Source organism: Nicotiana tomentosiformis, chromosome 9 (assembly GCF_000390325.3).
Source record: "Nicotiana tomentosiformis chromosome 9, ASM39032v3, whole genome shotgun sequence".
NCBI lineage: Eukaryota > Viridiplantae > Streptophyta > Magnoliopsida > Solanales > Solanaceae > Nicotiana > Nicotiana tomentosiformis.
Genome location: NC_090820.1, coordinates 43,681,899 through 43,753,987, shown reverse-complemented (window position 1 = coordinate 43,753,987; position 72,089 = coordinate 43,681,899). Strand labels below are relative to the sequence as shown.

The following is a 72,089-nucleotide window of genomic DNA, read 5'->3' as shown; positions in this document are numbered from 1 at the left end:
TACGTCGTCAAATTGATTGTTTGCATATTTATCTGAAAATCATAAATTATTTTCTTTATCATGAGTTAATTATTATATTAATTATTTCTCTCATATTCCTCACCAAATATTAAGTCTTGAATTCATGCTATAATTGCTACATGCTTATTTGACTTATGTGACTTAATTGCTACTTGACATTTAGTATATTAGATATTAAATTACCTATTTTTTCCCTGATTTGTACAATTAATTGCTACTTGTCATTAATTATTTCCTAAATAATTTATAAATATTGTATGTTTTGTTGTCTAATAATTTCTTATCGAATGTGGTATTTATTGGAGTATTTTTATTACATTTAAGAGTTGTTAAATTATATTGTTAGAGCGGGTCGCACGCCGCAACAGAGATAAAAATGAGTATATTGGAGGATCGGGTTGCACGCCGCAACGGATTATATTTTAAGTTATATTGTTGGAGCGGGTTACACGCCGCAACGGAATTTAATTGAAGTATTATATTGGGGGAACGGGTTGCACGTCGCAATAGAATGAGAAAAGAAATAATTGGTTGTGACTGTTGAAATAACTTCAATTATTGATATGATTTATTGGTCTTACTTCTATTCCTTTTATTATTATTATTATTATTATTATTATTATTATTATTATTATTATTATTATTGCATACAGGTTAATGTAAGCAACCTGCCTTAGCCTCGTAACTACTTCGTCGAGGTTAGGCTCGGCACTTACAGAATACATGGGGTCGGTTGTACTCATACTACATTCTGCACTTCTTGTGCAGATATCGGAGTTGGTCCTAGCGGCGTATTGTAGATTTGCTCGGATTCAACTATCAGAGGAGACTTGAGGTATAGATGCACGACGTTCGCAGCTCTGAAGTCCCCTTCTACTTTATTTTAGTTGTGTGCTTTCTTTCATACAACTTTATTTTTATTCACACCCTTGTTTGTATTATCTAGAAGCTCGTGTATTTGTGACTCCAGTTCTGGGTTAGTATTTAGATAGCGTTATTATTTTGGATTGTTCACTTTAATATAGACATTTTTTCAGTTTTTTGGTTTCTTTATTAATTAATTAAAATGGATTGTTAAAAATAGTTTAAATTATTCTAACGTTCGCTTGCCTAGCAAGTGAAATGTTAGGCGCCATATCGGTCCCGAAGGTGGAAATTTCGGTTCGTGACACACTCTTCCTCTCAAAGCACACGTATATCAATGACAAGCAAAGTAGGAAGTATGGATAGCATCAATAAGAGTGATTAAACAAATACACCACGTAAACATCAATCATCGTTCTCGAACCAATAAATAATTTAATAAACCTCAAGAACCTTATTGTTCAAGTATCTCGACAAAGCTTAAACATGCTTTTCAACATAAGTATAGAACCCAAGTACCTCAGAATTACGGTCATAGACATGTATTTTGTGATTAGGTATAGTGATGACCGAATTTAGCACATCAACAGTTCACAAAGAGGCCGTCAAATTTAATCTAGTTATGACAAGTTGAATCATGGTTTCTAGCATTGAAATTCATATTCATATTATTATAGAAGTCAGGTATATGAGGCAAGAAAATCACATAGTCCTACAAGGAAAAAAGAATCGTATAATCTACCTCGAGCATGGATAACTCTGGCACATGTATATACGCTCGTCACCGAGCATATACATCACCCCCGCATGTAGCAAACAATCTCATTTTATTAGAAAAAAATTTCTCCAATAAAGCTAGGCAAGACACTTACTAAAAGTAAGCTAAATCAACACTCTAAAAAGCCCTTCCTGTGCAAATCAACCTCTGGACGGCTCGAACCTAGTTAAAATAACTTAATATCATAAATAAAAGCCATAGAAAATAATTCTGAATAATAAAAAAGTTAACCTCGGGTCCGCACCTCGGAACCCGACAAAGCTCATAAATTCCGAATACCCATTCCAATACGAGTTCAAATATATGTGTTTCATCCAAATCCGACCTCAAATCGACCCTCAAATCATTAATATTTAGGTTTTAAATTTTTTATTTACTAAAATCCAAATTTCTTCAATTTGATTCATCAAACAATCGCTAAATTCAAGGTTGGAATCGTGAAATATAAATAAATCCGAGTAAAAAATACTTACCCCAATCCAAATTGTGAAAATTCCCTCCAAAATTGTCCAAATCCGAGCTTCAAAACCTTGTGAGAAAAAATGACTAAATTTTAAAACAAGTAAAAAGACAATACAGCAGTTGTTCTAGCTTGAATCAGATCCTAGATGACCCCGAAACTCATATTTGATAAGCCCAACATAATCCTTGCGAGATTACACCCAAGGTAGCCTTTTGAATAACTCAGTTTGGCCTTAAAATGAGGGAGATATAATATTTTGATGTTTTAAAGACAGCCTGAAAATTTCAGGGACATCAATGATATTTTCGTAATTATTCACACCAGAAAAATCAGCAATAATTCTTTTTTTGTTTTAGCACCCCAAAACTCATTTGGAACCTCGCGGACATAAACCATATATATATTTCAATCATAAAACACGCTACAAACCTGCTCGCGCACTCAAACTACCGAAAAAGAGGTCATCTTGACCCGATATTGACCATGATCAAACTCCAAATCCTTAACTTAACTAGTCTCTCAACCAATAATCCAAAACAAACCCGAGCCCCTCGAGATCCCATACAATCTTACCAAGAAGTACAAATCTATTAACCAAATTTATCCAAAGTCTCAAAACACCCACAAGAACATCACAACAAAGAACGAGGCCCAAACTAAATAAATTTTCTCTTAGATTGTTAAATCTTTCCTTCAAAAGTGTGTTCGAATCATACTTACACACTTTGGATTACTTCAAAATTTTGCACACAAGTTCAATTCAACTATATAGAACTTTTCAAAGTCTCTAAACACCAATTGAAAATAATATCAAAGTCAACTCTTGGTCAAATTTATGAACTCTTAAGTTCTTCAATTGCTAACTTTCGAGAAATAGAGTCGAATTATTTTAGGAACTTCCAAAATCAAATCCGAACATACGAATAAATCCAAAATCTTCATACGAACCTATCAGAACAATCAAAACCCGATTCAGGTTGGAACTGGTTCTTCTATCGGGTTCACGTAGCTTCAGGTTTGCACACTTGAATCACACAAGAATTATTTGCAAAATACGTTGCTATTTTGCTCTCAACTCACGTTTAACTTCAGCGTTTGTGCGTCCCTATAGAATGAGAACATTATACAATATATAGAGTTAGTAGAATAAAAAATAACTAGAGTTCTAATGCTACTCTTCCTTGGTGGAAGAGTTCTAGTTATCTTCAACTTCTAACTCTTCCCTTATCTTGGATAAGTTCTCTTCGAGTAAGGAGTCCTTCTCTTTATCATTTATGCAACCTTTTCGATCGGGAAATATCAGATATAACAATTTAAGCTTATCTCCTTCACGTGCATCCCTTATGCTCGAATTTGCCCGTGTATGTGCATACTGTGGATGAACCTGGTTCATGTACAAGTTCCTTTGTCAATCATCAAAACAAAACTTCACTTGAGCCAACAACTCAATTAGGTTTAATTGCACTACTATCCACCAACACATATATTCGAACACATCCTCAGCTATAGATTCCATTCGGGTCATCTCGAATGGCATTAAGGTATAGCGCCCTTTAAAAGGGCGCTATATATAAAGTTGATTAGACATCTAGGTATAGCGCAATTTATTAAGGCGCTATATGTATAGCGCCTTAATAGACGGCGCTATACCCCTTCAAATATCTGTCCCTTCCCTTTCCCTTGTTACAGAAACAAAACAAACCCCCATCGAGGTATTTCGATTTAGTTTTTGTCGAAACGCGTATAATAAATGCATATTAGTTGTTTTAAATGTGTTCTATGTTTTTTTTTTTTTGCGATTAAACTGGTATGTTATTTTTATCCAGACTAAGATATTAGCATGCTAAAAAATGTAAAAATGAAGAAATTATTATTATTTGTTAAAAAAAATATTAATAAGTTACTTTTTACTGTTGTAAATATATTTTCGTGAATATTTTATAATTAAATGTATTTGTTATTTTTATCTGGTTTAGATTATTTATTTGCTTAAAGACTAGTAATATAGTGCCCTTTTAGCGTAGTAAAATGTAGTGTCTTTTTGCGTAGTATCCCTGTAGTTATTGAAATTAATCATTTAAGTATCTCTTATATCCAAAAATACGTCAAAATAGCTGATAGATCAAACACAAACTCTATCCAATTCTAGTCAACGATCGTAAGAAAATAACATGAGAAAACAACAATATTTTTCGGATATCTTGGTGCTACTGGGCCTCAAATATCGAGCCTGGAATCCATTTGTGAATATTTAATAATTAAATTTTGTATAATTATAAAAATTAATTATTTAATTTTATTATAGTAAAAAATAAGTGAATAACAAACAAACGTATAAAATAAAACATGTAAAATAATAAAACTATATATAAATTACAAAACTAATACATACAAGAATTAAGGATATCTTGGTGCTACTGGGCCTCAAATATCGAGCCTCGAACTCATATGTGAATACTTAATAATTAAATATTGTATAATTATAAAAAAAATCAATATTTTATTTACAAACAAACATATAAATTAATAAAACTAACATGTAAAATAATAAAACTAACACATATAAGAATTTAGGATCTTGGTGCTACTGGGCCTCAAATATCGAGACTGGAACCCATATGTGAATACTTCATAATTAAATAGTGTATAATTATAAAAATTAAGTATTTTATTTACAAAAAAACATATAAAATAATAAAACTAACTTGTAAAATAATAAAACTAACACATACAAGAATTCAAGATATCTTGGTGCTACTGGGCCTCAAATATCGAGCCTGGAACCCATATGTAAATACTTAATAATTAAATTTTGTATAATTATAAAATTTAATTATTTAATTTACAAACAAACATATAAAACTATAAACTAACATGTAATTAATGTTGTTTAATTTACAATAGACCACATGGAGGTTCCGCCTATGCATGCGATTAGCTACTGTTGTTATAGGGCGATTATAGGTCCTCCCACATATGGGAGGGAGAGTTACTGGAGCATCATGCCACCGAGCGGGTACTTCGCCAGTTTGTCCGTCCGTAGCTTGTACTGACGCCGCCCACATGGCAGACCCTACATTTCCAGCGGGATGATCATTCCAGGGTGGACCAGGCATACATGGCATGGCTAGAGGCGCAGATCGATACTTGGGACCGGCGACTTGACCTGATCCCCCCCACCACCACCACCACCACTACCACCACGCCGGACGGATACTGAGCATGATTATATGGGCTGATACCACGTCGTTACCTAACTTTTCGTCTGGAATCCCATTCATCGCGCTGGCGGTCGGTACGTTCCATATGCTGGGAGGCACGAGGCACTGGTATGTTATTTGGTATTCTTATTTATAACTGTAACCTAGCGTTCCGTAATTTATATTTTACATGTTGTGCAGGCTATTGTCCTACATTTGTTCCACCAGTTGGGACTCTAGATGCAACAACATTCCATACAACAGTGATTAAATATGTCGTATTCGGGAAATTGAGTCAGGATAGGAGGTTCAACTTGCTCGTTTTCACTGCACAAACAACAAAATAATGAGCTACTCAAATTGATAAATACTTTACATATAGCTATATCACTTCATTTACAAGTCGTAATGTGTTGACATCCCATGATGGACAGTATCCTGTTGGTGATGACTCCCGGATGGATCACCATGCTCCAACACACCAGAACTACGTATATTCCAACTGGGTATGGGTTTATAACTTGTAAAATTCATATCTGGCTGGTACCCCCTGTGGAATATATAAGTGTTAATACAAATTCAATACAACAAAAATAAACATCGTAACACAAAGGAAAATTGAAGTTTACCACTCGTCTTGTGGATTATGTAAAGTAGGAGAGAAATTATTTTCTCGCTCCTCATTCGCCCGTAGAGATAAGTTTAAATCAGGCCAAACTCTTTCAGTCGGAACCTGTTCGGCAAAAACTGCTCCAGAATAACCACCCGATGACTGAGGGTTATCCCTGCTTTGCGCAACCTCATTATTGTGAACGTCTTCAACCTTCACGTATATTTCCAATATTTTTATCAAAAGAAATTCCTGGTATTCATCTGGAGTCCTCAAAAAATAACTCAAAGTTTCATCATCCTCGAAGTTAAACTTAGCGTAACAAGCAACCCCTTGCGGAGTGACCGAATACGGATATCTTCCGATTACTTTAAGGTTCACCGAATATTTTCTCACACTCATTTTGTTACACAACAACGATATAAGTCTATCGTACTCTATTGTAAGTGGCAACTTAACATGACACAGTGGAGATAAACTATAGCTCACTGAGTTATTCGCCACCACAACCTCACACCCCCAATATAATGAAACCCTTACTTTTCGCTCTTCAGATATTATGACAAAATGCTTGAGAATTTAACAAGAAGAAAAATTTAGCAGGAGTTGAGAATATTTCTGAATGGATTTTTGCAAAATCCTTAACGCCTTTAAATAAGACAATGCCCAATCTGGTGGGTCGAATTTTTTGTGGTATAGTGCCCTTTTAAAGGATGCTATATCCATTTGAATTATTGTTATGTCAGTTAAGCGCAGAAGAGTTATTGGTGGGCCTACAAAATATGTATAACGTCGTTTATAAAGGCGTTATACCTGACAGTCTTGCTAAAGTCAGACCATAGCGCCTTTATAAAAGGCGTTATACATATGGCACCCTTTTAAAGGGCGCTATATATAATTTGATCACAGTATTATTTTTCATTCATTTCGATCATTTGAGTCCAAAAAGATTACATTTAGGTTCTGGCCGCTCTAAGACTCCGATGTACATCACTCACAAGCGACATATTTCAAAACATTCCCGACTTGCACACTTGTGCTTCCTTTCAACTCTTTAGTATCACTACTAGCTCCCATGAGGCTATGACACAACCTCGACGGCAAGCGGTCATGTTAGAATTTATTTTACCTTTAGAAAAACTTTAAAATTCATCATTCCTGTTTCCCACGAGTCACAAAAAAATTCTTTGCAAACTTAGTTGACTCGTACTTTTCAAATAACTAGGTCTTTATTTGTTCTCATTATTCCATTGTGGAGATTTCAAGACAACAAGTCCCTTTATTCACCTTGGGATTATTGCACGTTCTTGAAGTGATTTCCTTAAAATAAAATAAAAATACTATTTCCTCCGTTTCAATTTATGTGAACCCGTTTAACTGAGCACGGAGTTTAAGAAAAGAGAGAAGATTTTTGAACTTGTGATGTAAAATGAGGCACATATATTTTGTGTGGCTATAAATCATTGCATAAGGGTAAATTATTTCCAAATAAGGAAAGAAATTATTCTTTTTGATAAAAATTAAAAAAAAAATATATTCACATAAATTGAAACAGAAAGACTAGTTCGTCCTTACCATCATTTATGACTTAAATTATTCAATATACCTTCATGCAGATGTTCTAATTTGCCACATCTTGAATCTCGATAATATTGTAACGACATTTGATGAAATTGGCACCTTTATTTATTTTTAAGTAAGTCATTAATACCCGACTACTAGTTCTAATCCACAACTGTCTCATTCTTGGTAACAAGTAACTCGCTTTATTTTCAACATCATTCTTTAGTCTCATTCCTGGCCAACCGACACTTTATAGATGTCATCACTTGAGTCTTGAGATTAGGCTCGTCATATTAGGAAAGTACGGAAGCCAATAAGGATTGGAAGTTTACTTACTTCAAGTTAACCGCATGATCTAAAATCAAGAAAGAATGGAAAATATCTATAATGTTCATAGCCTCTAAGAGATATACGAGTGGTCGAATACATATGCATAAATTAGACGTTGCAAGACACGTCTGCATAGACTTCCTAAGACGCATTTAACCTAGAACTCTAATATCAAATTTGTCATATTGGACATAGCCAATATCCATTGCCTACTAAGTTGCATCGAGTGAACCATAATGATGTAGTACATACCTAATTCGCATTCACATGATCCAATTTATTTAATTAGTACAATGCTAAAGTAGACTAAATATCATCTAAATTAAAGTGCGTTGTATGATAAGTTAAGACTTGATACCTATGACCCAAAATAATGCACAATCCATTTACAGAGCCTCTAGAACGCTATGAATGAATAGATAATGTTTTGAATCTAGCATGCACTATGAAATGGGAGTAACTGAATAGAGTGATCTAACGAAATCAAAGGTGGGATCATAAAAAATATGAAGCTGCAGGATCCTAACTCGTATGCGCATTGTCCTGCGCCTGACCAACGGCTAAACCTATTATCATTTAAACGAATAAATGTCTGAGAATTGAAATACTCAGATATACATAACAGCCACTTGTGGTGGGACAAGAATTATACAGATATAAAGAAAATATCACATGCATTAAAGATAAATCAGGAAACAATTCAATTTATCAAAGTTTTTAAATGAAAGCATTTAGGATACACAATTTATGGCATGAAGTGTAAGCACAAGATTCTTTAAAGAGCACCATATTTATCTTTAAAGTATGGCAAGTGTTATTTGAATCACTAAGTCACATCAAGTGTTGTTTAATTTGTAATCTCAATGTTCGCATCTCATAAGTTTCACAACAGTGGTGAAATTTCATTCGCTTTTAGCCAGTGACATAACAGTACACAATCTTTCCACTTGTGTTTCAATGTTAAAACAATAAAGTACACAACCCTTACGTTTGTGTTTCAAATGTATGACAAATAAGAATATAGCCCTTGTGTCTAAATTCTCAATGGTAAGATAAAAGAGTACATAGCCCTTCTGTTTATGTTTTTAATGGTACGATACTCCTTCTGTCCGTTTAAATGGTATGATAATAAAGTATATAGACCTTCCGTCTATGTTTTCAATAGCATGACAATCAATCAATTCATTTAAATTTATGACTCTCTAGCCAATTTCTTGTTCTTAGTTAAGTGGTTCAATTCATTGCTTCAATAAAAATAAAGAAAAAGAATTAATCATTCATTCAAAAGCGAAAGAATTCATCATATCATTCAAAAGCGAGCCAATGATTTATATATCAATAAAATGAAGTAAATATCTAAATATCACGATGTATTAAAGTTATGTTATTTATTTCATATAACTAACGCCAAGCTTCTTATCAATTCCAACACTTGGTAGTTTATACCAAGTTAATTATTACTTTAAATCATGGAGAAAATCATACAAGCTTGCCCCTAGGTGCATGAAATCTCATTTGATTTGTTTTTTAAAGACATGAAGTGGTTAATATCACACAAGATAAGTAAAAGCTTGGCATGCCTCAAAATTGCTCTTTCATTACCAACCTTTAGCTCCAACGACTCCAACAAAATTAAATTACATAACATGATATATATTCATCAACAACAATTCATAAATTCATCAATCGAACCATTCTAGTGTTATTCAAATCTAACCAAATTCTTGAGTATTCATTCTAGGTGAAATCTTTATTAATCACCTTTGTAATGACTCGGCCGACCGTTTTATTTATTTGAGCCTCGTTTCTCCTTTTGATGCTTCACACATGTATATTTGTGGTTTTATGACTTGCGGGGTTGGTTAGTTTCATTTTGAGAAGGTTTTGGATTGATTTGGACCCGTTGGTTCTTTGTTTAGAAGCCTAAGTTGGAAATATTGACCGAATTTTGACTTTTGTGAAAATAACCCCGGAATATTATTTCGATGGCTCTGATAGGTTCTTATCATGATTTTTCTCGAAATCGAATTTGGAGGTCCCTAGGTTGATTTGAGTTATTTTATCAAAAGTTGACAATTTGAGGTTTAGAAGTTTTTCTAAGTTTGACCGTAGGTTGCTTATGTGGCTATCATATTCAAAATTTAGTTTTGGGACTTAAATAGGTCTGTTTTGCTATTTATAACTTGTCTGCAAAATTTAGTGTCATTTAGAGTTGGTTTGATAGGATTCAGACGCTTGGTTGTGATTCTAGAGGTTCTTGGGTTTTCTTTTGAAATTCATGCGTTTTGATGTCTGATTCGTGGTTTTAGATATTATTTTGTTGTTTTGATCGCGTGAGCGAGTTTGTAGGTTTGACGACCCAGCCGGTCATCTTGTGTATTGTAGCCCCGTTCCACTTTTTATTGCTTATTCTATGTTCACTTATGGTTACGTGGCTTGTAGGGGTGGTTGGTTTAGTTCCGGGGATGTTTCGGAGTAAATTAGGACACTTAGTCCCAAGGTTGGAAGCTTAAGTTGAAAGAGTTGATCGGATATTGACTTTTGTATAAACGACTCTAGAATAATGTTTTGAAGGTTCCAATAGCTTTGTATGGTGATTTTAGATTAAGGCGTATGTTTGGATATAGATTTGGAGGTTCGTAGGTCGTTTTGGCTTGAATTGGCGAAAGTTGAAAAGTTGAAGGTTTGTAAGGTTGAGAAGTTTGACCGAGAGTTGACTTTGTTGATACCGGGATCGAACTTTGATTCCGGGAGTTGGAATAGGTCCGTTGTATCATTTATGACTTGTGTGGAAAATTTGAGGTCAATCGGAGTTGGTTTGATAGGTTTCGGCATTGGTTTTAGAAGTTGGAAATTCATTAGTTTCAATAGGCTTGAATTGGGGTGTGATTCGTGATTTTGATATTTTTTTGATGTGATTTGAGGCTTCGACTAAATTCGTATCATGTTTTAGGATGTGTTGGTATGTTTGGATAGCGTCCGGGGCCCTCGGGTGTGATTCGGATGGTTGGTGGAGCTTGGTTACACTTTGGAGAAGTGCTGAAGTTCCAGGCATCTGGTGCATTCGCACCTGCAGTGGGATTGGCCGCAGATGTTGTACCGCAAGTGCAGCGTCTTGGTCGCAGGAGCGGAATGTAGTGAAATTTATGAGGTCCGCATATGCGTGGGACTTTCTATAGAAGCGAAAGCGCTTCTCCGATAAGAGGTCCGCATGTGCAGAGTGAGGTAGCTTGGCCTTGGTTGCAAATGCGTGAGGTGATCCACAGGTATTGATGCACAACTGCGGGCGAGGGACTGCAGAAGCGGTCTCGCAGGTGAATCGCTTGGGCCGTAGAAGTGGCAGGTCGGGAGTTTAATGGACTTCGTAGAAGCGAACTCTTTTCCGCAAATACAGAACCGCAAGTACGGTGATTGAGCCCGTAGATGCGAGATCGCTGGTAGAGTTTGAAATTCGAAGGGCTTAGTTATTTTTCTCATTTTTGGGATTTTGATGTTCGGACTAGGGCAGTTTTTGGAGAGGTTTTCACCTAAATTGAAGAGGTAAGTGACTTTTAATCACTTTTATCCATAAAAATTGAATACACATTGATTATTTCACCTATTTCTCATTAATCTAAGTTAGAATTTGGGGATTTTTGGACTATATTATTGGAGAGTAAAATTTGAGGATTTGAGGGGCGATTTATGGTTGGGATTACATGATTTTGGCATGATTAAACTCGTAATTGAATGTGTGTTCGGAATTGATAAATTTTGTCGGGTTTCGAGGTGCAATCCCGGGGTTAACATTTTGGGTTGACTTTTTGATTTTGGTTAAAGATCTTAGCTTTATCATTTAGAATCAATTCCTACAGCTTTTATTGATAGCATTAATTTATTTTGGCTAGATTCGGGCCTTTTGGAGGTTGATACGCATCGGAAGGTCTTGTTAGGGGAGTAATTTAGCTTGTTTGAGGTAATAATCTTATCTAAACTTGGTTGAGGCACTAGTTGCCGAATTATTTATGATAGCTATGTGTTATGGGTGCGCAAATGTGTGGGGTTAAGCCCATGTGCTAGCACCGGGGATATTTATCCATGCTCGTGTTGTGCTTAGGCTATGATATACCTAGAATTGACTGTTATGCTTTAAGCTATGATGTTTCTCACATTTGTAACTTTGTTGTGAACTATTTGAGGCTACATCGAGGTTTAATCCCTGAATGAACTTGATAAATGCTATTATGTGATGAAATTGCTGATTCGAGCTATGATAGCACACTTTGCACATGCCTATACTTAGCATGTCCTTTTTTTACCAGTCCAGGAATATGAGATTTGTTAATTATTCATCATATACATGTAATCTTGTTTATTTGCTCATGTGTGATACGATTAGACTGGGTGCTTGTGATCATGCTGGGCGAATTGTGTTGTTGTGCATGTGACTATGTTGGACGGATTGTGTTGTTATGCCTATGACCACGCCATGCGGATTGTGCTGTTGTGGCTGTGACCACGCCGGGCGGGTTGTATTGTTATGCCTATGATCATGCCGGGTGGATTATGATATTGGGCTTATGACCATGCCGGGTTGATAGCACGTTGAATTGGTTGTGCTTGTGTATGGATATGGATTCATCCCCCTAGGGTCACCCTCTCATGTTTCTCTCTTGATGGTGTAAACGTGGATATTGAGAAAAGCTGATCAGTGGTTTGGTATGGAATTGGAAAGGTTGAGGAAATCTGGACAGTGGTTGTTTGCATTTTGCATTTCATTTTTACTTGCAATTTCCGTGATTATTTACCTGATTTAACTGCATATTATCTCTATATGCCGAACATTGATTGAGCAAAGTATTTGAAAAAATGTACACATACACACAGAGATGCTTCTACCTGTGCTTTATGACTTGATTTCATTATTGTTCTGTACTTGTTAAAATTATGAAACCGTACAGTTTATAGCTAGTAGCATTTATAATTCGTGTTTCTTTTACCTTGTCAATGTTAGCTACGATACTTATTAAGTACATTGGGTCGGTTGTACTCATATTACACTTTACACTTCGTGTGTAGATCCAAGTACATCTGGACGCGGTGATTGCTAGATTGGTACTAGTACCTCCTCAGAGACTTTGAGGTAGTTGTTATGACGCCCGCAGACCTTGATTCTCCTTCCTTTTATTTTCTTCAGTACTGTTCTACTATTCAGACAATTATACTATAGTTTGTCTTATATTGAGATATTGTAGTGCTCATGTACTAGTAGACACCAGGTGTTGGGATGGTTGTAGTAGAGTTTCAGTTACTTTTATCAAATATTTATGAGATTTTCCGTTGTTGAGTTTACTAAACCTGTTTTATCGAAATATTTAGAAGTTATGTGATTGTTGGCTTGTCTAGTAAGTGTGTTATGTAACATCACAGCAAATTGTGATTTTAGGTCGTGACAATATGATGTTTTTAGACTTGTATGGATATTTGGTTTGACAGTATGATACTTTTAGACTTGTGTAGATGTTTGGTTTGAAACTCCGAGGGCTCAGGTGAGTTTCTGACATGTTTCGTATTAGATTGAGCTCATTTTTGGGTTGCTGGTGCTCCAGTTACCGCAATTGCGAGCACTAGCCTCGTAATTGCGAAGTGAACAGTAAGGGGAAGGTATCGCAATTGCGATGCCTCACTCTCAATTGTGAAGCAAGGCTAGGACTGGGTAGGTTCACAATTGCGATCAAGTGGTCAAATTTACGAGTGGGGGAAACTTTGCAAATGTGAATTCGGTATCGCATTTGCAATATTCCTCAAGTTTGTCAGGTGCCACAACTGCGAGCCCTTTTTTCGTAATTACGAGAGTTTGCAATTCCGAACTCAATGTTGCAATTGCGACATCTGTAACTGAACAAATAGGCTGGGAAGTCGGGATTTGATCTCATTTCTCTTATTTTAGAATCCTAGACTCTGTAGGAGGCGATTTAGAGAGGGTATTTTCACCTACAATCTTTGGGTAAGTGATTTTGATCAATTTTCAACTACATTACATGATTATATATGATATTTAACATCAAAATTATGCGAATCAAAGAGAAATTTTGGGAATATTTGTATGTTTTGAAAAATGAAAATGGGAATTTAGAGTCGAATTGGACTCGGATTCTAAAACAAAGAACATATATGGACTAGTGGGATTATGGGTAGTCAAGATCTACCCTTGAACTCGAGTTTTGACCGGGCGATCCTGGAGTTGAGCTTTGTTGAATTTTGAGGAATTATGTAAAGATCTAAGCTTTATTAATCGAAATTGATTTTTCTTGTATTGTTTAATAATATTAAGTCGTTTTTGGTTAGATTTGAGCCGTGCGGAGGAGAATTTTAAGGGAAAGGCTATTTTTAGTGTTGATTTGGCCTAGTTGAGGTAAGTATCTTGTCTAACTTTGTGTGGGGGAACTACCTCTTAGGAATTGGGTTGATTGTACTATTTGAGTTATGTGAAAGACGTGTACACGAGGAGACAAGTGTGTACACGAGCTTATATATGGTATTTGATCGGTTTAGTCTCTTAGGTTACTTTTAGGCACTTAATTGAAGTTATTATTGTATGTTCTATCTTTTGTTGTCAAGATTATTCCTGCATTCCTTATTTGGAGTTGTTATTACATGTGCAAGTTTTCATTGTCGAGGTTTCCCTTATGTGCCTTTATTTGTAGTTGTTGTTATATGTTATTCTTTCCAGTGTTGAGTTATTCTCATGCATTTAGACATAGTTGATATTTCATGCTATTCCTTTCATTGTTATGCTTATGTTATGCACTTGAATTATAAGTTGCTATTTCATGAGAATAACTTCATTGCGAGTTGTTGAAGTTGTAGGTGTGAAAGCTAACAATACATTGAGGTTTAAGTTGTTGGTTACCGAGATATCTTTCCATGTTGAGTTGTTTCTTAATCCATTTGTTATTATTGACAGTCTTATGCACATTGTGGATGAGTCGTGGGCTATGTGTTGTGGTAACATTATTATTGTTGATTTGGTAATATTGTGGCATATGGGCACATGTGGTGTGAGTTGATTATTGTGTTGTGATATTCATACGCATGCAGTGGTATAAGGGTGGGTATTAAAATGCATGCGATGAGATAAGGTGGGATTTATACGCGTGTTGCTAGTAAGGGAATTACTTGAAGTCTTGCGGTGATATTAGGGGGGGCTAAAACGTATGTAACTATTTCCGAAAAAAATATTTTAAAATAAATACAAGGCTCATGAGGTGATATAAGGAAGATTGTGATTATGACTGGTGAAATGTGAAAATAAGATGTGGTGCCTCGGTTGTGATTCTTGTTGTACATTATATATTGAAAGAGCTTGTTGATGGAACACCTATTGTTATTCTTTCATTTGTTTTACTTGTATTTGATTATATTTGATTACTTGTTGTTCTTATCATATGCTCTTTCTTTTTATCCTTTATTGATTTAATATCTGTTATTAGCCTTACATCATTGTGCTGCTTTGTTGTCATTTAATTTTTTGTTTTTCGCAATTAGATTATATTAATATTTTGCTTAGATTTCTATGTCTAGTAGGTGTCTTAACCTGGCCTTATCACTACTCTACCAATGTTATACTTACTGGGTACCGTTGTGGTGTACTTATGCTACACTTCTGCACATTTTTATGCATATCCAGGTAATTCTGCATGTGTCGGAAGTCAGTGAGCTGATTTAGATGCTTCAGAGACTTTAAGGTTTACCTGCTTGGCGTTTGTAGGCCTCAGAGTCACCTTTTGTTATTTCCTCTACTACTATTTATCTTCATATCAAATAGAGTTGTATTTAAAGATTCCTAACATATCTGTAGAGTTTATGACTCAGTTCCACTAGTTTTGGGAATTATTTGATTGTTATTCCGTATTGGTGTTATCGTGAGATTTATTAGTTAATTTAATATCTTAGTCACTACCTAAGGTGGGATTTTGGGGCCGTGACAAGTTGGTATCAGAGCTCTAGATTCATAGGTGCTACAAGTCATAAGCAAATTTAGTAGAGCCTTGTGGATCGGTATAGAGACATTTGTACTTATCTTCGAGAGGCTACGAAACTATTAGAAAACTTCCACTTCTTTGATTCCTTATCATGCGAATTTGTTGATTTCGAAATCGGAGCCTTTATTTTTCTATTCTCTCATAGATGGTGAGGACACACACTGCTGGATCAGATGATCAGATACCCACGCTCCCTTCTAGAGCCGCGAGAGGTCCGGGTCAGGGCCAGGGTAGAGTCCGAAGAGGGATACGTGTTGCAGCTAGAGCACCTGCCCGAGCAGTGAGGGGGCACCAGTAGCTCCGGTTAGGGGACAGGCACACGAGGTGCTTGTTGTTACCCCTGGACTCCAGGAGACCCCAACACACTTCCTGAGCATGTTCGGTACTTTAGCTCAGTCGGGATTGATCCCTATTGCACCAGCTACATCTCAAACTGGGTGATAAGTGGGGATTTTGACTACTTATTAGCGCCTTTTAGCTTTTTCTTTAGTCTAAAAGCGTTTAATTGTGTTTTCGAAACTGATGAAATGTGCAAAATTGTAGGAATGTTGGAAGTTGGACTCCCGGGATAAAATCTGACTCAAAAAGGAGTAATCAAAACACAAGGCAACAAAAGGCACAAGAACTTGCAAAGTGCGGACCGCAGAATGCAAACAATGAAGAAAAACCCAACAGGTTTCCTAGCAAAATGCGGTCCGCAAAGGAATTGTGCGGTCGCAATTGAAGAATTGGAAATCAACTTCAGAGGGTGTGCAATTTTCCAAAGTCCAATCCCTTCAATATTGCAGAACGCACAGGAATTGTGCGGCCACAAAGAAGTGCCTTGCGGCCGCAGAAGTAAAGTTGTGGACCGGAGAAGACCAAGTTGCAGCCGCAGTTTTAAATCTGCAGACAACAGAAAGACTACCTCGTGACCACAAACCTCCAGTTCCTGACAAGTTGAAGAAACTTGCGGACCGTACATGGAATTGTGCGGCCACAGAACCTCCCGAGGGGCAGTTTTGTCCGAAATTGTCAACTTTGTATAAATAGAAAAGTTTCACAAAATTAGATCAACTTTTGACATCAGCAACTACAGTAGACATTTATCTTTACTTCTTTTAGAAGTTTTTCATATTTTGGGACATTTTAATATAAATTTTATCATTTTGATTTTACCATATGAGTTTAGTTAGCATTTCTTCTTCTATTTATTTAATTTCAAGCATGAGTAACTAGATTTTTACTAGGGTTGTGAACCAACCCTAGTGTGTAAACTTTGAGAGTGTTTAATTTAATACTTGTTTATGGTTGGGTGTTTATTATTTAGCCTTGTTCATACTTTAATTTGTGGAATTAATGGTTGCAAACATTAGTTCATGCCTATTTGACTTAGTCTTTACTTGAGAAAGAGAAACTTAGTCTAGAAAAATTTGACGAACAAGAAATTTGGTCAATCGAGAGATTGATAATCCCAGTTAAAGGGTTCAACCTAGGGATAGTAATAACCCGACTTGAGCTTTTATCAACCATTTTGTGCAATACCCATAAAGCCAAATTGGCAAAATCACTCTCTGATCGAGAGATATTAAGTGGGTAATTGAGAGTTGATAGGTACAATACACCATGATCAACAAAACAAGCATTAAGGTCTATATACCATTAGGCAAATACCTAGGTGATGGTCATAACCCTAGACATTTTAAAAAACTTGAAAAACAACAAAAACAATTTCTTAGTTTCATTTCTTAATTTTGCAATCTTAGTTTAAAATAGACATACAAACAACCCCAATTTGTGGAAGCGTAAATTGAGGTAGTTCAAACTCATGTACTACAATATATACTCCTAACTCCCATATATAGCTCCCTGGGGAAATCGATCCCGACCCTTGTTGGGTACTACTATTGCAATCGATCGTTTCATATCTTTGATTTGAGGTGTGAATTAGACGAGATCAATTTTTGGCGCCGTTGTCGGAGAGTTAAAATTAGTGTTAACTATATATTTATGTGTGTTTTTGGAATATCTTCTTTTCCTTCTTTGTTACTATCGTGTTGAGAAATTGTAGGTGCAATCATGGCAAACAATGATCTCGAAAACATAGCTTTAGGGGATGTGGATGTTGAGGATGATCAAATGGATGAGGTCCCTCTTGAACCTCAAGCCAATAGATGAGGCCGAGTGCCTCATGACAATGTGCCCGCTCCACCCCACCTCCACCATGAGCGGCTCCACACCGGGTGTTACCGAATGAAGCGTGTGCAAGTGCTATAGTCCCTCCCCATATTAAGGCGGACAACTTTCAAATAACCAACGTGATGCTCACATTGCTCGAGCAACGAGGGTTCTTCACCGGTGCACCGGGTCAAAATGCATACAAACACTAGAAGGGGTTCGTAGATACATGTTGGGAGAGTAAACAAACAAATGTCTCCGGGGATGCTTTGAAGCTAAGGCTTTTTCCCTTCTCTCTACGGGGGAAAGCTTTAGATTGGTTAGAACATTTGCCAAATCATTCCATTCATACTTGAGATAAATTGGCGGAGAAATTTATTTCTAAGTAATTCTCTCCCGAGCACATGGCTATACTTCGGGATGAAATTCTAGCATTCAAGCAAGAGCCAAATGAACCATTACACAAGATATGGGAACAATATAGAACAATGGTGAAAGAGTGTCCCAACAATGATATGACGGAGAACATGATTCAACAAACTTTCTATCGGGGGATCAATACAACCAACCAATGTATAGTGAATCAACTTGCCGGTGGGAACTTCATGACTATGCCTTATGCGGAGGCGTGTGATATTTTGGATGAGATGGCAGATACTTCATTAGCGTGGTGATCCGGGCTAATGTTCCACAAGGTGATCCCAATATGATTCACTTTCAAAGGAATTGTATGACCTTGGGCAAGCCATAGCCAAATTGACCACCACCACGAACCAATTGGCAAAGGCTCAACTTCAACAAGTGCAAAACCCTAGGCAAGTCAGTGCAATGGAGGGAGTAAACATGATGGTGAACAAACGGAGAACAAAGGGTCAGCAAGGGCAACAAATAGTGGAAAATTTTGTGCAAGAAGATAGTAGGTTTGACCAAGATGATTCCTATAATGACCAAGAAGAAGAGGTCCAATATTTGAACAACTTTCAAGGGCAAATAAATAACTTCCATGGCCCAAGCCAACAACAATAGAGACCTCAAAACAATCAAGGAAATTGGAATTCTCACAACCAAGGTAATTGGAGTGATGGAAATAATAAAAGTAATTAGAATAACAACAACAATCAAGGAAATTGGAGTGGCAGCAATAATCAAATGAATTGGCATAACAATACTAACCAAGGTAATTGGGGAGGCAACAATCAAGGCAGTTGGAGTAACAATCAAGGAAATCGGGGGTCAGATTTTCAAAGGACCCTGATGTATCAACAATCGGGCAACCCACCTCCTTATCCTTCCCATGGTACTAGTTCTTCCAACAATTAAATGGGCCGTATTGAGAACATGTTTAAGCAAATGATGGAGAAGAAGGTTTATTCTGATGCCCAACTTGCTTCACACAACACATCAATCCGCAACTTAGAAGTGCAAATAGGGCAAATCTCTCAAGGTTTAAATTCTAGTCCTAAGGGGACACTACCAAGTGACATGGTGGTGAACCCAAAGGGTGGGAACAATACGAGGCATGTCATGGATATTACTACAAGAAGTGGAAGAGGTAGGAATGCACCCGCCTCAAGTCAAAGGCAACTTATGGATGATGAGCAAGTGGTAGAAGAAGAATAGATCCCGAACAATGTGGTGCAAGCAAATGATGAAGTGCGGATTGATATTGATGACAATGTGGGAGAGACTCAAGAGGAAGTGAACCTGTCTAGGGATCATGTTATTGACATACCGGAACCGGTAGTTCAAAAGGTTAAGGCACCATTGCCTAAGCCTCTTCCTCCATATCCTCAAAGGCTCGCCAAGAAAAATGGAGAGCATCAATTCAAAGGTTCATTTACATAATGAAGAGTCTCTCAATAAATGTGACATTAGTTGAAGCCTTGGAGCAAATGCCCGGTTATGTAAATGTTATGAAGGATTTGGTGATAAAGAAGTGGTCAATGAATTTTGAAACTATCAAAGTCATGCATCAAGTGAGTGCAGTTGTGCATTCGATGGCTCTTAAATTAGAAGGTCTCGATGCTTTCACAATCCCTTGTACCATTGGAAGTTCCGAGTTTGCTAAAGCTCTTTGTGATCTTGGGGCGAGTATCAATTTGATGCCCTATTCGGTTTTTAAGATGTTGGGAATTGGGTAACCAAGACCCACATCTATGAGATTACATATGGTCGATCGTACCATAAAGAGACCGTTAGTAGTGATTGGAGATGTATTGGTTCGTGTTGATAAGTTTATTCTTCCAGCGGATTTTGTTATTCTTGATTGTGAAGTGACTATGAGGTGTCTATTATTCTTGTAAGACCTTTCCTGGCTACGGGGAAGGCTCTTGTTGATGTGAAAGCCGGAGAACTCACTTTCCGGGTGAGTGATGAAAAGGTGGTGTTACACGTGTGCAAATCTATGCGGCAACCAAATAGCAATGAAGTATGTTCTTTCATGGATTTGGTGACCGACGTGATTATTGATGATACAAGTACCACGATTAATATGTGTGGTATGTTGGAGGCCGTCTTGCTCAACTTTGATGATGATGAGATGGATGGCTTCATGGAATGTGTGAATTCTTTGCAAGGAATGAGGTAGTACAACTATGCGCCCCCGAAACTTTCCTTGGATCTTGAAAATAGGAAAACTCCTCCTATAAAGCCTTCAATTGAAGAACCTCCTACCTTGGAGTTGAATCCATTGCCTCCACATCTTCGATATGAATTTCTTGGTCCTTGTTCTACTTTACCGGTTATTCTTTCCTCTTGTTTGACTGATGTGCAGGTTGACTCTACATTGGTGGTGCTCCACAAGAGGAAGAAGGCTATTGGGTGGACTTTGGCAGATATTTAGGGAATAAGCCCCGCATTTTGCATGCACAAGATTAACTTGGAGTAGGATACCAAACCATCTATTGAACCTCAAAGGAGACTCAATGAAGCTATGCAAGACATGGTCAAAAAGGAGATTATTAAGTGGTTGGATGTCGGGGTTGTCTACCCCATTTCCGATAGTTCGTGGACTTCTCCGGTGCAATGTGTCCCAAATAAGGGGAGCATGACGGTGGTCACCAATGCCAAGAATGAGTTGATTCCCACAAGAACGGTGACCAGGTGGAGAGTGTGTATGGACTATTGCAAGCTAAATAAAGTCATGAGGAAGGATCATTTTCCACTTCCCTTCCTTGACCAAATGCTTGATAGGTTGGCCGGCCGTGCTTTCTAGATGGATATTCGGGCTACAACCAAATCCTTATTGCTCCAGAAGATCAAGAGAAAACAACTTTCACATTTCCGTATGGTACTTTCACTTTCAAACGGATGCCATTTGGCTTATGTAATGCACCAATGACTTTTCAAAGGTGTATGACAGCGATATTTATGGATATGGTCGAGGACAACCTTGAAGTCTTCATGGATGACTTCTCGGTGATCGGGGATTCCTTTGATGATTGCTTGGCAAATTTGGATAAAGTATTGGCAAGGTGTGAAGAAATGAACTTGGGGCTAAATTGGGAGGAATGTCAGTTCATGGTCGAGGAAGGCATTGTCCTTGGCCACAAAATTTCAAAGAATGGCATAGAGGTCGACAAGGCAAATATTGAGGTGATTTCTAAAATTTCACCTTCAACTTCGGTGAAAGGCGTGCGAAGTTTCTTAGGTCACGCGTGGTTCTACCGGTATTTCATCAAGTATTTTTCTAAAGTGGTGAACCCGTTGTGCAAGCTATTATATAAAGATGCTAAGTTTCACTTCAATGATGATTACATGAGAGCCTTTAAATTGCTAAAGTTCAAGTTGACAACAACTCCCGTTATCACCGCTCCCAATTAGAGTATCCCTTTTGAGCTCATGTGCGATGCTAGTGATGTAGCGGTTGGAGCAGGTTTGGGGCAACGCATCAACAATATTTTTCATTCGGTCTACTATGCTAGTAAGACCATGAATGATTCCCAAGTCACCTACACCATTACGGAGAAAGAGCTCATTGTCATTGTATTTGTAATTGAGAAGTTTCGCTCGTACTTGATGTGTGCAAAGGTTATTGTTCATGTGGATCATGTGGCACTTCGCTATCTTATGAGTAAGAAATATTCCAAAGCTCAATTGATGAGATGGGTGCTATTGTTGCAAGAGTTTGATATTGACATCCAAGATCGAAAAGGGAGTGAAAATCAAGTGGCAGACCACTTGTCTCGTTTGGATGAGGAGGGGAGGCTGCATGATGGCCTTGAAATCAATGACTCCTTCCCCGATGAGAAACTATTGGCTATTTCAATAAAGGAGGTGCCATGGTTCATGGATCTAGCAAACTACCTTGTGTGTGGAATCATCCCGGATGAGTTCTCTTCAAATCAAAGGAAGAAGCTCAAACGGGATTGTCAAGATTATTATTGGGATGATCCATACCTTTTCTTGATTTGCACGGATGGGGTAATTAGAATATGTGTATCGAATGAAGAGCAAAGTGATATTCTTGAGGCTTGCCATTCTTTGCCTTATGGTGGTCACCATGACGGCTACAGAACGGTGGCCAAAGTGCTAAGTTGTGGTTTCTATTGGCCCACTCTTTACAAAGATGCAAGTGATGTGGTGAAAATATGTGATGAATGTCAACGGGCCGGTGGAATCTCGAAGAAGAATGAAATGCCTCTCACTACCATTTTGGATATTGATATCTTTGATGTGTGGGGTATTGACTTCATGGGTCCTTTTGTGAGTTCTTGTGAAAACACCTACACCTTGGTCGCGGTTGATTATGTATCTAAATGGGTTGAGTCCATTGCTCTACCTAACAATGAAGCGAGAAGTGTGGTGGCGTTTTTGAAGAAGAATATTTTCACAAGATTTGGTACTCCACGGGCTATCATAAGCGATTGGGGGTCGCATTTTTGCAACAAGGCTTTTGACACTTTTCTTAGCAAGTATGGTGTCACTCATAAAGTCACGACCCTCTATCATCCACAACCTAGCAGTCAAGTGGAAGTCTCCAACCGGGATATAAAGAATATCTTATCCAAAACGGTGAACGTTAACCGGACGGATTGGTCAAAAAAGCTTGATGATGCATTATGGACTTACCGGACTGCTTTCAAAACTCCTATCGAAATATCTCCATACCGGTTGGTGTTCGGCAAATCTTGTCATCTTCCGGTGCAACTTGAGCACAAACCCATGTGGGCTTTGAAGAAATTGAATCTTGATTGGGACGCAACTGCTAACTTGCGGGTTGCACATTTGAATGAGTTGGATGAGTTTCGGTACCATGCATACACAAGTTCGTCCTTATACAAAGAGAAGATGAAATATCTTCATGACAAGTACATTTGGAACAAAGAGTTCAAATAGGGTGATTTTTTATTATTGTTCAACTCACGGTTGAGGATATTTCCCGGGAAGTAAAAGTCTAAATGGAGTGGCCCGTTTGAAGTCGTGGGTGTGACACCCTTTGGTACATTGGACTAGAAGAACAAAAATGATGAGGTATTCCAAGTCAATAGTCACCGGGTGAAGTACTATCTCGGAAACGTTGGTGATGGCCACGTTGTGGTGGTGATTCATTTCAAATAATAGTAATATGCATCGCGTCGCGAAGTTAAATCAGGCGCTGCTTGGGAGGCAACCCATGTTTCTTTTTCTTTTCTTTTCTTTTCTTCTTCTGTCGTTAGGTGTTATTTTTGTGCTAACTGGATTTGAAGTGTGTTGCAAGTTTGAGTGTGCTTTATAGGAAATATGCCCAGAAATTTGGCTAAGTGTGGAAAGAATTGCGGACCGCAATTGTATTATGCGAACCGTACACTTATGGTTGCGGCAGCAAAAGGGTCCTCTGTGGCCGCACAATTACATTGCGGACCGCACAAATTGAAGGGGGAAAATGACAACTCTCTAAAGTTGGTTTGTCAGAGAAATGGCCAAATTGCAGCCGCAAGACAAAATCTGCGGTCCACAACAAATTTTGCAGCCGCACAGCAAATTCTGTGGACCGCAACACAAAAGGGCTTCTGAGCCCCCAGGTAACAGAGTGCGGACCGCAATGGGAATTCATTGGCCGCATTCAACTCTCTTTCCCTCAGTCAGAACCGTCTAGTATAAATAATGGGCCTAGGGATACTGTTACTTTTTTTTCTCTTTGAGCATTCACAAGTCTAAAACATTGAAATCATCTGGTAAATCATCTACCACACACACTCAAAATCTGTGATCACTCATTTGCACTACTTTATATCTAGTATGCCTCAATTACTTGTAGAATATTTCAATTTTTAGTTTAATTTATAACTTGCTAATTAGTTTTATGCCATTTATCAGTAGAATTCAATTATACAACCATGTGGGGGTTAAACCTGTAGTGGGTCAACTAGTACTTTCTCTATAGGGAATGGGTAAATAGGTTTTTATGATTATAAACTGCCACCATGTCAAATTTGTGCAAAAGTTGTAAACCTTAAAACACTGATCGTAATTGTTTTGAAATCTGTGGCCGCACAAAAAATTGTGCGGTCCGCAGAAGTTAAAATTAGGGTACTTTAATCAAGCATGATTCTGCGGTCGTAATAAAAAATATGTGGGCCGTAGAAATCCCATTGCGGCCTCAAAACAACTATTTATTTGTTATGAGAGAGTTGTCAACTTGATGACTCACATGTGCGACCGCAATAGAAAATGTGCGGACCGCAGAAAACTGATTGTGGCCCCAAAACAGCCCATTCTCTGTTATCAGAGAGTTGGCATATTTGTGGTGTATGAGTTGCGGCCGCAATGAAAATAATGCGGACCACAATCCAATTCTACGGCCGCAATGATAAATTGTGCGGTCCGCAATGCCCATTCTACGACCGCAATGAGAATTTTGCAGATCGCAATCCCCTACCCTGCAATCATGTTTTACACTGTGTTGTTCACTGTCTCTCTGGTGTGTTCTTGTATGTTTGCACTTGAATTACAATTAACACATGCATTTTCTTGGTACAGAAAATGGTTAGATCTCGAGGCATAGGTGATACTTCAAAACGGAGGGGTGAACCTTCCAGGGGTCGAGGCAAGAGTGTTTTATCCCCCGCTCTTCAAATGATAATCACAAAGAACGCTATAGCCGGCCAAGGGAGAAATGAAGAGCCATCAGAATCCAGTTCTTATGTCCCATCTAGGGAAGCATCGGAGGGCAACTCGGTACAAGAGCAGTCGGTTGTCCAATCAAAGCCACCAGGAAGGTATCAACTCCGGAATGAGCCTTCCACATCTTAGAGCACTTCTGAGGATTCAGAAAGTGCTAGTCAGGCTTCCGATCCCCCATCTACACATGTCCCTGAGGTACCAGCGACTACAATTGATGGTATCCCCGATGATGATAGAGGGGGAGATGCTACGGTTGTCGGTCTTGAGCGGTCGAAGAAGAAAGAGATCTGGGAGGACAGGCTCGTCAGTTTGGCTGCCTTCTCTTGTTTTTGTGAGTGGTGCCCAGTGAGATTGCTCACTCTTGAGCGTCAGTTCCAATTGAAAGATCTTAAAAATTACAATCCGGGAGTCTTGAGGCAGTTCCGAGAGAGGAAGGGGTGGATGTGGTTCACCTAGAGCGTAGTGGACGCGAAGGAATACCTTGTCCGGGAGTTCTACGCCAATGTGGCACATATCAAGAAAGGGACCAAGGTAACTAAAGTGAGGAACCTGAAGGTGAGTTTTGACCAGCACACATTGAACACCTACTTGGGGTTTGATGATGTTGAGCCCACACAGTATTTGAAGAAGTTTGCAATGGGGGATGCAGCTCGCCCGTGGCTAGCTGAGATTATGGCAGCTCCTGGGCCACCACCATGGATCACAGCAGGGGTGTCTATTCACAGAAACACCCTAAGTTTTGAGGCAAAGGGGTCACAGACCTTTATATGCAACTGACTGGACCTGTGTCAGAATGAGACATACCTTCCTAGCCAACATATATGTGGTTTCCAGGCAAGCTGATACCTCCTACTCGTATCCCAACACCATTAATAAGTATCTTACGGATGCACGGGTGGAGCCGCTAGATTTTGATACGAAGGTGCAGGCAAAGAAGCCCTTCTCATGGTATTCGTTGATGAATGCACACAACCCTAAGAAAAAGGGTCATCCGACTACCACCATAGGCCAGTATGATGAGCCATCGGTGATAGCTACAGAGACAGTCGACATGCTATCTACTTCAGCAGAGCCTTCAATAATGTGCAGCAGCTATGCCTTTACCTCCAGCCTCAATGACTCTAGCAGCCCCCATTACAGGTTCCACCTTGGCTTTGAAGCCGGTACCGATGAACTATCTGCGTTGTGAGTCTCCCAGACACTAGCGAGCCTTAAAAACTAGATGTATATAGCTACTGCAATGTTGTCTGACATATCCAGTAATGTTGCAGCACAATCCTCCATTCCGGAACCCTAGATTCCCCCCACAGTTAAAGAAACTCTGAAGAAGCTCTTGGAGAATCAGAACACAATCATGGCCACTTTGGTGCAGCATGGGTCAGTGATAGAAGAGTTGGGAAAGGAAATAAAGAAGATGCGGAAGTCCCAGGCCTCCAAGAAGTCAGTGGAAAAGCTCTGGAGACAGGTTACCAAGCTTGAAGCAGCCAGAGACATTCCATTTGACATGCTGATTGACCCGCACCACCCAGGACCAGATCCTACAGCACAAACAGCACCAGTTGGCCAGTCTGATGAGCTAGACCTTGCTACTGACACTCTCGAGGCAGTACGTTAGATGTTCACCAACCTAGTCACACCCGAAGTTGATGATGATGAGATCCAGCTGGATGAGACTGAGGTCGGTGATGTTGTTGTGGACACAAAGATGGCCAAGGAGCCATAGGGAGTTTTCTTCACTCTTACCCTTCCTTTACTCTTATTTTGTTAAGCATTGGGGACAATGCTTTTTTTATTTTGGGGGTTGGGGTGGAGTTTATTTGATATATTTTGATGATTCTGAGACAATTGGTTTGTACTAACTGACAGTATTTTCTTCTTTTTACTTATTCTGTATATATTCTCTTTTTTCCTCTATCATTATGTATATATCTTCTTTAATTATGTATATTCGTTATACTTTCGATAGTTTTTGCTTTGTAGCTTCTTTACATGCGTTTTCTTATTAGTTAGTGTTTAACTAAGTAGTTTCTTTTTGAATTAGTAGCTTTTTTTATTTAATAGCTTCTTTTTATATTTTAGTAGATAATAAGCATTTGATTTTCTTAATGCCACGGTTCTTTCCAAAGGTAGTTTTTGCGTGAATCGGGTGACTCTTCCCAATGATGGATGGCGTGACAACCTTCTTAAGGGACTGAGTCTGTTTTGGTATTTAGGTAATAATAGTAGTAGTAATGAATAAAAAGACTTAATTAAGTCATGCTAAAAGGGTCAAACATACTTCACTTGGTACCAACACACTTAACTACGTGTTTATGGTTAAAAACAAATTTTTTGGAAAGAAATAGCTCTAGTTAGTGACTTTGTGACTCATGTGTTGATTTAGGCAATCATCAAGTGGTTTAATCGAACTATAGTGATTTTCAATCTTGAATGTGGTCGTTGTGGGACCTCGACTCTATCCTCTTTAACAATCCAGTTGCGTGAGAGGTGAGATATTTTTGTTGCAAGTCCAAGTATCCGTGCGAATGGTCTAGAACTTATCCCGAATGTGTTTCAAGGTGAAATCTTAAGTTTTGCTTGGCTTGAAAAGTGATTGTAGGCTTTCCTTGACCCCGCTTAAATTTTTCTATTGCCCACCAATTTTCTTATCCCTAGTCAACCCATTTGAGCCTCGAGCCTTTCTCATTTGATAACCATGTTACAAGCCTTTACTCGTTTTGTCGTGACCCTCTCTTGGAACCCGAGCTTTCCTTAACACTCTTGTGATACAATTGGATAAAAACGTAAGTTTGGGGGAGAGACGAGGAGCTTGAAGGAGGTATCAAGGCACAAAAAGAGAAGAAATGATGAGAAGGAAAGACAAGAAAAGGAAAGAACAAAAAGAAAAATGCAAAAGAAAGTGAATAAGTGGAAGAGTTGAAGGGATGCAAAGAAAAATAATGATACAAAGCATGGAGAAATCAAAGAGGAGAAAATGAATATCATGATCAAGAAAGAGTAATGCTAAGTCTCTCTAGTTCCCCAAGGAAAACAAAGTGCCTCAAAGAATTGGCAAAGCATGAGCCGCGAACAAATAACTGGAGTGCTTAAGGAAAGATGAACCCGGTCTACCATAGTATATTCAACCTTAGTCCAAAAGCCTTCATTACATTCCGAAAAAGCCCTACGTGATTTCAAGCAGAGTGAACTTTCATTAGTGGCGATCTACATGAGGGGCAAGCCTATGGTTCTTAAAGTCGTACTTGCGACATTCTCTTGAGATAGATGAGTGAACCTTTCACAAATATTTTGGATTGAGTGCTAAAATTCATAAGTGAGATAGGCAAACGGAGAGTAGAATAGGAGGAGTTTGGGATCCACAATGACCTACATGAAAGAGTGAGCTTCCTTGATGAACAAAGTCAACTCTTGATGCTCAAGTGTCACATTAGAACTATATGTGCATAAAAGTTTAACTTGTCACCTAGTTGATAATACATAAGTAGTGTGGGTAATTGTTGGCCCCAATTGATATGTGAATGACTCACCTTTGATTGGCTGGAATGGCCCTTAACTAGTGGAGGTAGGAACTATTTTATTTGCTTGAGGACAAGCAAAAACTTAAGCTTGGGGGAGTTAATAAGTGGGGATTTTGACTACTTATTAGCGCCTTTTAGCTTTTACTTTAGTCTAAAAGAGTTTAATTATATTCCCAAAACTGATGAAATATGCAAAATTGCAAAAATGTTAGAAGTTGGACTCCTTGGATGAAATGTGACTCAAAAAGGAGTAATCAAAACATAAGGCAACAAAAGGCACAAGAACTTGCAAAGTGCTGACCGCAGAATGCCATCTGCGGCCGCAAATAATGAAGAAAAACCCAACAGGCTTCCTAGAAAAATGTGGTCCGCAAAGGAATTGTGCAGCCATAATTAAAGAATTGTAAATCAACTTCAGAGGGTGTGCAATTTTCCAAAGTCCAAGTCCCTCAAGATTGCGGACAACACAAGAATTGTGTGACCGCAAAAGAAGTGCCTTGCGGCCGCAAAAGTAAAGTTGCGGACCACAAAAGACCAAGTTGCGGCAGTAGTTTTAAATTTGTAGACCGCAGAAAGACTGCCTCGCGATCGCAGATCAGAATTGTGTGGCTAAAGAAACTTGCGGACTGCACATGGAATTGTGCGGTCACGGAACCTCCTGAGGGGTATTTTTGTCCGAAATTGTTAGCTTTGTATAAATAGAAGAGTTTCACGAAATTAGGTCAACTTTTCACATCGGCAACTACAGTAGTTGTTTCTTCTTGCTTCTTTAAGTAGTTTTTTTTTATTTTGGGATATTTTAACATAGATTTTATCATTTTGATTTTATAATATGAGTTTAATTAGCATTTCTTCTTCTATTTCATCAATTTCAAGCATGAGTAGCTAGATTTTTACTAGGGTTGTGACCCAACCCTAGTGTGTAAATCTTATGGGTTTTAATTTAATGTTTGTTGATGGTTGGGTGTTTATTATTTAGCCTTGTTCATGCTTTAATTTGTGGAATTAATGGTTGAAAACATTAGTTCATGCCTATTTGACTTAGTCTCTACTTGAGAAAGAGAGACTTAGTCCAGAAAAACTTGGCTAACAACAAATTGGGTCAATCGAGAGATTGATAATCCCAATTAAAGGGTTCAACCTAGGGATAGTAATGACCCGACTTGAGCTTTTATCAACCGTTTTGTGCAATACCCATTTAGACTTGCGAAAGCCAAATTGGGCAAAATCACTCTCTGACCGAGAGGTATTGAGTGGGCAATTGAGAGTTGGTATCTATAATACACCTCGATCAACAAAACAAGCATTAAGGTCTATATCCCATTAGGCAAATACCTAGGTGATGGTCATAGCCCTAGGCTTTTTACAAAACTTGAAAAACAACAAAAATAATTTCTTAGTTTCATTTCTTAACTTTGCAATCTTAGTTTAAAATAGACATAGAAATAACCCCAATCTGTGGAAGTGTAAATTGAGGTAGTTCAAACTCACATACTACAATATATACTCCTAACTCTCATATATAGCTCCCTATGGAAATCGACCCTGACTCTTGTTGGGTATTACTACTATTGCAATCGACTGTTTTATATATTTGATTTTGAGGTATGAATTGGACGAGATCACTGGGGGAGAAGCTCCGACTCCCACGGCCCATACTCCAGAGCAGCAGGTCCATGTTGATCAGGTTCCGGGTGTTAGACCAGTACAACCCATTATTCCGATCCGGCCTGAGGTCAGGCTAGAGTCATCTGAGGATGAGCAGAGGAGACTTGAGAGGTTCAAAAAGTATGATCCACCTACTTTTAGTGGTGCAGTTACTGAGGATGCACATGGTTTTCTAGAAAAGTGCCACTCTATTATCTACACCATGGGAATTGTGAAGGTAAGCCGAGTCGCCTTTACTACATTTCAACTGTCAGAAGCAGCATATAGGTGGTGGAAGGCTTACGAGGAGGGTAGGCCAACTAATGTAGCCCCACTCACTTGGGCTCAGTTTTCAGATATATTTTTGAGAGAGTTTGTTCCCCAGACCCTTCGGGATGCATGGCGCACATATTTTGAGCAGCTTTGTCAGGGGAATATATTAGTGTCATAGTATGCCATCAGATTCAGTAAGTTGTCCCGACATGCACCTGCCTTGGTTTCTATAGTCAGAGAGTGAGTCTGCAGATTCATCGAGGGGCTTAGTTATGGTCTCAGATTCAGTATGACTTGAGAGTTAGAGATAAATACTTTGTTTCAGCATGTTGTAGAGATCACTCAGAGTATGGATGGTATGCAGGGCTGGAGAGGAAGGACATGGAGGCTAAGAGGCCTTGAGATTCTGGAGGATATAGTGGTGCCCACGCTCCGGTTGCAGCTCGTCATGGCAGAGGCTATGTGAGCCGCCCAGTTCATTCAGCACTTCTATCTACTAGCAGTGTTCCAGCTATTCCGAGGTCTTAGGTTGCCCATTATGCACAACCATTTTCCAGTGCACCTCCTACAAGGAGTGCCTTCAGTGGACAGTCTAACCGACCAAGCCAGAGTTAGTTTCAACAGCCACTTCCATCGAGAGCTTGTTTCGAGTATGGTGATACCAGACATATGGTGAGGGACTACCCAGACTTAGGAGGGGTGCACCTCCACAGACTATACATGCTATATGGATTCCACAGGGTTCACAAGCCATGGTTGTTGCTCTAGTTGCCGCTTTACCTGCACCGCCAGGTAGGGGTGGAGTTCAGGTGGGTAGAATTCACCCTAGAGTAGGAGGACATGCTCATTTCTATGCTTTTTGGGTAGGATTGAGGTTGTTTCGTCGGATGTTGTTATCATAAGTATTGCTCAGGTTTGTCATAGGGATGCATCTATTTTATTTATCTGGGTTCCACTTATTCGTATATGTCCTCTTAGTTTGCTCTATATTTGTATATATCTTGTGATTCTTTGAGTGATTCTGTATATATGTGTCCATGCCCGTGGGAGATTCTATTATATTAGACCATGTTTCACGGTTGTGTTTGGTCACTATCGGTGGTTATGAGACCAGAGTTGACCTTCTTCTACTCAATATGGTGTACTTTGACGTGATCTTAGGTATGGATTGGTTGTCACCCTATCATACTATTCTGGACTGTTACCATTCTGTATTATCCCGGGAAGGCTAGTGTGGTGGTTGATGCCTTGAGTAGGAAGGCTGAGAGTATGTGTAGCCTTACATATATTCCAATTGGGGAGAGTCTGTTAGCACTGGATGTTCAGCCTTTGGCTAATCGGTTTGTGAGGTTAGATGTTTCGGAGCCTTGTCGGGCTCTTGCTTGCATGTTTTCTTGGTCTTCTTTGTATGAGCGCATCAGAGCACGTCAATATGATGACCTCCATTTGCTTGTCCTTAGGGACATAGTGCAGCACGTCGATGCCAAGGAGGTCTCTATTGGAGATAATAGTGTGTTGTGGATGTAGGGCCTAATATATGTGACTAATATGGATAGGTTGCGAGAGTTGATTCTTGAGGAGGCCCATAGTTCACGGTATTCCATTCATCCAGGTGTTGCTAAAATGTATCAGGATTTGAGGCAACACTACTGGTGGAGAATAATGAAGAAAACTATAGTAGAGTATGTGGCTCGGTGTTTGAACTGTCAGTAGGTGAAGTACAAACATTAGAGGTCGGGCAGTTTGCTTCAGAGACTTGAGATTCTAGAGTTGAAGTGGAAGCGTATTACCATGAATTTCGTTGTTGGACTCCCACGGACCTTGAAGAAATTTGACATAGAGTGGGTTATTGTGGATAGATTGACCAAGTCTGCGCACTTTATTCCGGTTATGACTACCTACTTTTGAGAGCAGCTAACTCAGATCTATATCCGTGAGATTGTTCGTCTTCGTGGTGTATCCGAGTCTATTATCTCTGACCGAGGCACGTAATTCACATCACATTTCAGGAAAGTCGTGCAACACGAGTTAGGCATACAGGTCGAGCTAAGCACGACATTTCATTCCTAAATGGACAGGCAGTCCGACCGCACCATTCAGATCTTGGAGAATATGTTATGTGCTTGTGTTATGGATTTTGAGGGTTCTTGGGATCAGTTCCTACCACTCATACAGTTTGCCTACAACTATAGCTAACAATCGAGTATTCAGATGGCTCCTTGTGAGGCCTTATTTGGGAGGCGGTATCATTTTCCAGTTGGTTGGTTTGAGCCAGGGGATGCTAGGTTGTTGGGCACCGATCTAGTTCAGGATGCCTTGAAAAAAGTCATGTTGATTCAGGATCGGCTTCGTACAGCATAGTCTAGGCAGAAAAGTTATGCTAATCAGAGGGCTCGTGATGTAGCATTTATGGTGGGAGAGAGGGTTTTGCTCAGAGTTTCACCCATAAAGGGAGTGATGAGATTTGGGAAGAATGGCAGGTTAAGCCCTAGGTATATTTGTCTTTTTGAGATCCTTGAGAGAGTTGGTGAGGTGGCCTACAGACTTATATCACCCAGCTTATCGGTAGTTCACCTGGTGTTCCATATCTCCGTGCTCCGGAAGTATTATGGTGATCCATCATATGTATTAGATTTCAGCTCGGTCCAATTAGATAAAGATTTGAATTATGTTGAGGAGCCGGTGGTTATCTTGGACAAGCAGGTCCGATAGTTGAAGTCCAAAATCATTGCTCCAATGAAGGTTCAATGGGGGTTATCCGGTCGAAGAGGCGACCTGGAAGACCAAGCACGACATGCAAAATCATTATCCTCACCTTTTCGTCACTCCAGGTATGTCTCTATGCACGTTCGAGGATGAACGTTTATTTAAGGAGGGGAGAATATAACAACCCGACCATTCATTTTGTGTATTTTATCCTCGTTTCCCCTTTTTATGCTTCAAACATGTGTATTTGTGATTTTATGACTTGCGGGGTTAGTTAGTTTCATTCCGATAAGGTTTTGGATTGATTTGGACCCTTTGGTTCTTGGTTTAGAAGCCTAAGTTAGAAATATTCATTGAAGTTTGACTTTTGTAAAAACGAGCCCAAAATGATATTTTGATGGCTTAGATAGGTTCGTATCATGATTTTGGAATTGGGCGTATGCCCGAAATCAAATTCGGAGGTCACTAGATTGATTTGACTTATTTTGCCGAAAGTTGGCAATTTGAGGTTTAGAAGTTTTCCTAAGTTCGATCATAGGTTGACTTTGTAGCTATCGAGTTCGGAATTTGATTTTGGGACTTGCAATAGGTCCTTTTTTCTATTTGAAACTTGTCCGCAAAATTTGGTGTCATTTGGAGTTAGTTTGATAGGATTCAGACGCTTGGTTGTGATTATAGAGGTTCTTGAGTTTTCTTTTAAAATTCATGCGTTTTGATGTCCTATTCGTGGTTCTAGATATTATTTTGGTGTTTTGATCATGGGAGCGAGTTTGTATGATATTTTTAGACTTGTATGGATTTTTAGTTTGGAGCCCGGAGGGTTCGGGTGAGTTTCAGATGTGTTTCGGATTGGATTGAACTTATTTTTGGGTTGTTGGTGTGTTGGTGCTCCAGTTATCGCAATTGCGAGCACCAGCCTCGCAATTGTGAAGTGAACATTAGGGGGAGGGCAGGTATTTCAATTACGATGCCTCACTCGCAATTGCGAAGCAAGGCTGGGACTAGGTAGGTTCGCAATTGCGATCAAGTGGTTGCATTTGCGAAAGGAGCAGACTTTGCAAATATGAAGTCGGTGTCACATTTGCGACATTCCTCAAGTCTGTCAGTTGCCGCAACTGCGAACCCAGTGTCGCAATTGCGACAGCTGCAATTGAATAAAAGGGCTGGAAAGTCAGAATTTGATCTCATTTTAGAACCCTTGATTCGGTATGAGGCAATATGGAAAGGAGATTTTCACCTCCAATCATTGGATAAGTGATTTTGCTAAATTATCCAACTACATTACATGATTATATATGAGATTTAACATCAAAAATTATGAGAACAAAAGAGAAATTTTGGAAAATTTTGTCTATGTTTTGAAAAATAAAAATTTGGGATGTGAAAGTCGAATTGGACTCGGATTTGAAAATAAAGCACATATATGGACTCGTGGGGTTACGGGTAGTCAAAATATACCCTTGGACTCGGGTTTTGATTGGGCGGACTCGGGATTGACTTTTGGGAAATTGGGTAAAGATCGTGGCTTTATTAATCGAAATTGATTTCTCTCGCATTGTTTGATGATATTAAGTCATTTTTTGGTTATATTTGAGCCATGCAACGGCTATTTTTGAGTGTTGATTTGACCCAGTTGACGTAAGCATCTTGTCTAACTTTGTATGGGGGAACTATCCCTTAGGAATTGGGTTGATTGTACTATTTGAGTTGTGTGAAAGACGTGTACACGAGATGACGAGTGTGTGTACGGGCTTATATGTGGTATTTGATCGGTTTAGACTCTTAGGTTACTTTTAGGCACTTAATTGAAGTTATTACTGTTTGTTCTATCTTTTGTTGTCAAAATTATTCCTACATGCCTTATTTGGAGTTGTTATTACATGTGCTAGTTTTCATTGTCGATGTTTCTCTTATGTGCCTTTATTTGTAGTTGTTTTTACATTCTATTCTTTCCATTGTTGAGTTATTCTCATGCATTTAGACGTAGTTGTTATTTCATGTTATCCCTTTCATTGTTAAGCTTATGTTATGCACTTGAATTGGAAGTTGCTATTTCATGGTAATATCTTCATTGTGAGTTATTGAAGTTGTAATTGTGAAAGCTAATAATACATTGAGATTGAAGTTGTTGGTTACCAAGATATATTTCCATGTTGAGTTATTTCTCATTCATTTTATTATTATTGAGATTCTTGTACACATTGTGCTTGAGCCATGGGCTATGTGTTGTGATAATATTATTATTGTTAATTTGGTAATGTTGTGGCATATGAGCATATATGGTGCTAGTTGATTATTGTGTTGTGATATTGATATGCATACAGTGGTATAAGGTGGGTATTGAAATGCATGCGGCGAGATACGATGGGATTTATACGCATGTTGCTAGTAAGGAAATTACTTGAAGCCACGCGGTGAGATAAGGGGGCTAAAACGCATGTAGCCATTTCGGAAAAAATATTTTAAAAATAAATGCAAGGCTCACGCGTTGATATAAGGAAGATTGTGATTATGACTAGTGAAATGTAAAAATGAGGTTTGGTGCCTCGGTTGTGATTCTTGGTGTACATTCTATGTTGAAATAGCTTGTTGATGGAACGACTATTGTTATTCCTTCATTTATTTTACTTGTATTTGATTACTTGTTGTTCTAATCATATGCTCATTCTCGTTGTCCTTTATTGCTTTTATATCCGTTATTAGCCTTACATCATTGTGCTACTTTATTGTCATTTAATTCTTTACTTTTCGTTATTAGATTATATAAATATTTTGCTCAGATTTCTATGTCTAGTAAGTGTCTTGACCTGGGCTCGTCACTACTCTACTGAGGTTAGACTTGATACTTACTGGGTACCATTGTGGTGTACTCATGCTACGCTTATGCATATTTTTGTGCAAATCGAGGTACTTCTGCCCGTTTCGGACGTCAGTGGGCTGATTTAAACGCTTCAGAGACTTCAAGGTATACTTGCTTCGCATTTGTAGGCTTCAGAGTCATCTTCTGTTATTGCCTCTACTATTGTTTATCTTCATATCAAATAGAGTTGTATTTAGAGATTCCTAATGTATATCTTTAGAGCTTATGACCCAGTTCCACCGATTTTGAGGATTATGTGATTGTTATTCCGTATTGATGTTATCATGAGATTTATCAGTTAATTTAATATCTTAGTTGTTATTTCTTCTAAATTCTCAATGTGTGTTAAGCTTACCTAGTCTTAGAAACTAGTGTCATCACGACTACCTAAGGTGGAATTTTGGGGTCTTGACAATCTTCACTCTACATTTAAGAATTTATTCTCATTACAACCAACTAAGGGTGGCAAGTGGGTCGGCCAGGCCCGGGACCGCGGGCCAAACGGGCCAGGACCGTTTGGCCCAAATTTAGCGAGTCTGGTCCAGTCTCGTGGGCCGGTCCTATGATTTGGGCCTGTCACGGCTCGGGACCGTTTAGCCCGTCAGGACTCGGGACCGGCCCGGTATCTTAGCGGGCCAAACGGTTGGCTATCAAAAATAGTCGTTGGCTATTTATAAAATAGCCATTTAACCCCCACCCCCCACAACTTTGTTTTAATCCCAAACTTTTTATAATTACACTTTTTCCCTATTTTCAACTATAAATACCACATCTTAAGCTATACATATAATATGTATATAGTATAGTATATAATATACTATATATACATCTCATAAGATATATAGACTATAGTATAGTATAAATATAAGCTTATATATATATATATATAAGCTTATATTTATACTATACTATAGTCTATACTATATATACATCTCATAAGATATATAAGCTATATTCGATATACATATATATATATATATATATATATAAGCCTATATCTTAAGATGTATATATAGTATATAAATCGAATATAGCTTATATATCTTAAGTTGTATATATAGTATATACTATACTATAATATATATACATCTTACAATATATATTATATACATCTTAAGATGTATATATAGTATATCTTAAGATGTATACTATCGAATATGGCTTATATACTATGTATATATAGTATAGTGTGTGTGTGTGTGTGTATATATATATATTAAGATGTATATATATAGTATATAAATCGAATATGACTTATATATCTTAAGTTGTATACAGGGGCGGCCCAACCTCATCGGAGGCCTAAAGAAAAATCTTAATAAGAGCCTTATATATATATATATATATATATATATATATATATATATATATATATATATATATATAATTTAATGAACATCGCTTTTAAAAAAATTAGACAAGTGAGGATGTGGAATTAAAAAAATTGAGAACTTAGTTTTATAAATATAGAATATTAAATGAATTTAACGTTGATTGCATCACAACTGAAATGGGAGAACCCAGAAAACATAAGTGACTCTTTTTTTTAAGTAAGTCCATTTCTATATTTGGTAACAATTCAACTTTAATTTTTTTTTTTACCATTAATGAGATGATTTCTAGCCCAAAAACTTTTATGATTTATTTAAGATTACAAGTTTCAAAAGCCTTCCTTTATTTCATAAAATCCATATCCAGTCAAATACTTTCATACAAATTGGGACGGAGAGAGTATAATTTATGTTAGAAAAATAAATAATAAGTTAGATTATTAGATATAGTTACGTGACCAACTAATGAATAGAGAAATATAATTAAGTAAAAAAAAAAATTGACAGAAAACTATTTTAGTTATATTAATTAGAGGAAGAAATCGAGTTATTAAAAATTAATATGACAATAAAGAAATAAATTTATCAATAATAAAAGATAATTATATAAATAATATACTACTATATATAAAACAATACTAGTAATTTTGGAGCCCTTAAATATTTGGGACCTAAAGCAAGTATTTCACTTGCTTTAGGGTTGGGCCGCCCCTAGTTGTATATATAGTATATACTATACTATACTATACTATACTATACTATACTATAATATATATACATCTTACTATATATAATATATATCTTTAGATGTATATATAGTATATTTTAAGATATATACTATCGAATATGGCTTATATACTATGTATATATAATATAGTATATATATATATATATATATATATTAAAATGTATATATATATATATTTTAAGATGTATATATAGTATATTAATCGAATATAGCTTATATATCTTTATTACTATTTTTTCTCTCTAACTTTTATAAAAAAAAATTAAAAAAATAAAAAATATGTTGGGCCCGTTAGTTCGTGATCCCGGTTCCGAGCCGGTTCCAGCAATAAGCCCGCGAAACCCGAGACCGTTTAGGACCGGACCACATAGGACCGGGCCCACGAAGCCCACTTAGGACCGGGCCCGACCCACTTGCCACCCTTACAACCAACTCATAACAACACTATTTGATCATCTAACTATTTTATACTAGTTCAATCTGAGTAGTTTATATAATCCTCCAATTTAGGAGAATCTTAGTTATTTACCTTTAACCAATCCAACAATAATATTATAATATTCTTTGGAGCCAATATAATTCATCATTTAAAGCCTATGAATGCTATAAACTAGGGTTTCATTACACCTTATCATATACCTTTTAGTAAGATGCTCATAACTTTTCGTACGGAGCTCAGATTGATTAACAATTTGCAACATCAAAAACTAGGCTCGAAGGGATACAATTTAGAATTAAAAACTACATAAAAGCTCTTTATAGCTTGAGAGTTATACTTGTCAAAGTCAGGTTATGTGCGACATTGAACATCTTTTCCACTTAATGTTTTCAACTTGTTCTAAACTATTTTCCCTACTTCTAAACATACTTAATATGTTCCATATGTCCCACATATATTTTCATGTCCAAATGGTATTATTATATTTATTAGCTCTCATTAGCATGAAAACAACACGTTTACGCCGGATAACCTTAAAATGGATCTTAAACACGTCGAAACTTTTCACAGCGCTATCTTTATGTGATACTTTTCCTCTTTTAGCTAGTCCAAAAACAATTTTTTTTTATATTTAGTATCAATTTAACTTTAGCATATTCATGTTACCTTTAATTATATGATTTATAACTACAGAATTATCTATGACTTGTTTAGACCACAAGTTTTAAACGTTTTCCCTCCTTAAATTATATGCTCTGTCAAACACCATTACATAAATTGAGACAGAGAGAATAATACTTATCACTGAGATCTAAAACTAATAAAACTAGAGTGAAAGTGTTACTGTGGAGTTTATGGTATTTACGTTGGTCAACTGGTACTTAAAAATTACTTTAATTCTTTGTAATTGTATCAGTATAATTTAACTTCTTATAATAAGTTACATACTATTAATTGTAAGTTAAGAATAAATTTCTTTTTTTATTATATGTAATCATGTAATATTTTTCACACCGTCAATACATAAAAAATATTTCTACATTAAAATATTGACAGAGCGACACGTGGCACTGAAGACAGGTAGGGTATGAGTCGGCAAACAGTTGTGACCAGTTGCAAGCAGCGAACAATCAGCACCGTACCAGCCTCGAAAACAGAGCAACCGATAGTAAAGATTCTGAAGCTTTGTCATCGGGTAACATTCATTGGACAACTGTTATAGAGAATATCTGCATTTAAAGCCAATCGTTATGCCTCATCAATTGCGATTTTATTCTCATTTAAGAGGGGACCGATTTGATGATCTTGTCCCCCTAAAGGGATATAAATAGCAGGATTAATAACCATTGTTACATTGTAGGACATGAAATATTATGTATACGAAAAGCTATAATCTATTATCATATTACACTCAATTTTAATATTTGAACATTACATCCACTCTTGTCATCGGAAAGTCTAATTCTTTAATCAGGCTTGTTATCTCCTTTAATTTCAGTCGCTAATTTTATTTTTGTTCTTATTTGTCTATCGTTTTTAGATAAAATTGAATCGTTTGTTTATAAACCACGCTATAAATTTAACTGTATCATTTTACGGATAAACAAAAAGGAAGGAGAGATAGGAGAGGAGATTATTGAGTGGGCACCGGCGGAGCCTTCGCTAAAAAATTATACTACGTAGTTAAGTAATTTTATTTTATGTACGTGTGTTATTTGTTTAGTTCCCTCCGCTTACACGCAGAACTTTGAAGGTACCCAAGTGCAACTGAAGTTGTAATATGAGGGTGTTTAAAGTAACTTGCCCATAATTTTGTCCCTTCGACGGTTCAATCTGTGAACCAAACTGAAAGATATCTCATACATTTCACTTCACAAGACTGTCTGTAGTATCTATCACTAAGAGCTGCTGCTACTGCCACTCTTCTTCTCTGTCAATTTCCACCTATATTTGTTCTCCAGATTTTCCTCTATCCACCCAAACTGAGTATTCTATGTGTCTATTCTTTGGTGGGTGTTCTATTTTTATTGCTTTCTTGGTAGTAATTTCAGCTACTAAATTACCCAAAGAATGCTAATTCAATACTTTTGGGCCTATCCTAATTCCCTCTCTTTTATGGTTAAGAGGAAAATAATTTTATTTTGGTACTGTTATTTATACATTCTTGATTTCTGGAGGTCCAATTTATATAGGAGCATATTGGTATTCCTGTTAACATTTATGGATGGAGTTTGGAAAAATGAACTTTGCATGTTGCTAAATGAGAAGTGTTGTTTCAAAATCAGTTTATATGTATTAATTTGGATTAATTAGCTAATGATTCTTTGTTCTTTCTTTTTGATAATGTAATTAGCTAATGACTCTGACTTGGTTCTTATTTTATGAAGGTTTCTTCTGATATTTATGGGGTAGCTTGAGTTAGGATGGCTTTCTTTATTCCGATGAATGTTTGTCCATTTTCCATTTCCAGCTCTACTAAGAAGATTCAAGGCAGTGACGAATGTAAGCGTTTTTGCATGTTTGATGTTTTTAACAGCGAGTTTAAGTTCTGTTAGTAGCACTAACACTGTATATATTTTTTATGCCATCAAGTTAAATTGACCTATAACTATAGGTAACTCTAGATTTTTGTTTTGTTAAGAGGGAAACCCGCAGCCGCTACACTTGATGCGCACTGGGTAAACCTCCCCTGTGTAATAGCCTGCAAACCACACAGGGGAGGTAATCCGTACTAGGCAAGCCATGTGCGACAGGATCAACCCAGAAGGCATTGAGGGGATTCGATCCTAGGTCATCCGTGTGGATGACCGCCCTCCAAACCAACTGGGCAACCCCAAAGGGTTTTAGGTAACTCTAGATAGCACGTTATACATGCACTATCATGACAGTGTTCGAATCCTATAACAAATAGGAAGGGCGATGAATATGGGAACCTAGTATAGAATTTCTTTAAGTTGCAGTTTTCTCTGTAAAACAGGAACCCCCATCCCAGGAGCTGGTCCATCTGGTCGAAAGTAAGGCAGTGTAATCCAACTGTCTTTGGTCATTTCTTATTATGTAATGCATGTCTTAGTTGTAATTGCATAACTAGTATTCCATTTGCACTTATTCTCAGTCTTTGATCTGATATAGTCTGTGACCATTCTCGTTTATTGCAACAATTCAACGGTTATAGCCTACAGTTGACTGAGGAATAGGTAGCTTACCTAGAGGGATAAGGTATTAGACTTGTTTTGCGAGTGAAGGACTGGCGAACTAAGTTGAGTTTGGAGACACATAGGATAAGCAAAACTAAGGAAGAAAATTTTGTTAACAGATAGATGATAATAGTACTAGGACTTCTGTTCTGTGAACATGCTCCTTCCTTTTTTCTTATTATATCCAAAGGAGAACAGCTAAGTGTGTCTTAGCTTTATTTTTAGGTTTACTTGTCTCTTTCGTTCTCGATCATCATGAGGTTGTTTTGATGTCTAGTCAGATTTTTCTTCTTCGTCGTCTTATATTGTGCTGTGTCCTTGACATCTATAGACCTCACATGAGTACTTTATCTACGTAATATCATGATTGAATCGTTCCTCATTCTTGACAATTTTCTTTTCCTGGTTGCAACTCTGTTCAACAAAACAGATACACTACAATCAAAGAGTTCTGGTATATTATCATCTAAAGAAGAAGCAACTCGGCGCCAGCTTCTTGTTAGTCCTTTGGTTACACTTATAGCATTCAACTGCGGCTTAACGGTGCTACCAGCTTGCGCAAAGGATGAAGAGTTTCAAGACAAGGATGAAGGTGTGGCTGGGGCTATTAAGTCCTTGTTTGATCCAAATGAGAAAACAAAGTCAGGAAAAGTTTTACCAAAGGATTACTTGAAATCTGCAAGAGAGGTGGTGACGACATTGCGTGAATCAGTAAAGGAAGACCCGAACGACATGTCTAAGTTTAGACGAACAGCTGATGCAGCAAAGGAATCCATCAGGGAATACCTAGGTGGATGGAGAGGGCAAAAATCAGTAGTCAATGAGGTAATCCTTTTTCAACAAACAAAAAGTAGAATGTTATTGCACTGTAGCTCATTGAAAAGTTGTAGTACTTTGTGCAATATTATGGATTCATTGTTTCCAAATATACACAGCAATTTTGGAAAATATTTCCTGTTGGCTAAGGAAGAGGCTCGCCTGACATAATAACTTCAAATTTCAATTTCATAGAACCTCAGACTTCTCAGGTGGTTGTTATAATTCGTCAACAGTGCAAAGTTTATTTCTTGTTTCTAGAGCACCTTTTAGATCTCCATGATCAACAAATTAAAGTCAGAGTAACTCCAAATTTTACCTTGCATAATGTCTTGAAATGAAATTATTTCTTCTCAAACATCTACCTGTACGTTTTTTAAAATTCTGCTGTTCAGTAAATGGTTCTCGCACTTCTTTAGCTAGCAGAGCTAGAAAGATTTCTAGTGGCTGTTTTCTCATTTTAGAGTCACGTTTGCGGCGCCAAAAACTATTGTAGCGTGGGAGCATGCTCTTCCAATTCAATTATGCATTTGAGTTTGGCAGTGCTAGAGCACAGATTGCAGAAAAGAACACAGAAGAAATCTGGTTGTTGATGCACCTTTGCAAGAATTACTGCCTTCTTTCATCACTAACTCATCAGTTGCAATAGCTTTAGAGTTTGTGCAAATCAACTGTCTGAAAGAAGTCTGATATAACCTTATCAATTAGTAAAAATCCTTTACTTTCATGGACCTACGCCAGTCATTCCAAAGAATAGTTGCTCCCCTTCTGCTGCGGCTGCTTGCATGGAGTTAGTTGGGGCCTAAGTTGCTCGGACTCGTCACTTTCGGTGCTGCACCTGTGTCGGCACGACATGGGTGTGGGATCCGTACTGGATTTGGTCAACCGATTTTGGGTATTTTGACCAAAATCGATGGAGAATTCGGTTTAAAAACTGCTAGAGTGATAAACAACAACCACCCAGTAGAATCCCACTAGTGGGGTCTGAGGAGGGTAGAGTGTACGCAGACTTTACCCGTATCCGGGGGGTAGGGAGGCTGTTTCCGGAAGACCCTCGGCTTAACAGACGAGACAATAATATTAGAAAAGAACACAAGAATAAATCCGTAACAACAAAAGAAACCAGAAAAATAATAATCAACATCGAAAGAGACAGCAAATAACCCCATACTATGCAAAACGAGAGAAATAGTGTGCACACAACAAAAACTGCTAGCAGTCTTAGACAAAACTCTATCAGACTAGCCGGTACAACGAGGGAAAACGCTTGACTACCCCCTAACCTACGACCCTAATGCTCGACCTCCACACCTTTCTATCTAGAGTGAAATCAAAGAAAATGGAATACCTTGTATATAAAAATTTATATGTGAGTCCAATTCCTTTTATCTCCTCGGATTTTCCTCTTGATCAATATTTTCTCCTTCTCGGAATACCTTGTAAGTTTTTCATATAATGTTTCATAATTTAAACATATTTTTAGATATTTGAACTATTTTAGCCGAATCACCACACCCGTATCTGGATCCGTACCCCTGAATCTTAAAATTTAGATCATGAAAGATTCGACCTCTAAATCCACACCTGTATCGGACACAGCACCCGAGTCCGAGCAACTTAGGCTGGGGCTTCTTCCTCGAGTCTTGTCATGACCGCACTTGTCTACACCCAGCTGAAGACTCCACATGATATATAATTCTTGACATGCTGATGATTTTATGCATCAATCTACTCTAGCATGCAAAATACTAAAAGTTATAGTTTAGGGGGGTTTTCCTCCTGTAGTGGAAACATAAATATTTGAGAGTTGAAACACATCCATGTCTTCCCCAGTTTTGTTGCATCTGGTCATTGTTTTGACATAGTACTGTACTTGCAGGAGTCATATGTTATGCTAGAGAAAGCTATTAGGTCTTTGGCCAGCTTTTATTCAAAGGCAGGCCCATCTGCTCCACTTCCAGAAGAGATAAAGCTAGAGATCTTAGATGATCTGAATAAAGCAGAAGAAGCATTGTAACATGGGGTATATTCAAGGTGCACGCAAGCCGACTCGGACAAGGATAGACACCACTATTTAAAAAAATACATTCTAAAATGGTTCTTGATTTACATATTAAAAGAGGCTAATGTGATATAGTATCTTCTGTTGCACTATTCTCACGAGTGAACTCTCCTTTCTTTTTGAGTGAGATGTGAGGACATGCTCAACTAATGTAGTCTATTTGATAAAGATACATTTTATTGAAGTATTTTTGGTTGCATTTGTTTTTTTCCCCTTCTTTCCATCAGCCCTGTCGCAATGATATTTTGTTTGATGTTGGTGACCAAATCATCTGTTCCAAATGTGACCTAAATTTTGTGACAAATAGACACTAGACAAAGAAAGGAATATTATCCGAATACAATAAAAGGTTCCTCAATTCAAAGGTTTCATTTGGGCGTAACCATGAATGCATGTTATGCAACCTACTTTCAAAGAACTCTGATATAAAATATATTATGTAATCTGCAATGTTAAAGGTGAGTAATCTAGTCACCACTCAATTTATTGAAGCCCTTCACTGAAGCAAGTAAACCAATTCATGGCACGTCTGACAGTCTTAAATAATACTTTACAAGGGGTTGTCGCCACGGCTTGCACCTTGACTTCTTGATCACACAAGCGGCAACTATTACCATTACGCCTGTATTCCCTCCCCCTCCCCCCACCCCACCTCACATGAAGCCCATGTTCTATTATACCAAAACCACTACGTTCAAGTATCCGAGACAACACAATCCACATCCCTTTGTATCTGTTTTTCATTTTGTTACTATCAAGGAACAAAGAGAGTATACATCGCCATGCTGACTGTAGTTTCTCACATACACTCACATTTTGATTAAAGCTAAAATCAAAATTATGAAAATGCAGAACATATGAAAAGCTCAAAGTTGCATGTAACCACAAAATACAGAAAAAAATTGCTTGGACTTAGCATAGGGTCAAGTTACATCTCATGTTTTGCTGGAATAGATTGCTCTATACATTCCAGATAGAGAGACCTTTTATTGTGCTCATTCATATATCCTCTTAAAATATCACCCTTGTAATAGGCAACTTAAAAGAACAGAAGCAATCTTTCTTCACGAAAGTACAAATGACCTCTGGTAATAAAAAAGATTACAACCAAACAAAAGCATAATGCCTCCATCACCAGTCAAACCTCCAACATATCATATATAAAAACTGAAATACTGAAAGTAGCTGCCTGCTTTCATCTTGTAGCATTTGCAGATATCAAAATAATTTCTTGAAAGAGAGCTAGAGAAGCGTCTCGTGTATATTGATCCATCTTCTTCTGCGACAAGGCTTCAGTAATCATGATATACCTTGCAGAACAGCAGTGCAGTAAACTACTGAACCAACCTTCACTCAAAGAATCTGAATCTTTGCGGAAATAGATATTTCACGATCTGGACAAAACCCCTTTTGAGCTGCACCAATAAAAAGGAGGCAATTGAGGTTCAGAAAAAAGAAATCAAAGTAAATTGCCATTCTTTCATAACACGTCAGTTCCCATCATCATGTGTCTGTGACATGTATGTCTACCGGGATCATGTTTGAATATAAAAGGATTTTTGGGTGATGTGTAAACTGCTGGTGGTTGATGTAAGGAAAGGAGCTTTAATGAATCTAAGCGGTGAAGAAATGGTAACTTGAAGAAAGGAAGAAGATATTTATTTACACAATTAAAGCCCAATGATTTTGTTCGATTACAAGTAGTACTACAAGCTTACAGGGAAATTAAAACTGAACACCCCTAAACAATAACCTCAATGATACTGACACATTATAAGCCGTTTTAAAAACTTAAAGGAAAGGAAAAATAACCAAACCTGGGCACACTTCCACCACGACGCAAGTCATATTCAGTTGCTTGCCGAAGAGCTCTAGCAAACGCCTTGAAAGTTGCCTCAATGATGTGATGAGAATTTTTTCCAGCAAGCTGTGACCAGACAAATTCAACATCTTAGTACAAAGAGTATAAAACCAGAGTAAAGAAGAAGGGCAGAAAGATAAGCGGCAAAAAAAAAAAAAAAAAAAGCCGAAAAACCCCCTCACCCCAAAACCCCCTGAACAGGTCATAAAAGAATTTACCTGTCGAATATGGAGCGTCATTCCAGAAGTGTTGACCAAAGACTGAAAGAAGTGTTCCACCAGCTAAGCATAATAATGTGATTCAAATCAGCAGGATCCAAAAAGAATAGATACAGAAATGAACGAAAACTTACACAGCTTAAACAATTAATGTTTTATGGCCAGGAGACCATACAATTTGTTTCTTTTCTTAACTATAGTAACAATTAGTTGTAAAAGTACTCGGCATGTACACATGATGTTGACACATGCTCTATCTTTGGACATTTTGAACTGATATACTTTATTGATAGTAAAATTATTACTTAATATTTATACCATCCCAAAATCCAACATTCATACATTAAACAATCTGAATCCAAAACCATAATATGATGGTTCTACTATGAACCTAGTACACAAACTAAATTTTGTTATATACATTAATAGAGGGATGAAAAGGTTCTAGCATCAGATTTGATCAAAACCTAGAAGCTAATATTTGATTAACCAAATTCAAACAGGTGGTAGCAATGGAGAAAACCTATCTGATACTGGAGACAGAGAAAATCTTCCATCTACTATACTAGAAACAAATGCCCATTCACAACTGAAGTCAAATGATGAAGGAACTTGGAGACACTGACCCTGTTCATAGTAGAATAAGAAGATTAGACAAACCTGAGTGTCATATGTTCCAACTCTCTGAGTAGGTATTTGTAAATCATAGCCCAAATATGGCCTTCCTGATAAATCCTATATAAATTAAATATAAAATAGTTAATACACGTGCAGATTATGAGCATAAATAGATCAATATGATTTTATTTGACATATCATGACATTTTCTTAATATCTCGTGTGGCTGTTACAAAATAATACTATATATAGTTATGCATTATACCCCCTAAATTTAACCAACTATTTATACAAACAGGAATTTCCTCTTTATATCATAAGTAAACTAAAACAACAGAGTTTTTTCAATTTTTGTGTAAATTCAAAGTCCTACAATTTCTTTCCCTCCATAAGAACCAAAACACAATGGGGCTGTTTTCAACTTCTTTTTCCTAGCAACCCGTCTGCATAAAAAGATCAAGATCTAAAACCAAAGACAATAGTTACACCGGAGCAAATGTGATTCTTGTCTAATCAGTGAATAGTCATATTTCAATAAAGAAAAATAGAAGATTTTATGAGGTAGTTTTGTGGTTCCAAGAAACCACATTCCATGTGAAATAAAGAAGAAAGTATAGACCTTGTTTTGTGGAAGTATGTAAAAATTCTGACTAGAGATAACAGTAGGGCTGTCTATTAGTTATCATTGTGATGGTGTAAAAGGCTGATAATCTTTACAGTTCAGACAGAGAATATCTGACAACATACATGACTGCCCTGGAATAAAATTAGTATTCCCATAAGGTTATCACTTACCAGTGAAACATGAATCAGTGCTTCATCTAATGGAGCTGAAAAGTCACCAAATCGATTGATTCCCTTTCTATCACCAAGTGCTTGCAACAATGCCTTGATAATCAAAATATAGAAGTCACCCAAAGTAGAAGTCAAGGCTCTAAAGAGAAAAAAAACTAAGGAATGCCACACACAATGAGGAGTGACACAAGCAAGTAAACAAGCCTCTCCGTCAAAACGAGATGTCGCAACCAATCTCAGATAAAATTGAGTAAAGAGACCAAGACATGGAACGAACACATGGGATTCTGAATATACTTCTGAATTACTGAATTATAAGCTCCTCGAGAACTCACAGTTCCAATGGCAAGTGCAACATCTTCATTTGTGTGGTGGTCATCAATGTGAATGTCCCCAGTTGCTTTTACATGCACATCGAACAACCCATGTGAAGCGAGTTGCTAAGGAAATAAAAACAAAGTTCAGTACTAGCAGAATACCAGAAGCATTGCAGATGTAAATCAGCAACTGAGCTGAGAAGTAGAAACCAAATAGCTACTCATCCACATCCAGCAATATAAATTAGATCGTAAACTTCAGAAAAAAACTATATCATAAAAAGTAGAAAACTTAACATGTAATTGAAGGAAAGGACAAAGACAGAATCTTTAACTATTTAATTTCGTCCGTATTTTTCTTCTAGAAAATGGACAAGAAAAGAGATAAGGTCTAGGCATACAAATCACAAATGAAATCCTTTCCTGTTATTCTGCAGTTATCTTATTTCTTAATGGTGTACACAAACAATAACTCTTGAAACAAAAGGAATAAATGAACCTTTTTGCTTTTCTCCTTTGAGGTAAATCTCTACAACTACTTATTTTCTTACAACGGTGGTTTTTAAGCTAACTTGCGCACACCTCAACTATTCCACCAGCTACCTGCCACCTCCTACCAGCACGGGAACCGAGTAACTTGGCCCATCAAAGCTTAGGTTAGGAAGAAATCACCTAGGGTTTTTTTTGCCTTCACTGGGATTTGAACCTAAGACCTCATGATTCTCACCCCACCTCATTGACCACTAGGCCGAACCCTTGGTATAAAATAGGGGAACAAGATTTGAACAAGCTTCATATTTTTGCCAAAAGGAAAAGGAAATGCAGGAGTAGTCCAACAAGTCCTTATTGTTCGGGCTGTTTTACCTAAGTATAACACATTAGGATACATGATATTCAAGAAATTAAGCATGTTCTAACTCTAAAAGCATATACGGTTAGACATGCGACATTATATTTTAAGCCTTCAATACGCCCTCATGTGCCGACCTGATTTTTCCACCCAATATTTTCTATTGAAGGATGGTGAGAGACTTGAATTTGATACCTTGTTAAATGTGTGCTCGAACACTTCTGTTATTTATTTATTACTCACTCCATCCCATTTTATGTGGCATACTATTAGTTTTAGAGCCCGTTTGGACATAAGAAAAATTTTACTTTTTTTCAAAAATAATTTACTTTTTTCCGAAATCAGTGTTTGGCCATAAATTTTCAAATTTTCACTTGAAGATGAAAAATTTGAAAAACTCCAAAAAGTTGTTTTTCAAAATTCACTCAGATCAAACACAAAACTTCAAAAACAACCCAAAATTATATTCATGTCCAAACACAAACTCTAATTTTCAAATACCATTTTCGCTTGAAAAATAATTTTACTTTTTTCTGGAATTTTACAATTCTTATGTCCAAACGCCCACTTAGTCTATCCAAAAAATGAATGACACTCTTTTGAGATGATTTTTTAGCCACGCATTTTTCTATTGCTTATTTTAGATCAAAAGCCTTTCTTTCTTTCTTTCTTTCTTTCTTTCTTTCTTTCTTTCTTTTTTAAGCCTTCAATACGCCCTCATGTGCCGACCTGATTTTTCTACCCAAGTTTGTATAATATTTTCTATTGAAGGATGGTGAGAGACTTGAATTTGATACCTTGTTAAATGTGTGCCCGAACACTTCTGTTATTTATTTATTACTCACTCCATCCCAGCCTATCCAAAAAATGAATGACACTTTTTTGAGATGAATTTTTAGCCACGCATTTTTCTATTGCTTATTTTAGATCACAAGTTTCAAAAGCCTTTCTTTCTTTCTTTCTTAAACTCCGTAGGCAATCCAACACCGTCACATAAAATGAGACGAAGAGTAAGTACTACTAACTAACAGGTGAAAACTCATCAATTTTTTGTTTTTATTTTTAAAATACTCATAGAAAAAACTATCAGGCGAAAAAGAAGTCTTTTTTTCAGCAGAAGAAATAGCAGCACTTACATCCAACATGTGATCAAGAAATGGGATCCCAGTATTATTCTCCGCAACACCTGTTCCATCCAGATTTATCTTCACATACACATTTGTCTCTTTAGTAGCCCTCTTCACTTCCCCAATACGACCTATCAAAAAACCCCAATAAATACATCAAATCGACTTCGCCTCAATCCCAAACTAGTTAAGAGTAAGCTATATGAGCACATTTCTTTACAAGGCTATCAAAGTCTAGAATTTACGTTATATTCTATGCTTTGACAGTGATATTTTTACACCACCAATGTAGTTTAACCTGTGATAGTATGTTACTCACCATTGTTACCAGATTACCAGTTAATGCTTATTAAAGAATTTACTTGTAATTATCTCATAATTGAAGGGATTGCGTAAATATTTTTTACATCGTCCGTGGATGGAACTTAAACTCTTAGTGAAAAAAGTGTAAACCCAACTTCCGAAATAAATAAATAAAAAAAAAAACACTAAATAATCAACCCACTAAGCCTCAATCCCAAACTAGTAAAAGTCATCTATATGAATTCACCGTATCCATTATGTTCTATTCAAGTCCATTTCATTTTTTTTTTTAAAAAGAACCTATTTGAGAAAAGAAGTGAAACCCATTATTGGGTAGGGAAAATGGAGTTACCTGTTTCAGAGGAAGTAATCGAAGACCCATTATCAAAAGCGTGAGGAATCGTTGTTTGAGCTGCCATTGAAGTAGTAGCTAGTTTGTGGTGTAGTCCAGTGAAAAGTTGTGACTTTTGTTGATATTTATTTGTGGAGAAAAGAAGGGTTTGTGAAACCCTAGTTGTTGAATTGAAAAGAGGAGGTAGAGATGAAGAAGAAGAAGAAGAAGAAGAAAAAGAGGAGTTGAAGAGACGATGAGAAATTGATCGCTCCATATGTGAAGAGAGAGTGAGAGAGACGATTGCGAGCTATTCGTTTGACCAAGGAACAACAAAGGAGGAGGAGTGACAATTAGAAACGACGCCGTTCGCGTTCTTTTTTGTTTTGACTTTTATAAAAGTCAATTACATGATCAAGTCACTTAAAATTATAATAGTTAAGTAATTGCTAATGAGTATTAATTGGATCTTGAAAAAATAATATGATAACTAACTAAGTTATAATAGGTTATATTGTATCAATAATGTAAACAGTCTTTTATATGTGTGTACGGGTTAAAAAAAAATTCTTTCAATTCTATCAAGATGAACTCTATAAAACATAAAAAGACATAGATAAAGAAGGAGAATACGATTTGGAGGAAAAAAGATGGACACAATAGATTAACGACTATTTCTTACATATTTTTTTTTGTTATAAAGACTTCATCTAATTTTGCTTTTGATGAAATTCCAGTATTAATTTTCGAGGTTGTTACTCTATCTCTTTGGTCACTAGACCACTGCAACTATTTTTAAATAACTAATGTTCCTTTTGTTTTCCTATACTGATATTGCTGCTTCCTTTCTAGAAAATTATCCTTCTTTGATAATCCAACCGAGTTTAGTTATTAGTTTGGAGTCCTTCAAATTGTTGGTTAGATCAATTTCATTATTTATGGTTTTGTGGTATTTGCCAACTTTACTTGTTCATGAGAGCAGACTCGTCCTTTTTATAGTCAGAGTAGGTCATATTATTGTGCCAATGGAACTTAGCAAAAGTGACCCTAAAGTAGAAGAAAATGCTAATATCGTACATCCATAAAGAATTCAGAGGACAAGTAAAACATCTATTCGTGCTCTATACATACTGAATACTAATTAATTTGATATGAAAGTTATTTTGACATAGATGATAGAACCATGTTATTTAATCATCTTGGTCAATATATAAACTGGAATAGGGACGACACGAGCAATGTTTCTTTTTCCTTATGATTAATTGTGTGGATGACAAAAATTTGTACGAAGGAAGAAATGACCGTTGTTTGAGAAATTCCAAGTAGCATTATAACATAAGGATGCAATAGATAAAATAATTTCTTGTGTTCAAGAGAATTAAATTACTACCATCTCCATAACCCACAAACTGGCATAACACTTGGTTTCCTATTCTTCGGAAGAATCAACTTATGTCTCCCTTCTTCATCGGACGGACAAAGGCTTTTCCCTTTCTCGAGCCTTTGAAATCCTTGGAGAAACTTCCTTCTCTTAACTACACAGTGAAGATAAGGTATTAAACCTGTGTATGAATCCATCGCAAAAGACTTCCTTTGAACAAATCGCTTGATTGCCATGATAGTTATTGATTCTTTTAGAGAACTAACAAGAAATGGTCATTTATAGGAAAGTAAGTACTATGAGAACAAAATAGACAAGCCTGCACGTCCTCTGTTGCCAAAGTTTTGAGTTTCAGATAAAGAATATAGCAAGGAATATGTGTGCGCCTGCATAAAATATGTCAAACTTCCAATTATTGTCAGTTGTTGTGACAACATTATAAACATAAATTCCCTCCCTTTTTTTTTTTCCTGAACTCACACCAACTGGATAAGATAATCCCAGTATGATATCTACCTTAAGTCTAGTACATCAATTATAGATATATTGAACAAAGAAATTTTCGATCACAAATGTATCTAACCCATTCCATCAAATATGAACAAACATGAAGATAAACGAAAAACTTGTCATATCTGCTACGATAAGCTAAACTTTTGGGTAGCAACAGGAACTTAGAAAACCATCCAATATGTGAAATAATATGTACATGGAAAGAATCTGTGTTGCTAGCAAGAGGGGCGCACAGTCCTAACAAGCAAAATACGAGGGATCACATAGTGAAGAAGTTAACCAGAAACTTGGATACTTTGGTGCTATTATCATTTCAAGTGATGAATTACAAGGATCTCTGAGGACCTTGGGAACAGAATATAAGATCTACACAGAACTACATATGTACAATCAAAATCTTCGCGAGTCTTTCATCAATGGAGTCCACAGAGTCACAAAATTTGTTGCCCCACCCATGAGATACAATTCACACACTCATTTGACAATGATATTACTAATAGGCCGGCAATTGTATAGCCAAACAATTTCCATTACACCAGCTCCCTAGGGGTCTCTACTGTCCAACTTTCTCAACTGGTTTAGGACATTAGTTTCTGAGCATCCAATTGAAAGCTGTTATAACCTTCAAACATCTTCAACCTGGATGACCGCATAGAAATTGCACAACATCTGGACCACTTTTTTCTGTAGCCTTGCTGAGTAACCTTTCCCTTTGATTTTTCCTTTACCACATGACACTCTGGAGAATCAAAATTGGTTTGATTGACAAAACCCAAACAGCTTTAGGGACATCAAATGACCTTGATTACACAAAAAGGTAGTTCAGCTAGAGAAACAACTTCATGGGACATTGTATGAAATCCTACATCAAGCTTACCGTTGACTAAGGTAATGTTTAAGTAGCATTGTTAGTATGATTAGCATCAATAGACCTAGACCTGAGTCTGAATCTTTTCTTCACCAGCATGCTGTGCAGAAACATCATCAGACGAATGAATAGTTCCACTGCAACTGCCCAACACAGTTACTTCATGACTTTCAGCCTGACTGCCCACCGCAGTTTCTTCAGCAGCACGTTGTGCATAAGAAACATTAGCAGAAGAATGAACAGTTCCACTGCAACTGCTCACCACAGTTACTACATGACTTTCTGCCTGACTGGGCTCAGAGTGAACAATCTTCTCATTAAAAGAAGCTTTTGCTTCAGCACTGGCATCGGAAGAGTTCAAGCTGGAGCCACATGCTTGAGATCCAGGAGAGAGATCAAGTTGACAGTCGGTGTTATTTACCAGAGCAGCATTCAAAGAAGTTTCAACCGAGGAGTCGATTGCAGGTCTAGAAGAAGAAACCTCAGCACCATTATTAACTCCACCAATTGGAGAGGCATCCAAATTTCCCCCCTCCACAGAAACATTTGAGCCACCAAGCCATTCAACATCAGAAGTTTGCTTTAAAGAAGCCTCAACCGAGGAGTCAATTGCAGGTGTAGAAGAAGAAACTTCAGTATCATTATTAACATCAACTCCATCACACATTGGAGAGGCATCCAATTTTCCCTCCTCCACAGAAAAATTTGAGTTACCAAGACGTTTAACATCAAAAGTTTGCTTTGAAGAAGTTTCACCTGAGGAGTCAATTGCAGGTCTAGAAGAAGAAACTTCAGCACCATGATTATCATAAACTCCATCACCAATTGGAGAGGCATCCAAATTTCCCTCCTCCACAGAAACATTTAAGTCACCAAGATGTTTAACATCAGAAGTTTGCTTTAAAGCCATAACATGTAGCCCATTCTGCAAATCAGGTCCACTTGTAGTGTCTGAGAAGAAATTTATGGCAGGCTTTGCACTCGCACAAGTTGCAGATACACACACTGAAACTTTAGTCTTGTCTATTTCTTCTACTTCACTCTGTGCAGCAGGTTCTTGAAAACAACTATCTGTGGTATCTGCCGATAAACTTTTCCCATTGGCATCAATGGAGGTAGTATCTGAAACCTCCTCATTCCGTTTCTCTGCCTTCATGTTTCTGGCAGAAGCTTCATCTGATGAATCAATATCAAATATCGAACAAGTGGTTTGGTCATTTTCCTTGCAAATTGTTTGATGGATTGGCTCAGATGACTGGGGATCAACTTCAGAGGAAGGACCCAATGCAGCATCTCCCAGATCAGTGTTTCCAATACTTGCACCGGAAGGAGAGGAGGGAATCGGTTTTGTGGTTGATTCAGCGAGTTTCTTCTCCATATTAGATTTGACAGATTTATCCTCCTGACTGGAGATTTGAATATGAGATCCACAATGAGTACTTTCTTCTCTAACCATGGCACTATCACTTAAATCGACAGCAGTAGCTGGAGAATCAGAATCTATTGCATCAACGTCATCAACTTTTTCTACACAGGCTTCATCGCGCAAGTTTCCATCGCACCTAGTAAGGGATTCCTGATCATCCTTTTCAACCAAAGCAGGCAACTGAGGAACACTATGTTTCGAGTCACCAGCATTTTTACCACCTACAGAAAAATCCAGACGTCCAAATCACAAGAATGGACATATAAGATTAAGATATCAGCTTATTTTCCTAATAAGGCAAGCAAAACGGGAAAAAAAAACAAAGTAAAACCAGAAATTTAATTATTATAGTACCCTCTAGGGTCTCTCCATTTAGTAGCCTCTTTTGAAGCATATCCGTCCCAGGGAACACCAACATATTAATGGACTTCATTTCTAGCTTCTCTGATTCCTCAAGTGGATTAAATCCAAAAACTACCGTCCAAGTATGCATATGCTCAGATATAGCAGGAATAATCAACTTCTCGACTTTTAGAGTGGAGAGGACCTGGAAAGAGGAGACCACAAATTAAATCGTTGGTCTGCACTCCAATATTGAAGAATAAAATACAAAGAACATAATGGACATGCAAGGACATAATCCCTGACTAACTGGAAGCAGATGCATCAGATAGCTGGAAAAGGTATGACATGCATATTACCATCTGGAAAAACACTTATACTGGTAGCAAGCATAAAACATTTCAGGTCGTAAGATGTCCACATACTAGGTACAAATATGTCCATTACTGGGAAATGAGAGCAGCAACAGGAATGAACAAAATTTCAATTTGGATGATGCCAGGTCTTGTCTCTGCTTTCTTTCGTTAACAATACAACTGTGCAATACTACTTATGATGCCTCTTTTGAGACTAACTTTGTATTTTTTATATAACCGTGTGTCCGGGCTAACTTGAGCGCACCACAACTAATTCCACGGGATACCTGGTAACTCTATCCATCAAAGCTTGATCAGATGGGAAGAAATCACCTAGTTTTTTTTGCCTCTGCTGCGATTTAAACCTGAAACCTCATGGTTCTCACCCACTTCATTTACCACTAGGCCACGCCCTTGGGTGCGACTAACTCTTGGAAGTTTAAAAGACATTTTTATGTATCCAAATGTCAATTCTATAAATAAATTGTATTACACTGTTTCCAGAGCATCTGGTGTCACAATATTTCCTAAAGCATCCTACATTTTCCCACAACCATTTGCTTTGTCATGTTACTTACATATACATTAAGTGACTGCTATTGTAGCTCTTTGATGCTGTTTCTGCCACTTCAACAAAGTGCCATATTAAATTATTTATCTGCTACTTCTTAAGACCAGAACAGCAATGGAAAAGCATTGAGATGCCCTCCGTTCCAATGAATCCTTTTGCATTAACAGAATGATGACTCCCAATAACTCATTATAAATTGCAATAGCAATATATGCACATGACGTATGTGACATATCTCAATGATTTCTTATGTACACAAACCCATCTTCAAAACAATTAGATGAATAAAGTGTGGAGCCAACAAAGACAACCAGTAATAATTATTCTCATACCGTCTCAATAGCAGACAGCAGCCGGCGGCACATCCCTTGGCGCCTATATATATTCCTGGTCCCAATGTATGGCATTTCTGCAAGTTGAGTTCCATGGATCCTAACAGTTTACAGCCAAAACAATGTTTATTGATTGGTAAGGCATGAAGGAACAAACATGAGAAGAAGACAACTAACAAGGACAAAGGAAAGCAAGAAATTATCTAACAGACTGATTAATTCGAGAGAATGATGAGTAGAGAAGTTCATTTAATAATAAGATCAAATGCTTCAGAAAGTTCCTGTGCGTTATAAGATTAAAAGGTACAACACGGAAAAATAATGTAATGTAACTATGATGCAAGGATTAGTAATGCAGGCATTAATAACGCAGAGATTAGTAATGCAGGGATTACACTGCATGGGTTATTTCTTGTTGGATGTTGGTTTGTTGTATTAAAAGAAATATGAGTCTGAAGAGATGAGGGTGCCGAGGGTCTACCAGAAACAGTCTCTCTGCCTTCTTAAAGGCAGGGGTAAGGTCTGCGTACACTCTACCCCAAACCCCACTTGTGGGACTACACTGGGTATGTTGTTGTTGTTGAGTCTGAAGAGATGAGGGTATCTTTATCGTTTCAGTAGTTTTAATCAATCTATTGTTAATACATGTATTCTTATTCCACATTCTACCCTGCATAAAATAATACATAAATTCCCGCATAACTTATGTGTATATTATTATTTATAAGAAGAGGCAAAATTAGAACCAAACTAAGTATAAGTTATACTGAATCTAATGAAGAGAATAATTCTCCTTATTCAAGCGACCAAACAAAATGCAAGTTATGCTGAATTTAGTTAGCGGAACAACAAAAGTGGCTCCTAATAGCTACAAAAATAAATCTTTCAACTGTGTCCTCTAAAAAACAAGGGACGATAGTATTTAAGGAATAAGTAGAATCAGTTCCAAAAATTACCACTCCAAAAAATATATGCCAAAAGATGGAAGAAAGAAACATATGACAAGAAATTACTACTGCAGAGTACAAGTAATTTGGAGCAGTAGCTGACATTGAGATACATTCAGTTAAATGCTGGCAAAAATGATAGTCCACTATTGCAATAAATTCAAAGACTAATCGATGACACACAATTACGTTTTGCTAAAGATCATAAATCCCTAATGCAAGGAACACAATTGCAATTTCTGGGACAGCTGAGAGAGTTCAACTGTTAAACAACATATCCACATTCATGCACCCAACTCTATCAATATCTGAAAAATAAACTTGCATTGTAACATGGGAACAACTTGAGCAATCCAGTATACCTTATGGATGCAGCAGATATTATTTCATCGCCCCTTTCCAAGATTGCAGTATAGAAGCCACGAAAATTCAGCCGGCTAAAGTTTGAGCTTCAGAGGAGAGAAAAACAGTGTCAGATGCTGCTGAATAATACAACCAAGATTATAGAAAAGGATAACCGGGTAAAAGATGAATCTAGAAACATGCAAGTACATAGTTCCACAAAATAATAAAGCAAATAGGGAAAACTATTTTCAGACAGCACAAAAGAAACATCGTCTGGCTTAATTGACAATTCGGTTTTCCATTTCCAAACAAGAGAAGAGGGATGATCCAATAAAATCAATACATTATTGCCCTCAGTGATAGCCGTTCTTTGTGATTCAGAAACCCAATCCACAAAAGAAAAGTAATATTTTTTTCTAACAGGCAACTATATCATAAGGAATCACGAATAAATGAAGAAGGAATAGCCACATCCCCATGATTATGGCTTTTAACTTCATAGTGCCTTTTGAGGTTTCTCTGGTGACAGAAAAAAGGCATGGGAACAATCTATTTCTAACTAGGCTTCTAAGAAGAGAATCACTGTGTTTCAGGGAAGTGTCTACGAGGAAGATAAAGAGTGAAAGCATGTGCTAAAGAGTCCTGGCAAATTAAGGACATAAACAAGGACAGCTGGGAAAAGCAAATTCAACAATCTTCTACTATGTTTATGAGCATCAGCCCAGAGAAAAAATGTAAAATCATAAACATTGTACTCCCTCCCCTCTTAAACTAAATGCCGTGCTCCATCTTTGGCAATCAGTCAGACAAGCTGAGTAATAGCCTGTTTAGCCAAGCTTCACTAGAAGTGTTTTTTCTTTAAGTTTTATCTGGGAGAGTTATGGTGTTTGGCCAAGTTAAAAAAAAAAAAAAAAAAGGGCAGCCCGGTGCACTAAGCTCCTGCTATGCGCAGGGTCCGGGGAAGGGCCGGACCACAAGTGGTCTATTGTACGCAGTCTTACCCTGCATTTCTGCAACAGGCTGTTTCCACGGCTCGAACCCGTGACCTCCTGGTCACATGGCAGCAACGTTCCCAGTTACGCCAAGGCTCCCCTTCAAAGTTAAAGTAGCAAAATTGTTTTGAGTAGCAGGCTAGCAGCAGAAGTTGTTTTTGCTGAGTAAGAAGTTGAAAAAAGGTAGCTTCTAAGCAGAAGTTGTTTTTAATTTTTCCAGCACAAATATATTCTTACTAAGTGGGTGGGTCCGCAAACAGTTGGGAACGTTGAAACTCTGACACAGAAATAAAAACTAACAATTCTTTTTCCAAATTAGAATCCTTAAAATAAGTCTATGGGATCATATAAATCCATTTTTTTATTCAACAATGAGCCACTATATATATATATATATATATATATATATATATATATATATATATAAACAAGAACAAAAACAACACTAGGGGACAATCCCGTATTTACTAAAAATAAAATAGAGAACCAGCGGTATCAGCTAAAGCTCCCAGTGAGCCTAGCAAATCACCTAAAGACTCTACCTCCTCTACATAGTTTTAAATATTATATTTTAGTTAAATGAAATTAAAAATACTTGATTAAATATTTCAAATCCTCTCAATTCAAGTCTATTTCATTTCAGTACTAAAAATTGGTCTTTTAAATCAAGTGAGGAATTTGCTAAGACTATACATTCTTACATCAAAAATTTATTGTTATATGGGCATACACGTCATTAATTAGAATAAAAACCCTGACAAGCATTGGACCTAACATAAGTGTAACTGTAACAACAACTAAACCTTACTCCCAATTAGCATGTAGTGCCTATATGGATCCAATGCTTCCAGTGTGTTTTTTGTAAGCTAAATCCATATTCATCTTGAGAGATTTTAAATCATTTAAATCTTCTCTCTATGAGATTTTAAATCTACCTTGTTCCCTTTTATCACATTCCATCACCTTATTTTCCATACCTATGAATCTCTGCATCTAGAGGATATGAATAGTGAATCTCAAGCGACCACCTCACATTTTATGTTCTATGTATTACTTGCATCCTCTATGAGATGTGATCATTTCTATATCCATCTTCACATTCGTATTTCTACGACATTTGTCATTAATACCAAATGGCCATATTAAATTATTCAGCCAGCTTAATGAAGTTACAAAAAAATAACGAGGGCCTTCAGATATTAAATTGGATATTTAGCACAACATTTACAAACTTACGACAAGGCATAGAAGGTAAATAGCTTCTTACCCGCAGTTGTAGAGAACATTATGAATAATATTGATGCCACTTTTCCTATCCACAATCGGCAAAAAACATTCATCCATAACAGCCAGTGCAACAGCTAGCTTAGAATTGCACTCCACCCGTTGAGAAAAGGCATGGTGAGAACGATCAGAGTCTAAATCCGTTCGTTGAATTAGGGACCATGAGAATCCAGCTTCAATCTCATGTTTGACACCAAGAATCTTCTGCAGATGATCATACAGCTGCAAAAACAGAGAAGAGAAATGAGTTGAACTATTCAAACACATCTTGTGAGAGATAGCAACATAGACTATCTCAGGTCAACAATAGTTTCACTAATTTTGAGCTTGAAAAAGGTTCAAAGTCTCAAAGAAAATTAGAAATTTCGGGACACAAAATGTTCAAGGTAAACTGCATGCTTCTCAATAAAATAGCAAAAGCCTAACTGAATTTGCTACCAAACTGGTAGTTTTGCAGATCATGCATTTGCATAGTGGTAACTATTTGAGAGAAGAAAACTCCAGTTAAAGACTCTTGAGGAACCAGTAAGCAATCAAGGATAAGACACAAAGGGGAAGGGGCTCTAAATTCCTTCATCTCATCCACGCCTCTCCACAGTATTGAACTGTTTGGCCTTTTCACTTTTCAAGCTTCAACAAGCCAATTGCATTGCTCTCTCCCTCACTCCGTCTCTAAGTTCCATATAGCAATTTCAGGTTACTGTTCGGCTTTGATTGTACAGATCGCTACCATTACATTCAGAAATTTATCTTCAAGGTTCCAAGTTCAAGATCTACAAGCTACGGAGAAAGGATTTAGCCTCATATTTTTGGTAGTTGGTCCAACAGATGCTAACCGATGTAATACATGGTATGAGACAACAACAACAACAAAAAACCCCGTGTAATCCCACGAGTGGGGTCGGGGAAGAGTGGGATGTACGCAGCCTTACTCCTGCCCTGTAAAGACAGAAAGGCTATTTCCGATAGACCCTCGGCTGAAAAAAATATGAGAAGTAGCAGCGGCGACAAGTAGTAACAACACAAGATATTAAGAAAACCGAGGCAAAGAAAGCAATCAAACAATAAGTAGTAATAGCAATCTGAGAATAAAACGAACACAAGATATTAAGAAAGACGCCGCAAAGATAGCAATCAAACAATGGGTAATAATATCAATCTAAGAATAAAACGAAACCATACTAACACTAATGATACCGGACTAAGAAAGAAAAAAGGACACATTCGACTATCTACTAATCTTCTACCCTATTCCTCGACACCCACTCCCTCCTATCAAGGTCAAGTCCTCAGTAAGCTCCAGCTGCACCATGTCCTGCATAATCACCTCTCCCTGATACTTCTTTGGCCTACCTCTACCACTCCTCATACCCACCAAGGCCAACCTCTCACACCTCCTAACTGGGGTATCTATACTCCTCCTCTTAACATGCCCGAATCACCTCAACCTCGCCTCCCGCATCTTATCCTCCACGGAAACAACTCCCACCTTATCCCGAATGACTTCATTCCTAATTTTATCTAACCTGGTATGCCCGTACATCCATCTCAACATCCGTCATTTCATCAACTTTCAACTTCTGGACATTGGAGTTCTTGATTGGCCAACGCTCTGCCCCATACAACATAGTCGGTCTAACCACCACTTTGTAGAACTTACATTTAAGTTTTAGTGGCACATTCTTATCAAACAAGACACTGAAAGAGAGCCTCCATTTCATCCATCCTGCTCCGATGCGATACGTGACATCCTCATCAATTTCCCATTTTCTTTTATAATAGACCCAAGGTACTTGAAACTTTTTTTCCTGGGGATGACTTGTGTATCAAACCTCACATCCGCGTCTGCTTTCTGGGTAACGTCATTGAACTTACACTCCAAATATTTTGTCTTGGTCTTGTTCAACTTGAAACCTTTAGACTCGAGAGTCGGTCTCCAACCTCGAGCCTCTCGTTAACACCATCTCGCATCTCGTCAATCAGAACTATGTCATATGCAAATAACATACACCAAGACACCTCCCCTTGAATGTGTCTTGTCAATGCGTCCATCGCCAAGAAAAATAAGAACGGGCTAAGGGCGGATCCCTGGTTCAACCCCATCACAACCGGGAAGTGTTCCGAGTCTCCTCTCATTGTCCTCATCCGGGTCTTAGCTCCATCATACATGTCCTTGATCACTGTAATGTAGGCTACATGCACCCCTTTAGCCTCCAAACGTGATATAAGACAACATCACATGTGCTTTTTACTGCAGTTTCCATTAGCAGATCTGGAACTTGTTCTTGAACCTTATTTCGGTGCAGTGGGCTACACGAAATACAAAGGTGTATTAGAAAGCTGGCTAGGGAAAAGGTTAAAGAAGTCTTTGAAATGCTTTTGGAGCACAATTCCTGCATGCACTCTATGGAACATTTGGATGGACTGCAATCATAGATGTTCTAAAAATTAGATGTCCAACTCTTGGTGTAAAATGGTGAATGTATATGATGTTGATCTTCTCAGACTTTCATTAACTCCTTCCTTTGCTAAAATGAGCAACAATCCTTTGATTTTCGTACATCGCTGCACTTTCTTGGTGCTACAAATGAATTATGCATTTTTTAACAAAAACAGGGGATGTAACTTTCCGATCAAGTCTTTTCTTGAGACGGCTCCTATGATACCAAGTCGCTAATGAACCTCATGAATCATGTGCACCTTATAGAGGAGATGATTGCATAGCTACAGTTTGTCTGTTTGACAAGGCATTGAAGTAGATGGGCTAGGTTCTATTTTCCTGATGTATAGAGCAGAGAGATCTGCAATCATTTTTAGGATCTTATCAAGGAGAGAATTGGAAAACAATATCATGTTGGTATGACAAGGCCAAAAGTAGAAGCTAGTTTTGGTTTCTTTAACTAAACTGGAGAAGAGGCGTAAACCCCAAATCATGTGTAGGATCTAGAGGATCCCCCCCCCCCCAATGGTATAGTGTAATCGGCAGAATGCCCCTCTTGATTCACTGTATAAAACTGTTACATCCTATCTAACTAATAAATTAACAAGCCTAGTGAAGCTAGGCTCTTCACATGTAGAATTGGTACCACGAACTATCTTGTGTAAATTAGGAAGTCAAGGTTTAAATGTTGCCGCAGTGAAAAGGACTTAGATCACTAAATGAAAGAAGTTCATGGATCCGGACTCCTCTAGGAGTATCTAATAGGATTACAACCCGCGAATATCAGATTTCAGTAAACAGATACGCATATTACAGTGCTGAAGCCAACTCATTGCAATGGATGTATCATCTACCAGCAAGCTAATGCATGAAACAAGCTGATAGATATGATGAATTAAATTTAAAGTGGCAAAAATTAACAAGAAGCTGGGTGGTTGGTCGAAAACAGTATCGAGAAGAAATAAAAGAAATGATTCAGATGAAACAAGCTGGTTCTAAGATTCTTCATATTATTTTCAGGGTTGAAGTTCAAGCTTTTGCAATTTTTAGCTCTGTGTTTCTGCATCATCATTGGCTCACAGACCTTTTAAAGACCACAGCATTGCTGTTGGATCAGTTTTCTAGTCCTTTCAGTTCTTCCTTCACTCTTGCTTGTTGTCCATGCATATAGTTGCAGAGTTGTGGATTCACATCTTCTTTTCTCTTGCAACAGCAGGTCAAATCATGTCTACACCTAAGTTGCTCGGACTCTTTGGTGCCGCACCCGTGTCGACACGATGTGGGTGTGGGATCCGTACTAGATTTGGTCAATCGATTTTGAGTACTTTAACCAAAATCGACAGAGGAGTCCGAGATAGATACAATGATTTCTTAAATAAAAACAAAAGCTATGGTGGAATCATAATCTAGGCATATTTTATAAATCTATTTTTAGATATTTGAATTATTTTTAGCTGAATCTCCACACACATACCCGTACCTAGATCCGTACCCCCGAATCCAAAAAATTAGATAATGAAAGATCCGACCTCTAGATCCGCACCCGTATCAGACACCCGCACCCAAGTCCGAGCAACTTAGGTCTACACTATCCAGCAGGCATAAAATTGTTGAAGGAAAAGTTTTGGCTTTTCAACTCAGGTTCTCTGACAAAGAGACTGAAAGCGAGACATGTACCGAAAATGACCAATTGAATTCTGAAGGTTCTAAAGCTTGGAAGATCATGATTGCAATTTTCAACACATGAATAAGAGTTAATGCCAAATATCATTTTGTTTGATATGAAGGTAAATGACAGTCTATAACTCCATTAGGATTTGAGACAGGACAACAATTTCAAAATAGTGAATAGTGAAACTTGATAACTCTGTAGTGATTCTTAATATGCTATACATCAGACAGGAGAACTCACAAACAGAATAACAGAAATACCTCTTGGCATTTCTGCCCACAAAATGATACAGATGGATTATTAGAACTAGCTGGTAAAGCATTTATATCCAGACTGCATGATTTGTGATCTGCAAAATGAAAGTTTAATAATTCAGCTCAAGCATAGAAGGCGTCAACAACCAAACCTCGAAAAGGCAAACAGCTTTACATTTTTTCTCACACAGGCTGCAGTAGAGGAGCCTATCTGCAGCTGCCTGACCTTCCTCTGCAGTAGTATTGGCAGTCCCACAAAATTTGCATGTGCAATTTGGACAGTGCCAATCCCCTGGAGGAAGCATCTGTAGAAAAGAGAAGCATGTAAACGTGATGCTTATAAAGAGTAAATAATAATATAAAGTAACAGAAAATGTTCAAAATCCCAGTCTACACATGTTGCATCTTTCGGAGATGCCTGGATAGAGGTACGATGTTCTAAGGAAATATCCTAATTAATGTTCATTTACATATTACACAATCAATTCTAGTGACAAAAAATGTTCAAAATCCCAGTCTACACATGTTGCTTTTGGAGATGCCTAATAGAGGTATGACGTTCTAAGAAAGAAATATCCTAATTAATGTTCATTTCCCTATTACACAATCAATTCTAGTGATAGTTATGTACTTATCTTTCTTTCCAACCATTTAATGATACAAACAACAAACCAAAACAGTCTTGAAGATGGAATGGAAGAGGACATAGTTAATTTTTGGAATGGTTTACTGATTGTTTCACTATAAGGATAACAAGATCACAGTCACAAAAAATGGACTAGATTACATAACTGCAGTTGATTGACCTCTGTCACATGGCTCCTTTTCATTTTTCTCCCTTATGGTTGCATTCTTGCATGAGATTTAGTAGCAAGTGTATTCGATTATTTCAAATAATGAACTAGCACATGGAGCTCAAAGAGAGTCTGTTGACCAAGATGGTGATAATGTAACGTAGAAGGGCATGACTGCTCCTAAGAAACAAGAAGAAAAAAGGGAGCAGATTCATAGAAAATACTAAAGTACATAGACCTGCTCACAAAGAGCTAGAAGACAGCCCAAACCATTGCTGCTAATAAGCAGAAGACTTTCATCATTATTAAAAATTCTTACAGGTGTCTTTTTCTTTTTGAACTAGGAGCAGAGCCAAATCTTTTCTTCTTCTTTTTTTTCAGTTCAACTGGATGGAACTTTTTTCTTTCCATTTTTAACCAGTTCTTTCTGTTCAGCTATTGTAAATATAGCATGGACATGTTATTGATAGGGGAAACCATTCATTAAAGATTTCGTAGAAGTGGAAACTACACATATCTTTTACGTCAGTTTTCTTATCAGGTAAGATAACAGATATCTTTTATGTCAGTTGTAAAGAGTTGCAAGATGATCGCAGAGTACACTGGTTCCCCCACTTCTGTAACCTGGTTCTTCATACAGTTCTAATTATCTTAGGACTATGGTGGTATGTCCAATGAAAAGGTTAGTAGCAGACTATGATTTTGACCCGCCCCACACCTTACCACCGTTATTTTCTGTTCCTCCTTCATCTCCTCAGTGGTTATAAGAATCTAAAAACATTCCTGACGATAAAGGGCACTGATAACATTCTCACGCATGTAAAACACTAAATTCATACATTTAAATGTCAGGAAAACGTCCAAAAACCAAGTGGTATCAAAGGAAAGCAAAAGACGGGAATAAATTTCACATTTGCTACCACAACACAAAAAAGAATAACAGTGCAGGAATGCACAGTACTGATTAAGAGGGAAAAACATGATAACACCGAGAAAAAAGAGAATATTTTACATACTTGTATACCCAGACAGCTCTGATGAAAAGTCGAAGGGCAACCGTCACAACAGATAAGGTCCCCACCATCACCACATATACCACAAGTGTCATCATCAGGATCATCACCATCAACATTTACAGTATGGAAATCTTGGCGTTCAGATTCTTCTTGCCGATTCCATGCATCAACCAAGCACTCCAGCAAGGAAACGCCAGACTCCAATATTATGTTTTGAAATGGTTGACGCGACGTACTTCCTGCATGGAGCTCAAATTTTGAAACTGGAAGGATTTTACTACAGCAACCACAGTGGACGCCATCTCGTGTGATCCAACCTTCTAGCTTTACTCTGGTCCTCCTACGATTCATATATTGAACCTTCTGACTTGACTTCACTGTGCCAGAGTCAATCATCCAGGCCAGTAAGGTTCTTTTTCCAGTATAAGGAACATAGCCATCATCTTCAGAATCTTGCTCCTTATCAGACCTGCGGACCAACAATGTACATCGCCCAATTATCCTACTTTTTCTTCCCTGTACTGCACTTGAAGCAGCTCCAGTAAATGATTTTCCAGACATATCCTGCTTAGATCTTCCTCCCCTTGATGAATTTCCACTTGTATCACCATCACTCTCCTGATCTGTTGCATGAGACTTGCATTTCAGCAACTTACCTTTCTTCTTTACATAACTACTTAGCCTCTCCTCGTGCTGATCACCATCTGTGTCCTCTGCAGACTCTTGCATAGCAGACTTTTTGTAAACTCGGTTCTTGGCATCATCTTTCCTTTTCTTCTTCAGTTCTTTCTCAATCTTCTTCCGTGTTTGCCTGGTTAGCTTATTGATTAACTCATCAGACAATGGAGCAAATGAACTAGAGCCACCATCAATTTTACTTTTGCATGAATCTTCCCCCGACAGTTTTTGCAGTGCATCATAAGCCTTAATTATTGACCAGTATGCTGTTCCACTAGGATTAATGTACACTGCATCTAAGTAATCTCTGTTCCTTCTCGGTCTGTAATCAATGGTCCATCCAGCTTCAATAAGCATTCCTCTTATTTTCTCTCGCAGCTGCTGCTTCTCTGTACTCCCACCTCGTTTCAAGTTTCCTCCTTTACTTTTGGCAGGGGTAACATCTTCAGCTGCTACGGAGCTGCTTTCTTCCTTAATGACCCTGGCCTTTGAGCTAGCAGGCTGAAGCTGCTGCTTCACCATGCTCCCACGTTGTTTCAATTTTCCTTCTTTGCTTTTGGCAGGGGTAACATCTTCAGCCGCTGCTGACCTGCTTTCTTCCTTAACCGCCCTCATCTTTGAGCTAGCAGGCTGCGAACTAGGTGGTGCCAACTTAAGTGATGTATCAGTCTCATCTGTTTCACGGTCTACAGACTTGATGCATTTTGCCAAGAAAGGTTTTTGTGATTTCAGCTCAGTCCGCTCTGTTTTAACAGACAATGGTCGTTTTTCAGGGCGTTTAGAATCCGAGTGCAAAGAAGCTCGGCCTAGCAAATCTTTCTTGACAACATCTTCGGACCTGGAACCTTTCCTACTTTCAAGATCATAATCCTTGTGTGATAGGTCTGCCTTCTTCTTCTTATTCACCATTACCTTCAACACTCCATTTTTCCCCTGCAATCTGATTGGTTCATGAGACGATTCCTGATACTTCAACCTAAGCAATGAAATGGGCATATGTGCTTCATCCTCATCTAAATCGTACCTTTTCTTAACACCACACTCATCACCCTTAGCTCTATTACCCGACAAGCTACTCGAACTCTCAATATTCGAATGTTTCCTCTTCTCAACCAGCATACTCCTACTACTAGAACCGCTTACAAACTCCCTAGAACTCCCACCAGTTCTTGCAACATTCCATTTCATCTCCTCATTGAATTCATCATACTCGTCAAAATCAAACAAATCTAACCTACTTCTCTTACTCTCACTTTCAACCTTCCCATTCCTACGAAGCTCTCTACTTTCCCCACCACTTTTTACACTACCATTATGAAATTTCTCTCCACCCCTTCTCCTAATTGGCTCCAATAACTCTTCATCACTCGACTCGGAATCACTCTGAACCAACCTTGGCCTCTTCTTCACCTTCTGTGAAGCCCTTGAAGAACCCACACCCACACCACCTCCTCCACCCCCTATACCCATTCTCTCATCCTTCTTCTTAATTATCAAACACCCAGATGAGCTTTTCTTCTTCACTATACCCCCTGATCTCGCACTACCCCCCTCCATACTCACTCAATCCTTAATTCATAAAGGAAAAAAAAAAGCAAAATTGACCCCAAAAGTTCTCGAGAAAAGCTTTCTTTAATCCAAATCTTCGTTCAGTTATCCAACATTACCAGATCTGAAACAGAAAAAAGCATAATTTTAACGATTATAAACAATATTTGGGGGAAACTTTTTATGTTCAGTTAGTGAATTGATTTGCATGAGAAGAATCGGCGGCGAATTTTACCTTGCCGGAAAGTTTAGGGAATTGAATCGGCGTCGAAAACGGTGTTGATCCGATCAGTGACGTAATTCTCCGGCGAAGTAAGCGAATCGCCCGAGAAAGATAGAGACAGAAGCAAAGAGGGGAATTGTATTGGTTCTGGGCATACTTGTCGTATAAATATACAATATGAACAGACGCCAGCTTCTTCTTTTTTTTCTTTTTAGTTTTTACAATATTTTAGAACCCAATATAAAACCAAAAACCCCAAAAAGTGAACAGAAAATTGGTGTTAGTACTGTACAATATACTTTAGTTTTTTTTTTTTTTAACTATAGCGATAGACTAATTCATTTCTTAATGAATTAAGTTGTATGATCTTTGCTTAGACATCTCTAAGTCTGTAACTTTACCATTAAGAATTCATGTTACATGTTAGAATTCTGCTTTTAATTCACAAATAAATGTCTTAAACTGAATATTGCTATTTTTAATTAATTTATCAGAAAAGAGAAGTAAACGTTTGTTAGCTGGAATACTGAGGCAGTAGGGCGGGTTAAAAATAGGAGTAGTGAAAGAAAAGAAAAAGGGTAAAAACAGGGGCAGTAGAATCCAAGAATGGATTTGATATTGAGTTGTAAGTAGGGGAATTCGAGATGTGGGGGCTGGGTGTCAGTTGAGCAGACCGTTGTTTTGAATATCAGTTAAGAGTAATTTTTCTGAATTTCAGTCTTTACGAAGCTCTTTTCTTGTAGTAAGTTGTGACCTTTGGTGACATTTGACAGTTTTTAAGATTTACTCCAAACTTTGAGAAAATATTTTTTTCCAGCATATTCTGCTAATCATTTTAAGTAGTGGAGTATTTTCTTTTTCTTTTTGATGAGATAATCTAATTAGATGATATACCAAATGAGGAATAAATCAAATATTGAGAATTTAAGGGAGGAATCTATGATTATTTATTAGCCTCTTTTTTTGCTTAATCAGCCTTCAAATACTTATTATTTTTAGCTTCATTTTCAAATATTTTTCTCCTTTTTCAACTCAGTATTATTTGAAATATTATAAATATAAAACAAAAGAGAACAAGCCTGACAAAACTCAGCATATTTTTTATGGGAAAGTGAACATATTTGTTTATCCGTAAAATGGTACAGTTGAATTTATACGTGATTTATAGACAAGTAAATCAATTTGATCCTAAAATTATAAATGAATTAGACAAAAATATAAGATTTAGCCTTGAAATTGAGATAAAACAACATATATATTAGTCCGGGCGTAGAGCTTCCGGAGGCGGCAAGGATAATATAAGCAAGCAAGAAAGTAAAATGTTATTGAACTTTTTGATAGAATACAGTGTGTGCTTCTCAGAAAAATCATCTCTTACAATAATGCAAGAGTTCGCTATTTATAATTGTACCTAGGGAACAAGATCCTAGGATCAAGCCCTTCTTAAATGATAATTATGAGGGTCATTGAAGAGTGTATAACGATAGCCAGTAAATGTCTTATTCTCTGCAACGGACCGCACACTTAATACTAAAGAATATTTTTCATTAAATGCTACAAGGTGGTAGGCATTTATTTCGCCTTTATGAGTATTATTCTCTCCGATAACAAGCGAGAGCATTGCCCTCGGGACCGGCTGTCTTTTGTCTTCGACTCCACGTGTCACTTTCTCACGCGAACATTAAATATGGACATATTTTATCCCATACAGATAGTCCCCCTGCTTTCTGGTGGCACAACTTTGTGTCACCGGAAAGTTGGTAGAGATACTTTTTTTAGCGGAAATTCTCTGACCCCCCCCCCCCCGAAAAATTCTGACAGTTGATTAGACGCATGTCTTTCCGCATTTAATGCCCTGAACACGCGTCATCCCAAGATTTAGCATTACTTTTGCCGGTTATCGAGGTAATTATGGCCACGATTTTAGTCGCTTATTCCTTTACTTTTACGCATCAAACTTCTTCATTTACACTTCATAATTCTCCAAACTTTCTCAAACTCTCTTTACTCAACTTGTACTTTGTCTTCAACTTTTCTTTAACCTTCTTCTCATAGAAACGCTTCCTTTCTGATAAAAATGGCTTTTTCTTCCAGAAATCCTAGTTATTCAAAAATTAAAGGTAAAGCTGATGATGTTGTTGCTCCTACGGTGAGCACCATCTGTTGACGACCAATTTTGACCTTCCCTTTTGAAACTAATTTATTCATACTTAATAATTTATAATAAATACTTTAAGTGTATTTTCTATTAATGAATATCTATTTTTTACAAATTAATTAACTACTAGTCTTATTAATCACGTAATATTAATATTATGTAACTACAAATGTATTTACTATCTTAAGATTATTAAAATAATTTTTGTATATGCATTACATAGGTTTTATAATTAATTTGACAAATTTACTCCTTAATTTCAAGCGAATTAGGTAACTATGCTAATATTTTGAAATTAGTGCTATAATTCAAAATATGCGTTATTTATAGATAATTATTTAAAATAATTAGTAACCTATATAATAATTATAATTTTACCACATTTTATTGAAATTTTTAAGCTTATTTAAATTAATTTTAAAAGGGTTAAAAACTAAAGGGCTACATGTGCAATTCTTCAATTAAATACAAAGTGACTATTTTCTAAATAAATTCTAGCCCAATACCAGTCCCAATTCGGAATTGACCCAGTCCAAACACCACATCCCCTTCCAACTTAGTAATACATGCCATTCTCATTGAACCAATGAGATCCTGCCACGTCACCCTCCTTTATCACTCACCAAACAAACACATATGTATCTGAACCGTTGACCCATCTGATCAACGACTCATATTTAATATCTGATTTTCTTTGATTTTTAAACACCCGCCCAAATATCCCATCTCCATCGTCTAAATCCCATGATCCAATGGCTACCAAAATTCCTTTTAAAAACCCTTAAATGCTAGAAATTTCAGGGCCATTGATCACCAGA

At 37.4% G+C, this 72,089-nt stretch overlaps 3 protein-coding genes across 4 annotated transcripts; 1 reads left to right on the top strand and 2 right to left on the bottom strand.

Moving 5' to 3' along the window:
* Positions 1 to 40,449: 40,449 nt before the first annotated feature.
* On the top strand, positions 40,450 to 44,910 carry LOC104088471 (photosystem II D1 precursor processing protein PSB27-H2, chloroplastic). The gene is made up of 4 exons (XM_009593141.4): positions 40,450 to 40,645; positions 41,024 to 41,138; positions 42,264 to 42,658; positions 44,529 to 44,910. The coding sequence occupies exons 2-4, from the start codon at positions 41,060 to 41,062 to the stop codon at positions 44,664 to 44,666; spliced, it is 612 nt and encodes a 203-aa protein (XP_009591436.1). The 5' UTR covers positions 40,450 to 40,645; positions 41,024 to 41,059; the 3' UTR covers positions 44,667 to 44,910.
* Positions 44,911 to 45,601: 691 nt separating this feature from the next.
* On the bottom strand, positions 45,602 to 51,474 carry LOC104088472 (imidazoleglycerol-phosphate dehydratase 1, chloroplastic). The gene is made up of 8 exons (XM_009593142.4): positions 51,153 to 51,474; positions 50,507 to 50,628; positions 48,539 to 48,643; positions 48,204 to 48,296; positions 47,451 to 47,525; positions 46,791 to 46,853; positions 46,529 to 46,638; positions 45,602 to 46,126 (listed from the first exon to the last, which is right to left on the bottom strand). The coding sequence occupies exons 1-8, from the start codon at positions 51,406 to 51,408 to the stop codon at positions 46,099 to 46,101; spliced, it is 852 nt and encodes a 283-aa protein (XP_009591437.1). The 5' UTR covers positions 51,409 to 51,474; the 3' UTR covers positions 45,602 to 46,098.
* Positions 51,475 to 53,292: 1,818 nt separating this feature from the next.
* Positions 53,293 to 69,344, bottom strand: LOC104088473 (uncharacterized). Of its 2 annotated transcripts, XR_684573.4 has the most exons (10): positions 69,126 to 69,344; positions 66,665 to 69,014; positions 65,030 to 65,159; positions 64,861 to 64,949; positions 60,472 to 60,710; positions 58,230 to 58,316; positions 56,921 to 57,020; positions 55,674 to 55,866; positions 53,903 to 55,540; positions 53,293 to 53,825 (listed from the first exon to the last, which is right to left on the bottom strand). XR_684573.4 is itself a non-coding variant. In XM_009593144.4 (9 exons), exons 2-9 carry the CDS (start codon positions 68,897 to 68,899, stop codon positions 53,958 to 53,960), a joined length of 4,656 nt encoding a protein of 1,551 aa, XP_009591439.1. In that variant the 5' UTR covers positions 68,900 to 69,014; positions 69,126 to 69,343; the 3' UTR covers positions 53,293 to 53,957. The 2 variants fall into 2 exon arrangements, 1 of the variants encoding a protein (XP_009591439.1); XM_009593144.4 differs by having other exon boundaries at positions 53,293 to 55,540; positions 69,126 to 69,343.
* Between the last annotated feature and the right edge of the window lie 2,745 nt (positions 69,345 to 72,089).

What these genes read in the sequence shown, in the direction of transcription:
- LOC104088471 (XM_009593141.4), top strand. Translation starts at nt 41,060, where the DNA reads ATGGCTTTCTTTATTCCGATGAATGTTTGTCCATTTTCCATTTCCAGC. An exon ending in GATTCAAGGCAGTGACGAAT is followed by an intron (nt 41,139 to 42,263) that starts GTAAGCGTTTTT and finishes TCAACAAAACAG; the next exon opens with ATACACTACAATCAAAGAGT. An exon ending in AAAAATCAGTAGTCAATGAG is followed by an intron (nt 42,659 to 44,528) that starts GTAATCCTTTTT and finishes CTGTACTTGCAG; the next exon opens with GAGTCATATGTTATGCTAGA.
- LOC104088473 (XM_009593144.4), bottom strand. Translation starts at nt 68,899, where the DNA reads ATGGAGGGGGGTAGTGCGAGATCAGGGGGTATAGTGAAGAAGAAAAGC. An exon ending in GTGGGCAGAAATGCCAAGAG is followed by an intron (nt 60,711 to 64,860) that starts GTATTTCTGTTA and finishes CTGTTTTTGCAG; the next exon opens with CTGTATGATCATCTGCAGAA. An exon ending in AAATGGAGAGACCCTAGAGG is followed by an intron (nt 55,541 to 55,673) that starts GTACTATAATAA and finishes ATTTTTCTGTAG; the next exon opens with GTGGTAAAAATGCTGGTGAC.
- LOC104088472 (XM_009593142.4), bottom strand. Translation starts at nt 51,408, where the DNA reads ATGGAGCGATCAATTTCTCATCGTCTCTTCAACTCCTCTTTTTCTTCT. An exon ending in GATTACTTCCTCTGAAACAG is followed by an intron (nt 50,629 to 51,152) that starts GTAACTCCATTT and finishes GTTTTTTGATAG; the next exon opens with GTCGTATTGGGGAAGTGAAG. An exon ending in TTGGAACATATGACACTCAG is followed by an intron (nt 46,854 to 47,450) that starts GTTTGTCTAATC and finishes TATTATGCTTAG; the next exon opens with CTGGTGGAACACTTCTTTCA.